The sequence below is a fragment of the Aulonocara stuartgranti genome (assembly GCF_965226115.1).
Source record: "Aulonocara stuartgranti genome assembly, chromosome: 12".
NCBI lineage: Eukaryota > Metazoa > Chordata > Actinopteri > Cichliformes > Cichlidae > Aulonocara > Aulonocara stuartgranti.
Window position 1 is genome coordinate 28,479,796 of NC_138948.1, and position 71,872 is coordinate 28,551,667.

Below are 71,872 nucleotides of genomic sequence, written 5' to 3' on the forward strand. Positions count from 1 at the left end.
CTCGCGGACAACCTCCAACTTGTTGTTGAAACCTATGAACATTTCTTAATATGACATTCCCAGCGTTGGTTTATATTTGGATGTTTATAATAATGATGTGTCATACATGAACTGAAATGAATGTTCAAATGGTTTCTGCTTCAGTTCTCAAATACAACCCTGACCAGTATCCAGTAGTGATGATACAAGAGTCAAACTAGATACAACCTCTCATTTTACTTCAGAACACAAAATTAATGCCAAAAAAAAGAAATGAAGTGATGTTAAATAATTGAGTAAAAGAGGTATTGAAGTGGAGTTAATTTCCATGTTTGATTAAATTAATCTCAGAGAAGGCGCAGTGGCTGTGTCTCCGTAGCTTAAATAATGCTTAAGTCTTCAGTGCAGACACCGTCTCATTGTGATTCTGTCCAAGTGTCTTTGAGGAGACTGTCCCGCTGAGGGGAGCTGAGAAGAAATTGCAGCAATGCTCAGTATCCCGCAGGATAGCCTCCTTTCCTGGGGTCAGACTCTGCACAGAGACGCTCTCCCTGCCGCACCACAGCCTGGACCACCGAGTCTGGAGTCCTTAGCAGCTGCGTTACATGGTTCTTCTGGACCAGACCCTCCAGGACACTCTGGCATAGTTCCACCACACATACAAAAACATAGAGAAATAGTCTTGTGCAGGAGTTTTGGCTTTGTAATGCATAGAACACATGTGGAATTATTTTTTACCTTCCTGACTGCTGGCACATGTGTAAAAGTCAATGTGCATAAATCTAAAACTTGGTTGAGATAAGTAATATATAAAGAAACACTTGATTCCCTTTCCTTATTATCAAATCTCATTGCTATGTGTTTTTAACCCTGCTAAAGGGATGTCTAAAAATGTGTAGACCTTCAATGTGTCCAGAGGATGAATCCTTGTAACTCTGGTGATGTTATGGCTTTTCTTTCAGTACAAGGTCTGGATCAAGGTCTGATGACCAATTGCCAATTTAGGGAAACTGAAGGCCTCACAGAAAGAAGGAAATAAAAAATCGAACACTTTCATGCCTGAGTCATCTTAACGGTCAGAATCCTCGGAGGTGGGAACAGAGGAGTAGCAACAATCTTTCACTCTAGCTTCTTAATCAACCAAAGATGGAGACAGAGTTTTAATTCATTTGAAAACCTGACTCCTAACCTACACTCTAATAAAAAAAAAATTAAAAAAAACATTTTTATTTTTTGTTAAATTTCATCCATCTCCCCATCCATTCTATCCAATTTGCCAGTGTTTTTATCTGTTTTGGTTCAACTGTTTGGTTTTGTCAGTTCAATTGTAGTGGGTGATTTTAACATCCATGTAAACTGTAAAAATGACTGCCTCAACACAGCATTTAATCTATTCTCTCAAAATGTTAATGAGACCACTCACTCTTTAACCATACTTTTGATCTTACTCTGACATGTGGCACAGAAACTGGACATTTGACTGTATCGACATTAACTGCCGTAACTAAGTTTAATATCTTCAACACCGTGTGCCAACACAGTACAGAGCAGCTACCCAAACTTTGCTCCCACAGTGGTTGATTATTTTCTTATAAGTGTAACATCCTCACAGCATACAACCCTAGATAGTGTGGTTCCTCTTTAAAAAAAAAAGAAAGCATCAAATCACAAGCGCTTGACTCCCTGGTGTAACTCACAAATGCACAATTTAAAGTACGTAACTGGCAGAGAAATGGCATCTGATTAACAACGAGTTTGTTGCTCTATTTGTTTTTGTTTTTTAAAAAGGACTCTGATTGATCTTTCTGAGTTAATTTCAATAATTGCTTCCTAAAAATCATCGACCTGTCTATTAGGACCCATTAAGACTGCTCAAAGAAGTCTTACCGTTAATTAATGCTTCAATCTCAGATATGATCAGTCTGTGCTGGCAAGTGTCATCTGCTCGTCACAGTACACAAAGAGTGCTAGCTTCTGACTCTTGTCCTGCTTGACTTCAATGCAGCATTTCATACTGATGACCATAATATTTTATTACAGAGATTATAGTGTGCTGTAGGTAGGGAGGGATTCCTCCTTAGGCACCAATGTTAATTTTGGTGTCCCACAAGGTTCTGTGCTGGGATCAAGTCTGTTTACATCATATAGGCTTCCATTTTGTAACATTATGAGAAGGCATAGCATACATTTTCCTTGCTATGCACATGATACCCAGCTTTATCTATCCATGAAGGCAAATGCGAGACACCACATTGAAGGAATATCATAGAGACCTAAAGGTCTGAATGACCTCTGGTGCTAAATTCAGATAAAATTGTTGTTATTTGGCCCTAAAAATCTTAGAAACGTGGTCTCTAACCAGATACAATGAGTGGTATTATTTATAGAGAACATATATATAGAGAACACTTCTTCACTGCTCTAGAGTCCAGTGTTGGCATGCTTTATATCACTGCATTCAACACTCTGCCTTGCATTTGGTGATGTAAGGCTTGCATGCAGCTGCTCGGCCATGTTAACCCATTTCATGAAGCTCTCTACACACTGTTCTTGAGCTAATCTAAAGGTCACATGAAGTCTATAGGTCTGTAGCAACTGACTCTGCAGAAAGTTCACAACCTCTATGCACTTTCTTCATCCGGTGATCCTGCTCTGTGGTTTTATGTGACATACTCCTTTGTGACTGAGCTGCTGTTGCTCCCAGTCACTTCACTGTGTTATAATACCACTAACAATTAACTGTGGAATATTTAGTAGCAAGGAAATTTTACAACTGGATTTGTTGCACAGGAAACATCTTATAATGGTACCACACTGAAATTCAGTGACTTCCTGAGAGCCACCCATTCTTTCACAAATGCTTGTTGAAGAAGTCTACATGCCTAGGAGCTCAGTTTTATATACCTGTGACCATGAAAATGATTGGAACTGGAATTTAATTATTTGGATGGGTGAGTAAATACTATGGGCAGTATAGCGTATTGCATTTCAGTAACATTTGTGATATCATAACATCTTGTCTCAGGGTGAGCTTCAGTGGAACCAGCTCTGCCCATATGGAAAAGAAATAGTAAAAACATATATGATTTACTCATGAAAGTGGCCACTTTCTCATTACTTTCATATATTTTTTTAGTAAGTATACAAAACATAGTTTCATTATATGATTTTTCAAGGGATCTTATATGTGTTTTCACTCTTGTATGCTTTTCATACAAGTTTCATACAAGACAGATAAAAACTTTAAAATATTTATATATATCTTTTCCATATGGGTGAGTTTGGATTCATGAAACAGAAAACTTCTGTACCTCTAAGATTAGGCTTAAAACTTTCCATTTTGATAAAGCTTATAGTTATGCTGTAATAGGCCTAGGCTGCTGAGGGCTTCCCACAATGAATGGAGGGTTTCTTGTTCACTCACTTCTAATCATTAGTTGTTATTAATCTACTGGCTCTCTTTCATAGTGTGTCTTTTGCCCAGCCTTGCTCCCCTCACCCCAAACCGGTCATAGCAGATGGTTGTCCCTCCCTGAGTCTGGCTCTCCTGCATGTTTCTTCCTGTTAAAAGGCAGATTTTTCATCCAGCTGTCACCAAGTGCTTGGTCATAGAGGGTTGTCAGATTATTGAGAGTTTTTCTGTATCATTGTGGGATCTTTACCTTACAATATAAAGCACCTTGAGGAGGCTGTTTTTGTTTTTTGGTTCTTTATTTAAAAAGGATTCGATAAATGTAATTGAAATGAATTGTTTTCACTCTTTTAAGGCTAAAAAAAACTTTTTAAAGAAGTGTCGTGAAAATCAGTACACACGTTCTAGCATGAGGAGGATTTGTTATAGCTCTAGTGACCCTTTTGTTTTGAACTTTGTTTTTCAAGTCAAAGATTCATTCTTTTATATTATACTTATACTACATACTATATACTTATACTATACTACATTCTTTTATACTTCCCACTACACTCAGCTAAGTAGCAAAATGCTGCACTCTAAAACAATAAACAACTATTGTAAACAATATACAATCTAAGTATGAGCACAGCAAATTCATTCTACAAAATATGCATAAACATTGCGGTGGGGTGTGGTTTGTGGCTCAGCTGCAGGAGTGGAGCAGTGGGTTCAGGGTGTATTGTCAGGGGAGGCTGACTCACACACCTGACCTCATCACCTAATCATGCGTCCCCTGTTAAAGATGTTGTTCAGGAGGCTGTGTGTGCCACAGAAGCAGGACAGCTGGAAAGCTGCACCTTGGAAAAGTGGTCAATAAAAGAGGTTTAAAAACTGCAACTCTGCTGTCGTTGGATCCTCGTTGTCACACATATTTTTGTACTTTTGTACTTGATCCTGTTTTCACAGCAATTTTTATAGTCATAGTACACTAATGGTCACATGCATGGTACATTCATACATGCACATTCTTTGCTTATGATACAACTGTAATACTGCTAAGCTATGTTGCTGTCTGTGTGACCCACCTTTTCAAAGCCCTGCTCCACTACTGTCATATTTGGATTAAGCTGATTGTGAAGTCGTGGCTCTGTCACGGCTTTCTTTAGGTCATAGTTGAAAAACAAGGAGTTGAGGATTACCTGTTTTTAGGTAAGAAAAATGACAACATGTATGGGAGGTTTCACATTCCCAAGTCAACATGAGGGTGATGCATTTGAATGAATTAGACTTACTAATGCTGTGGCTGTGGTTATTTTTGTGCCCCCGGATGCTCCTACAACCATCTTCACTTGGTTTTCTTGGTCAAATATGATAGTAGGACACATGGAAGACAGCGGCCTTTTGCCTAGAAACAGATTGTAAAAAGAAGGTGGATTTGACTGCCTGATAGTTTTAGCAAAGTCATGCTGAATGTCAACAACTCAGCTCAATCACATCATAGTCTATTTGAGACACTACAACAAGCCGGTGACCCACAGAGTGAGAGAGGCGATTAGCTTATTGTATGGCAGCAAAACTGAGGATGAGTAAAAGGCCCTCCTCTGAATCATCCTAACCAGAGGAAGAATCTAGTAACACCATCTATCTTTGAAAAACATGAGGCTTAATTTAGCAAACACTGATATCCATCAACACTGACTAAAGGTCACTGCCCCACAGGGGATTAGAGAAGTACTAGTGTGATAACTCATTTCAGTCACACCTGGTTGAATGAAGTTGTTGGGTGAAGGGGGGATTCCAAACCCATTGGTCATGTATGGAGAGCTGAAGTCATCCATTTCATCATTAAAAATGATCCCAGTAGATCGAGACATGACCTTTGAACCAAAGCTGGGGAAATAAAGCCATTTTTTAAACCTTCACTCAGTGCGCTACATTGTAGTGAAGACAGTTCATTTACATGCATGGCTTTTGAGAGGCACATTTACTGACTTGATGTCAGCCTTGTCAGAGAAACTCACTATAGATTGATGGTGCTGGTTGCTGCCACAGCACTGCCATCCTCAGCAATGACTGACAGATGAGCTGTCCCGTGGTTGTCTGGAACAAAATACTCGGGCTCATAGTAGCTGTCTGGGTGGGTCGTGTCATCTGTAATTTTGCTCCTTATGCCATCAGCAAAGTAGTCTGAGGTCATGTTTTGGATTAGCTGAAAGGAGCAAAACAAATCAATTAAAGAGGAGAAAACAGGCATTTCAGACTGTTTAAGAGTTAAAGAGTTTCCAGGAGACAATTTTATGGCCACAGTGAGAAAAATTATGCCGTAAATGCTCAAAAAACGAATGAAGAGGATTATAGCTGGAGCCCTTACATCAGTAATGTTGAGATACCGAGGGTCCCCCAATCTGCTCCTCTTGGCGTAAGCAAAACGAAAAGCCTCTACAATGCGATGGTACGTCAGAGTTTTCTTCTCTGCTGTAGAGACGCTCGTGTCTGAGAAGTTGTACCCTGCAATATATCCACAGGAAAAATACATCTGGAGCGAATGACAGTTAGATGACAATTTACTGGCCTGATCTGATCTTCTCTGTTATTGTGCTAAAAGTCAATGGCATGTTATTAAAAACTGCAATACAAATAGAATAAATGTGCAGGCACGCACCCCTCCAACTTCTTATATGAACACATTCAGTGCTCAATTTAAATGAATGATGCCACTTTTATTATGAAGCATGGCTTAATGATTCTCTGCCTGAACAGATGGAGTGTTGATGGTAAATTAAATTTGGCAGGCAGAACTAAGCAGCAGCTCAGTTTTCTGCTTCCAAAGAAGGGAAAGAAACATTCTAGAGATGACCTGGGGAAACCTGACATCCTCTCTTCTGCATGGCTGCACAAACACTCAGCCAGGCTGCTCACCATCCACTATGTTGAGTATGAGTGCCAGCACAGGGCCACTGGAGGGGGCATCTGGGACATGTATGGTGTATTCCCCAACGTTCAGCTTCAGAGGGTTCTCATTCAGCACGGGCTGGTACTCCAACAAATCTTCCAGGGTGATGATACCACCTGGAACCAGTACAGAAGTGTCGTTGTGAATTCAATAGGAGGAGTAACAACTGAAGCATCTGAAGACAACAGCGGATGAGGATACAGCAGAGCACCTGCCGCCTGGATGTCCTCAACAATGTTCTGTGCCATCGCCCCGTTATAAAACACATCAGGCCCCTCTTCTGCTATTCTTTGGTATGTTTCAGCCAGCTTTGGGAATCTAACAATATCATTCTCCTTCAGGATGTTTCTCTGAGAATCACAAAAGACCTCGCTGAGAGAGGGAAGAAAAGAAAACATGTATTAAAGAATATTAAAGCCATTGTAAGTAGAAATTGAGACCTTTAAAAAGAACCGCTGTGGTAAACAGCAATGCACCCAATTATCAGAGCAAGATAAGGGTGTAGAAAAGAAACACAGAGCCACTGAGTAATATCTGAATAATTTTCACAATGTGTTTTTAAAAGATATATATATATATATATATATATATATATATATATATATATATAAAGGCACAGTTTGACATGAAGCACAGTTATTATAGATATTTTATTTCCATCTAACATTTTGATTCATTTAGGTTTTGGTACCTCTGTCATTTCTGCTAAAGCACACCTGCTATGCTCATTTCCATCTTCTTATTCTTGTATTCTCTAAAGTAGAGAATAGTATATAGTATATAAATGGTAGACAAATAAATGGCTGACCCTTTTTATTTCAGTGAAATAAACAGGGTCAGCCATTTATTTGGCTCAGATTCTGAGGTAATGATGAGGCATTTATCATTAGATGTGCTGCTGGGTGGGTTGCTTTACCTCCAGCAGCAGCAGATTCAGACAACTGTTTTCCCCTGTTTCTGGTTTGATGCTGAACTAAGCTAAGAATAGTCTAATAAGCCAAGAATATCTACTGCAACATGTATTAGGCTACTGGCTGTAGCTTAATACATGCTGGCATAAGCATAGTATTTTCTCCTCTAACTTGTAGTTAAAGTGAACACATTTCCCCAAATATCTATTTCTTTCGGTTTACAGTGTATTATTAAGTATTCAGATATGAGAATATCACCCTCACCACATGTTGGCGTCTCCTTGAATGGAATCCTTGCTTTTTAAGATTGCATGAGCCAGGGCTTTTCCAATCGGAAATCCGTCACGAGCCAAGGCAATGCTGGGCTCAAACAGCTCCTTCCATGGCAGCCGGCCATGCCTTTTGTGTGCCATCTCATAACCGCGGATCTCTCCCGGAATGGCTATGGACAGTCCACCTGTCACGCAGAAACAGCAGTACCACTGATTTTAATTTCACAAGCTCTCTTTCTACCCCTTCTCTGAGTGAGGGACCACCATGCTAAGAGACATCAAGATAGTGTGAGATATCTATCGCTAAAGTGTTCTCGTCCCAGAGCTTTTAAATGGGGGCAAAGGAAGGTATAATAAGGTTGTTAAGAATGTGAGAACATCTGACGAGAGCTCGATGGACTCTAAATCCCTATTTGATCTTGGGTAGCATCAACAACCTTTGAGAATTAAATGAAATCTGGTCTACATTTGGCCAATCAGCACCCGGGAAATACTCCAGCAGAGCACAGCAAGGTGCTACCTGTGCGAGAAAGCTTAGTGTTGTTGCCAAACATGTCTTCAGTGGCGTTCATGGGTGCAGTCTCCCTCGCATCAATGGTTTCCACCTTTCCTGTTGAGCAGAAAACGAGGACTGATTGATCAGCGTCTCCTCGGTTGTCTGTGCTGGCAATTTCTAACTAATGAGGCACGCTCACCTGTGGAAGCGTTATAGATGACAAAGAAGAGCCCTCCTCCGATGCCCATGCTGTGAGCGTTCAAAAGGCCAACACACAGCAAGGCAGCGATTGAAGCATCCACAGCAGAGCCGTTTTTCCTCAGAATGTCCCTGGAAACAAGAGAATACACTTAACAGCTAAGACGCGCACAGAAGAGCACGGCATCTGCTATATGTCGTCTTACCTCCCCACTTCCGAGCACTTTCCAGCATCAGCAGCCACGGCGGCCTTTGAGTAGAAGTGGTCTGAAGTGGGAGGTGTGTTTTTCTTCCCCAAACCCATGAACACCCCCAGGAACAGGCTCACTGCAGCCACCAGAAGGACCACCAGACCAGCAATCAGGGACTTCCCAACCATTTCTCTGCCGGGAGGGGAGAAATCAGCACACCTCGGAAAGACACCGGATTCTTCAGCTCAGAAGCAACAGTCTTCTCCTCCAGACATCGCCTATCATTATTTTTTAATTGGGAGCCAAACATTTACATATGTTTAACAATCTGAAGCAAAAAGAACACCACATTTTTATTTCACTCACCTTTGGTTTGTTTGTTTCACAGACTCATTGGAAATGCTGGACAGAACAGAAGGAATGACCTGACTCTTACTGAGCCTTAGCAATAATGACAGTGTTTTATATAACTAACTAAAGTCTCCGCTGATGTGTGCTGTGTCATCTTGGTTTGAAGGTGTGACTTCGCTCGGGTGTCACACTGTGATTCTGATGAGCAGTCCTTTCATATGAGCAATGCTGTTTTTTTTTTTTTGTTTGTTTTTTTATTAAGAAGAAGAAAAAGAAATGTGTATATATATGGAGAGAGAGAAAAAAAAGCATAGAGGAAGATGAGAGGTGGAAAGCAATCACCATCAAAGCTTTCTGGAGTGCCTACTGTGTGTGTGTTAGCTCTTGGGGATGTTGGAAGAAAAACAATAAGGTTCAAAATTCTGACAGAAAAAAAAACACATTTCCAGACATCCACATTCAATTCTTTAAAAAAAAATCTGAATTTAGGTGCTGCAATCTATTATTTCCATCATATTTCTCTCTTCAAACAACAACTGCTCTTCGCATCACTGATCACTTTGGAGTGAAGCTCTCAAGTTTGTCTTTCTGGTGCTCTATAACTTTCCATTTCACTCGGATATCAATATGCCAGGTTTGACAAAGTGAAGGTGAGAGTGATCTGTTTACAGATGCAAGCAGCATTCAGCTCTGACTCGGGGCTCTGTGTGATTGGCTCGGCCAGCAGCGTTGCCATGCTCAGTAACCGTGTCACATTCTATTTGGCTTTTTCTGCAGGCGTCCTCAGACCGATTAAGATGCCTTCGCCTTCGCCCGGGAGCACAAGTCCAAGCTGGCAGCGTCGGTGACGGTAGCTGCAGAACAGCAAATACCCTTCTGTGGTACCTCGGCTAATCCAGCGTGCACTCCTGTTGCTGGGCCACACTGATAAAGTGCTGTCAAAGGAGCCTGTGGTCTGCTGCTGCTGCTGCTATGATTGTCTCTAAATCTAATTACTATATCCTGTTCTGGATCTCCCATGTTCAGAGCCACCCCAAGAGAGGGGAGTTTGTTCAGCAGGCAGAGCTGATTTATAGCAGAAGAGAGCAATTATATTTCTGTTTAGTTACAGATCACAGTGCTTCCTTCAGTTTTAATGCGAACAGCACTGTCACTGCACCGGAGTTGTTGTGTGAAATATCAGCTGGAGCTCTTTTCATATTTTTATCCGTCAGCTTAGAGGCTTATAGGTTTCGTTTTGACTTTGATGGGAGCGATGCACTCACACTACCCACCATGTTTCCCTCCAGTTGTTTTTCGTACAATAAAGAGGGAGGCTTGTTTATTCCTGTATACGCAGCAGCAGATCTGATCACACGCTGCTGTTGTTCCTCGGCGACAGGTGAAACGCAGCCTGCAGAAACATGGAGAGCAGAAAGGTGATGTAATGTGTTTTTATGGCCGGCTGCGCTCCTTTTAATGATAGGGACGCCACAGACAGGCTCTGGGATGTGTGCTGCAATTAGGAGTTGGTAGCTAAGCTGCTTCTGTCATAGCAGCACTGTACAAATGAGGGAGAACAGAGGCCACCCAGTCTTTTTTTGTTTGCAACCTCTTACAGTGTACATGAACGGGTCAAATTTAACACAGTGTGCAGTGTTGGGGGGATTTTTGACTGATTTTGTGAGTTATAGGCCAAGGGGTGCAATTTGAAGTGACGGTATCGCTGCTAGGTGGAGTGGGAAAACTGAAGGCCACAGCCACTACTTTAATAGGCCCACACAACAACAGTGAAACCTGATCGGTGGTATGTGCACAAATTAAGAGAACTGGAGTTACATTTTTTCTACAGCAGCTGTTTTTGGATATATGTATGAGGACAGGGATCGTAGGGTGAGGTGTGCAATAAGACTGAAAGGTGGGAGTGAGATTTTATCAAGAATTGACTCTAAGACCCTTCTTGTTTGGAGTGCTGATGGGCAGGCTGACAGATGAGGTCAGGCAGGAGTCTAAATGGACTGTGATGCTTGCAGACAGCTTTGTGATCTGTAGTGAGAGCAGGGAACAGGTGCAAGAGAGCCTGGAGATGTGGAGGTATACTCTGGAGAGAAGAGGAACGAAGCAAGAAACAATACATTTGTGTGAATGTGAGGGAGACAAGTGTAACAGTGAAGCTGCAAGGAGTAAGGGTTATGAAGGTGGATGAGTTTAAATACCTGGGTTCAACCATCCAAAGCACAAGAGAGGGGAAGATGAGAGTAGAGGTAGGGTGGAGATTAGTGACAGGGGTGATATGTGACAGAGGAACAGCAGCAAGCATGAAAGGGAAACTATACAGTAGTGAGACGTGCTATGATGTTTGGTTTGGAGACAGTGGCACTGACAAAAAGAGAGAAGGCAAAGCTGAAGATGCTGAAGATTTCTTGGGGTGTGACGAAAATGGATGGGATTAGAATATCAGAGAGAGCTCAGGCTGAGCAGCTTGGAGATAAAATCAGAGCGGCAAGGCTGAGATGGCTTGGACTTGTGCAAAGGAGGGATAGTGAATATATTGGACAAAGTGTGTCCGAGATGGAGCTGTCGGGCAAGAGGAAAAGAGAGAGACCACTAAGAAATGAAGGACATGCAGAGGGTTGGTGTGACAGAGGACGATGCTGGGGATAGGGCGTGATGGAGGCTAATGTTCACTGTGGTGATCTATAGGAGAAGAGGCCAGAAGAAGAAGAAATTGCTTATTATATATGAGTCATCATAATATAATTAGATGTGACAGTAGTAAACGGCCACAATAGAACATTACTATTGAGTCTACACGGATTCAACAGCAGAACAAAAGCTCAGTTTTGCCAACCCCAGAAAAATGGTTGCTACTCAGAGTCAGCATCCTAACCACTAAGCTGCTTGGGGGCAAGCAAATGACATCACTGTTTCACTGTTATCCTCTTGGGCTGCGTGATTTCTTTGCTATTTTGACCATGACCTGTTTTTTGTTTTTTTGTTTTTTTTTACTATTTCATTTGTCGTGCTACATCATGTTGATATCAATTAACCTGCAGTTCATAAACATCTTCAGGTAGAACAGTTATAGATTAACGTGCTTTGGCTTGTCAAGACAGAAAAGGACAACAAATACTGAATATTACAATAAGAGAATTCCCCATATTGTAGATAATGGGCTGATGCAAAGCTTAGAAGAGCTTTAAAATAGTAATAAAAATGTATGTATGTGTACTCATTAATTTGTCCCATTAGACCCTCTCTGCCTGTTAAATGTGAGTCTCTTTCAAACAGCGATAACCCTGCTGCCACTGTGAAGCTGCAATCACACAGGATATAATAAAGCTGACAGAGTAGTGCTCCCTGCGATATGTAAATCAAACAGAATCTGTGCACCTTAATCATCACCAGACCCCACCAAAAGTTGGCCACTGGGTTGAGAATCTTTTTTTAATGTCCATTAACTGTTTCTAGGTGCAGATTTAATTCTCTTGTCACAAAAACTTTGCAAACCTGAAACAGGAAAGCAGCATTTAGAGCAAGCTGTTCAATTGGGTCGCTTTACCGGCATTGCTCCGAGAGTCAAGGATCTGACAAAACAAGTCAGTGCCGTGAGGATGCTGCATTAAATTAAGGGCACTGGTCAATCATAATTACAACCTCTAAAAAAAATATGCAGCTGGGCCGGTCCAGAGCCAGGGAAAATAATTATTAGACAACAGATCACAGCGCTGTGCTCTCCACTAAACAAGAGTGAGCCTGAATCATGAGAGCAAATAAGGTCAAGTCAGGCTCAAAGTCCTTAAAGCCACAATGATGGGAGCTGGGCTACAAATAGAATAGGTGTGGATGGGGGCTGAAATAACTGAGAGCTGTCTATTATGTCGCTGGCTGCACCTCAGGGGCCCCCCATTCACCGACCTCCGTGGAAATAAATAAAGAGAGATGGCAATGTGACAAAAAGACGAGATGTGGACATTTTTCAGTGAATTCTGTGATTTAGTGAAGCTGTGATTGATGCAAACAGGAGCTGACAGCTCATGCAAAGGCTGAACAACAACAAGACTGCCAAAAGAGAAATTTCAGATTTATACCGGGGCCCATGGCGAAGCACGTACTTGAGAATCTGGAGCTAAAAGACAAACTTTCAGGTCTTCTGGAAGATAAACCGAAGACCCCCCTAAGAGAAAAAAAAAATCAAACTGAAAGTGGCACATTCAAAGCATTTTTAAAAAATCCCTTTCTTTCAACGATTCTTTTGCTTACATTGGTATCACGTGCTGAATATTCTTGTGATTTGATTCCCCTTTTTGCAGCTGCACGGGGAGGAGAGGGAGAGGGCTGAGGGGGGTTTATGGCTGGGAGGAGAGACGCGCAGCAGGCACCAGATGCTGCGATTGGTCGGACTCTCCACGTTGCACAAATCTAAACAGCAGCGTAAAAGCAGACACGACCGGAGGATGAAGCAGCCGGAGCATCATCATCATCATCTGAGCCTGGCGCACGTAGCGCACAGTGGCGGCGACGGAGGAGAAAAACAAAGCGAGATATACTAACGCGTGACGGGTGCACGAGGCAACGATGATCGTTTAGAGCGTTCTAGGATATTATGTGGCTCTGTACCGGATCCCCAGCCATCTGACAGCCAGTCGCAGAGCCAGACAACACGACGCTGTTGTTTTTTGTTTTTTTTTCTCTACCATCCACTTAGGAGCATCTGCTGGAAACGGGCAACTGGAGCTCGTCATGGGATTGTCCTTTTGGTAGTGGTGCTGTCTGACTGTGTCAAAAAAAAGAGAAAGAAACAAGCCAACAAACAACAACAACACCATGGGCTCCAGACTGAGCAGGCAGAGCAGCTTGGACAACGAGAATTTCTCCAAAAGGCGACGCAAGCTCCTGAACAGCGCCGGAGAGAGCGAGAGGGGAGGTCGGGGCGGCGGGGACTTTCTGTTTGCGCTGATGCTCAAATCAGACAAACTGCCTGGAATGCTGCGAAGGACTAACCACAGCCCGTACATGAGGAGAGTGGCGTGGATCAAAGAGATCCAGAAGCTGCTCCGTGACCGCAGGATAGACCAGGCGACCGACGTGCTCAAATTACTGAGGAAGGTAAGGAAGAAACCTGCACAGGGCATGGTGAAGTCGGACGTTGTTTGCCAACAGCAGCGCTGCCCTAAAGCCTGCTGTGGTGTTGATGCGGGCATGCATTGTTTTCCCATCTCACAGAGAGCGGTGAGGGACTGTGTACGTGCGTGAATGAGTCTTTTGCATGCATATCCAAAATGTAGCGGTGGCACAGGTGCACTGTAGTGTTCTCCAGCATTTTCTGTAACGGCCTCTGACCTCTGACCTAAGCCCACATTATTCGTTCATTTCCCTTTGCGGTTACTACACGCGTGTGTGGGCTCACTCCTTTGGCCACTTCCTCCTGAAGCATTTGTTTTTTATGGAAAGTAGGCCACTGGCAGAGCACTGTACCTGTGACACAGTGTTTCATTGGCAGACACAGCACGTGACTCACCACTCTCTCTCACTGTGGCTAAACGTGCTCAGTGTTGACATTAGATTTGATAGGATTACCTACCCACCAAATGAGGAAATGTTCAAACTCCACACTGTGTCATCGCATTACCTCAAATTTGATTTTCTCCTGATGGTTCTGGATATTTCCTGAAATGCAGAGCACAAATAAATCTCCATCCCTGTCTGCATTTGTCCTTGTTTCCCTTCTCTTCTAAAGCCAGAGTTTCACCTTTTCCTTAGGCTGTTCTAATGTGCCCATTAGAGCGACCTAGCACCTCCATCACTCCCCACTCTTAATGTCTCTCTCTCTCACTGTAATGGCCTGTGCTCCAGCAGCAACAATGAGAGCCCTGAAGTCTTGTGTTCACCAATACAAAATATTATTCCACTTCAAAAGGTTTTATTAACTCTTACCTAAAGAAATGAAAATCTAGGCCACTGTCATTGCTTTCCTTATTTATTTATTTTTGTAAATATTCTAGTGTGTGTGTGCCTATAGTCATGTGAAGATTTGGTATTTTTGTCATTTTAAAATGAATTGAGGAAACTAAATCAATTACCTCTAAAATGCATCATCATCAAGCTAAGAACACACTCAGTGCGATGATTTGATGTAGTTTTTGCAAAATTAAGTAGGACGAGTTTTCTACACATGACCTCAAATGTCCTACACTCCACCATACAGGATCTTAATCAAAGGGCTTCTTTAAAGCCTCTTCTCGCCTGCTTTGGCAAATGTGTAAAACACGCATGAAAGGATATGTGGACACATCAAAGATACAGCAATATCCTAAGTGATCTCATTTGTTTGCTTGCCCTTAGGGCTTTCCTCTGTCTTTTAGCTGTCCGGTGTTAATTACTCTGAAGCCTTGACACAGGAGAGAGTGGAACCTCCTTAATCAAGCCAAGGAGATAAACTGGCCTGGCCAGGCTCCATGACAGCCACATCACAGGGGACGGGAGGCTCACTTTCCCCTAAATGAGCTCTACTTTTATTAAATGATCCTCACTTTATCTTTTTTTTTTCTTGCAGAGTTTGCAGCAGATATTGACGAGATTCTGTTCTCAGAATTAGCTGCAGATTTAATTGGTGTGTAACAGCGAGCTCTGCCGCAGATAGGAAAGAGATCTGAGCTTCGTTGCAGATATGAGGACGGATCCAGGCTTGGTTTCACACTCGCACGTGACAGTTGATCAGGCATGAACACTGAAGGGAGATATTTTTACACCTTCTCTTTCTTAGAAGTCTTTCTTAGAAGAGCAAAAGCAGCTTCTCCCATGCTTTGGGTTCAGTCTGTGTTTACTGCCACCCTTGTTAAAAGGACTGCCAGGAATGTGGAGCTGCAAGCCTCCCACTCCAACTGTCTTTTACAATCAATGCAGATTGTGTTTAAGGAAGGAAAAAAAGCGGATGTGTCTGAATGTGTGTGCATGCGCGCAGGTGTGTGCGTACCGTATGTAGTGTCTCAAAGGCTTTCTTTTCTCATTAAACTTGCATGGGCTGCACAAGTGCTCGCCATCATAGATTGGCTCATTAGGACCTTGAGGATGGACATGTGGATGAAGGCGAGTTGGTATGGTTCAGCGCGCACAGCAGCACCGCTGACTGCTGCTTGTCTCATCACTCTCGAAAGGTCATCTGACATCTCCTCTTTTTAGTTGGTTTGATTTCTTTTTTTCACCGCAGATCCTCTCGGATTCATCATAACTGCGTGCAAGCTGCCGTGACAGCTGTCAGTTCTGACCTCTTTGCAGATGTATTTACGTGCAGCACAAATGAAATGTATTCAAACTCTAACATATTGAAGTGCCACGGCAAGAAGAGAATTATAAATGAGGAAAAATAGATGCATGTGCACTGAGATATTAAATGCATTTGAAAGTTATTGGGTTGAGTTGTTTTTTCCCCAAGTTTTAAACAACCAATGAAAGTAGAGCATGTAGAAATCAGAGGTTTGATCTGAGGTATTAAACATGAGGTCAGAGAGAGTCAGGCATGGGTTGCTTTCTGCAAACAGTAAGCACTATGGTATGTCAAGATATGCCCTGTGGATAAGTGCCACCGAGGGGTGATATGTCCAAACACAGCCTCTCCCCAGTGACTCCCCCCCACTTACATTTCACTTTGCTACTGTAGATGAAAACGCAGCCTGTCTTCTTTAATGAATATTTAAAACAAAACGCTTCTTTTATCTTTCCATTAGGAGTCACGATGCCCTTGACACAGTAGGGACCTGTTTGTCGGACTAAATCAACATTCTTAGACCCCTAATTGTGTATTTCTGCAACTGCATCTTGCTGGGTTTGTGATTCTTTTTTGTTATCTTGTCTTCTCTGGTAGGATCTGGGTTTAGAAGGCACATCGCTCAACGACATCTTGTACAAAAACGCTGCCTTCCTCAATCTAGTGGATCCCATCTCACACGAGCTGCTGCTCAGTCTGGCTCGAGAGATGCAGTGTCCTAAGAAGGTCAGGTTTCTTTCCTTTTTTCTGTGTGTTTTTGTGTTTCCCTGACAAGCTTGGTGTTAGCACTCTGCAAAGGAAAGCTTTCTCCTAAGAACATTTCCCTTATGAATTCCGTTTGTGAATCGCTGTCTTCTTAAGAAAATCTCATCCGAGGATGTTATTGACATTCCTACAGACAGATGCTCGAAAGAAATTCCGCCGACACATGTTACTCTCGAGGAGCTAGAAATAGCTGCTCAGTAAGAATCCTGGAAAACCGCTTAATGCAGTTTGTTAAATTTTTCATACCTGAAACTCATAAAGCTGGAGTGACCTGACAGTGCCAGCAAGATTGAATAAATCAAAATAGCACCTTGAAACAGAATAAGGTTGAATTTTATGTACAGATGGGAATGTGTAATTCAGCCTGTCTGAAAAATCAAAGATGAAAACTGAATCATTATTATTATTTTTATTTTTATTATTATTATGATGATGATGATGATGATGATTATTATTATTATTATTATTATTATTATTATTATTATTATTATTATGTAGGCAGTGGTCACCAGGAGCCACAGCATGATTAATACATTGAAATTATCTGGGTTTATCAGTAGCTGCTGTATCTCACCTCTGCTTACTACTTCCTGTGTTTTGCTTCCCAGTGCATGCTGCATGTGATTAGATTTTCTTGCTCCAGCAAGTCAGTTAAATTGTGTTTTGTTCAGGAGTAGCTCAAGGCTTCAAGAATAATAATAAACCATTAATATTTCTGTTCAGGTGAAATATGGTGGAGCTACAGGTTGATGAGTGTAAAAAAAAAAAAAGAATCGAGGAAACTTGGCAGGATTTAAAACCTTGAGAGGTATAAGAGCTGCAAAGAACTGTTTTTCTCTTTTACTTCCACGGGCAGAAAAAGCTGCTGCCTTAGTACTATTACTCTCATGCTCTGTGTTCCTTTATCAGCACTCTTTCTGTCCTCGTCTACAGGATGCAGACACCATAAAGTCTTCTGATAAGATTTGCAGACAGCTGATCTATCACCTGACCCCACACTCAAAGTGGTTGAGGCAGAGCATGTCCAGACGGAAATCCCAGGCCTGGTAAGCCCTTCTGTCCAGACATTCAGTCTGTAATAAGTCAGCCGCCGCACACACAACAGAGAACAGGGCTCGGCTCCATGTCGAGCAGTAGAGATTTTCATCTTTGTACCTGACACTGAAATACGACGGAGCTGGCCATGGGCTGACCTGATAGAAACGTTAAGAATAACCACAGCTGTCAATCATATCTGAGAGGACCGTGCGGTGGATTTGCATCGCTACTGGCGTTTCGCTCTTCAAAAGTGGCAGCAAACGTGTCATCTGTATGCCAAAAAAAGCTGGGAGGGTTGTGCTAAAATGTAATTGTAGCTATTTTCATGAAAAAGTGCATTGCTTTTGATGTGCAAATGATGAATAGAGAATTAGGTTGCACACAAATAACACAAACAAAATTTTTTGTGTCTAGGTGTTACTTGGTAATCCTATTCATGAACAGAAAAAGCCTATCATAATTGTTTCTCGTGTAATTGCTTATTCTACATCTGACTACACACTGCAAATAATGGATTAATTTTAAAGAGATGAAAACAATCTGAGGGCTGAAAACGAGACGATGTGAGCTCAGCGAGATCAGACGGGTTTATTGCGAGTCATTCAGAGGTGACACGCAAAAACTGGAAGAAAAGCTTATGTAGATCAGACATTTCACTGTTTAGCTGCACAGGCAGGGCTTTGTTGTCCTCACGGACATTTATTTCAGCTCGGAAGAGGAAAAAAACACGACTTTACTGAAACTGACAGCTTCTCTGAAAATGTGTGGAATCATACAGTCGCTAAATTCCGATAGCTCTTTTTCACTTAGTCTTGTTGTTGGCTTCATAAACCTGCAGTGAGACGGTGTGACACTGGCTGAGACAGCAGGAACAACATGAATCATTAAAACAAGAAATCCACCCTAAAACAGAATATTAATACAGCAGGTGTTGTGAGCTCTGACAGCTTCGCCTGCTGTTGTGTTCATGAACAAATACCTGTCAAGGCTAGACAGAGATGAGACAGGTCCAGTCTGCTGCTGACTGTGAAAAGGAAGTTCACCTCCCAAACTTAAGTTTTTGGAGATAGCCTACTTTTTCCAGTTAAGAGCTTAACTCGTCATTTTATTTCTGATTCAAATATTTATAAGGTCATTTAGAGTAACTTGCATTGCCTCTTGGGAACTCTGCTAGCAGTTTAGCTTAGCAATTAGCTTAGCCTGGAATAACTACTAAAATTAGGCACAAAGATTGACTTTGTTAGATATATTTAGGACATCTGCTAGCATCTGTGAAGTTCACAAAAATCAAACCATATAATTCATTTTTTCCTCTGAGATGTAAAGTAAATAGGAAAACATGTGTATTCCCCAAGTAAATTGCAACTGGTTGCTGGCTGTCGCTGGATAAGATCGGTTGTAAAGATGGTCATGTACCAAAACCCTTCATGTATCCAATCAATTTCCCATCAACTGTCAGGCACCACTCACCAGCAGGTCAGGGAATAAATATTTTTCCCCTCATTACTAGTGGTTGCTAAATTGTCACAATCCAGTCTCTAGGCCTTTGTGACCGGAAACAGTCACATATCTACAAAACGTTAGTAGCTATTTTGCTTTTGTTGAAAACTAAAAGGTGAAGATTTCTTATATAACTTAAAGCTTGTGAATATTTTTTTTACAGTAACTAAAGTATGTATTATACTGTGTGGCATAATTTTGTGCTTGTGTTGTAATTACTTGCCTTGTAGGTACAGAAAATATATATTATTACATTATTGTTGTGGCCAGAAGAAGAAAGTAGTGCTTTTAGGGAATGGCAGCTTTGAGTGACAACTGGGTGCTGTATCGTCGAGTTTCAGTCACACAAGAGAGTCGAATTTGGTTTGTCCAGTTCATTGAGTACAGATACAGTCAATTATATGTGCCATGCTATCCAAGCCGACTAGTCATCGTTGGCTATAAACTGTAAAAAGAACCAACCCCACCACCCCCTCAAAAACGAATTTAGCCAAGGTTTAGCCAATACAAAAACATTGGCTAAACCTGCATTCTTTCTAAAGGTCAGCAGGAGGCGACTCCTCTTGTTACTAAAAGAAGTCCACACTCAAAAAAAAAGAAATTGGATGGTTGTTACATGTACTAAATAATTTCATGTTTCTATGGTGAACGTAATTAAATCATGTAGCATCTGCATGAAATTCAGCAACTTAATTTGTTCTTTTTTTGTTTTTGTTTTTTTTTATTAATTTCACCTGTTGAGAATGAAAAAAGAAAACAAGCAGAAGAAAACGAGAGCAAAAGAATAAACAACATCACGATGACATATGGGAATATAACAGTAAATACTAAATATTAAACATTATTGTGCAGCACGTAAGATTGACAGCGCACAGTGTGCTTTGAGGTAGGACTTAATTTGTTCTTGTTGAGATGACATGATAATCTAGTAAGAGTGGTTAGTTGTTAGTTGATCACAAGATCACATTAGATCTCAAACTGCAGGAAAATCGCTGGAGTTTTAAGAGCCAGACAACTATACCCACACCATGTATGTGCTATCGCTATTTATTGTGGTTTAACCTGTCAAGGACAAAAACGTACGGAGAATTCTGTATCAAGCCTTGTAATCATAGCTTTCCTAGTTTTGTTAAGCCTGGCTTGACAGTTTTGTGGCGTGATGGTTAGTGCTGTTGCCTCACAGCAAGAAGGGCCTGGGTTCAAATCCACATCTGGCTGGTTTGCAGTGTGTTATTAGAGTTAGGTTAATTGGTGATTCTAAGTTACCCATGAATGTAAGAGCAAATGGTTGTTTGTCTCTATGAAATCATCAACCCCCATATTGGTTCATTAAGCAAGACTAGCAGTAATTGCCTTGATTAACAAAGTAGTTGTTCAAACAACAAGATTTCATTGTGTTTTCCTAAAGTTTTTAACTTGTGTAGAATAAATTAAAACAAATTTCACTCTACATACTTATTTAAATCACTTCAAGTAATTCCAAGTATACTACGTTGATCCAACGTAATCTGATTACATTAAACCACCAAATGCCAAATGTGTTGGTTTGACATGGTCAAAAATGGGTTATTGTACTTGGTTAAGTCACGTGGAAAAAGGTGCCATGATTAAATTGTGTTCATTCAACAACTGATTTTTTTTAGTGCAGCTGTAGAGATGTCTAAGGAAAAATTACCTTTTGACTCCCTGGTTCTTACTAGTTATAAGTCTTCTTGATTATAATTATAATCTAATGTTCATCATGTAAATCATGTTCCACATTAGAGTCAAAAAGAAGGTTAAAGCAGGATATGTGTGATTATTAAGTTGCTAGCCTATACTGTAACTATCCAGTGTCTCTTGGCTTCTCATTCAAATCTGCCGCTTGCTTACATCTGATTTTAAACACACAGATGACGTAGGCGAAAACCCTCGGCTTTTTCACAGTAGCTATGTCCATCTTTCATATACAGTCTGTGGCTTAAGCTGGCAGCTCTAAATGGCCTGCATTTGTATAGCGCTTTTCTAGTCCCTAAGGACCCCAAAGCGCTTCACACTACATTCAGTCATTCACCCATTCACACACACATTCACACTACAATATCACTCTCTTGTCCGAAGTCGAGTGCTAAACCTAAGGCAACAGAAACCAGTAGGAGACAAACTTATTACTATGTCCATCTTTTATAAACAGTCTATCAACTTTGAGTGTAATAAAACATTAGAACCGTGTTTTTTGTCAATAATTAAACAAAAACATCATATTTTGTTTTTAAAAAAGTGAACTTCAGAGGTGCAGCTAGGCCGCTGCTTGTGTTCTTGGCTGTAACTTTATAACTATCACACAACCATAAGAGCATTTTTGTAGAAATTCCAAGTCTATCCTTTGTCAAATAAGGTTTTATTGGTCTACATTTACAGAGCAAATAAACCAAAGAAAGTGTGTCACAAATACAAATTTAGAGTGGATTTATATTCCCTTTCTCTTCCATCTTTGTTCAGCTGCAGACAGCCTGGCTCCTCTGTGCAAGAAATAAAATTTTTAAAAAAAGCAACAAATCCATTTCTGTGGGGTTTCTCTCCACTCAGAGGAAACAGAAACAGCTCAGTCCTTTTTAATGCCACGGGACTGTTCATCCCTTCATTATCTAGCATTAGTGCGGCACACGCAGTCCTCTAAGTACTGTACACACTTGTGTGACTGAAATGCCACACTGAATTAATATCTGAAACTCAGTAATCCCATTAATCTCAATCTAATCTAATTAGTTTATTTAGGATTGGCTAGAAAACTTTCCTTGGTTTTTTTTTCCAAGTGCAATGAAAAAAAAATGGGCTTGATGGATGCAGTGACCCAGATACGCTACTGAAGTGCTCTCACCTTAAGGCTAAATTCATGTCAGTATAAAATTTGCAGACACTTTTTGTGACCTTTTCTCTTTTTTGACTTTTACAGAAGTGTTTTTCTTTCCCATAAGCTTTACGTGACTTAATAATTTGCTTTTGTTTTCTCACCTAACACTCAGAAACAGAATAACCTGAACTATCATATAGTTTTTAGGCTTAATCTGTGTTGTATGGTCATTAAAGGATCCTCAAAAGCACCACAAGTTCCCTCAAGTACTTGCTTGGGGCTTGTATGGACGGGTGTCAGCCAAGTCTATAGGGATGTTAGGTAGGCAGTATATGTCAAAATAATGTCCACATAAACGCCAGGATCCAGCATTTTACAGCAGTCCATTACACTGCAACAAGCTATTCAGAGTTATCCACTTTCCCTGTCAGTGGCTTTAATGTTGCGGCTGATTGGTGCATGGGAGGGAACTGCCTTTAGCGATACGGATTGTGAAGTGTGAGGTTGAATACCCTGCAGCATGAAGGACAATGCAGTGCTGAGAGGGATTATGTGCGTGTGATTTCTATCTGTAGTGCACGCCGACCTCATCTGTACGTCTTTATGATGAGCGTGCAGTGGAAAATATACGTGACATCAGGGAGCAGGTGTGACGAGACTGCTCATCTCGTGCAGATGGGCTTTACCCACCAGAGGACTGAGATGAATAATAGAGAAAAGTTTGAACGTAAATGACTCGACAAAAAAGACAAAATGGCGTGAGTAATGCAATAACAGCCCAGAGGGGAGATGAGGAGGAAACTGAACTGCATGTTTAGAAAAAACTGTTTCTTAATTTAAAAAAAAATATATATACAATCTCACTTCTACTCAGCAAGCTTTAGAATGAATATTTACTTTATTAAATCCCAACAGCGATTTGATTTGTGCTTACTGAATTAGAACGCGGCCTCGTTGGATTAAATCGCTGACACTTGGAGACTGATGAGCCACACGTAGAGACAAGCGGTGCACTCTTGGTGGGAATACTTAATATATGGCACCACAATGTAAAATTAATTGATTTCTTAACTATGTAAAGGGTGTTTATTAGGTTGCTTGTTTGTAAATATGCATTGTTATTAAAGGCTGATGTCATTACTGTAAGTCCTTACTGGATTCAGTGTATAATTATTATTTCTTTGGGCATCTACTTAGCCACAGATATCCAGCATCATACCTCTGCACTGTTTCTTAATTTAAACTGAGCCCTGATATTCATGTTCTTGGATGTAAAATTCACAAGAAAAACCATCTACTCAAAGTTATCAGTAGCGCTCATGTTTTGTGGTATCAGATCTTGACGCAGGATGTAAGAAGCTTCCAGTGTGTATGCCTCAGACATACTTTTTTTGTGCAGACTGGGCTCAAAAGCCTGTCTGAAAAGGAAGGAGCTGCGTGATCAAAACCTATTCACACCTGGAGCGAAGCCTCTGCCACGGCCATTAGGACCTTTGTGCCTCTGGTTAAAATGAGGTTTCTGTCATGTAAAAAAGGATGCGAGAGACAGAAGAGAGAGAAAGAACTCTGGCTCACAAGAGTCTGATAGAAGTGCAGCATGCTTGGCATATTTCTTGTCCTCTGCACCTGATTAAAACTTCTTTTTAAATCCTGGTGATATCTGCAGATTTTGGGGGGGTTTTCACGAGTTATTTGATCATCAGCCCATCACCTGCTTTTAAAAAAAAAAGGAGCTGTGCATGCTGCTGAGGGCACATCCATTTTCAGCACCACAAAAAAACCCCACTTGGGTGCATAACAAGTGACAGGTGCATGTCACAGTAAGTCGCAAGGGCGCTGGGAATGCTTTAATTCACTCTGACACCAAATCAGCTTGGAGGCCACTTCAGTAACAGCTCAAGTTAAACACACTGCCTCCTCTAGGGCTGGGGTGAGGAGGTGAGTGAGGAGTCGGGCGCTTGTAAATGTAAGGGACTGCAAACAAAGGGGCAAAGGAGCGTGCAAGTAATTCAGAAATGTTTTCGGCACGAATGCTAGCTGCAGAAAGGGATCATAATATCGCCTATATTTAGATTCAGCTTCAAATCGTGCTTTCATTATGCAATGTCCTGAAAGGATTTCGAAGATATTCCAGGGGTTATACCGAGTATGCACTGAAACAGATAGAAATCCTGGGCAGAAAAGTAATCATTTAAAGCTTCCCTGATTGAATTTCAACTCAGAAATCCCCTTTAAAGACAGAAAAATCAGGCAGAGGGACTGAACTTTTCAAACATGCTATAATCCTGTTAAAGCATCTGCTGAGCTTAAACAATGTTTGTCTGCCTTGTTTATAGCAGGTGTTGTAAAGTCACTGTAGTCAGATCAGTGTATGTTCATGTGAGCAAATTAAACCAATCTGCCAACAATTAATGTCTGTCAGTATCAGAGTTAATGCACTCATTTCTATGCCACCAAACTCACTGCAGTTTTCCACTGCGCTCAGTCGACCTTTATGAAAGTCCTCATACATAAGGTGCTTTGAGAAACCTGGCTGGCAGGTGTACATCTACATGTTGCTGCATGAACCACTGATCCACAGATACAGTACTGAGTAATGCTGACAAGCCACAGTCAGAAGCCAAAAACAAGATTGATATCAAGTTTTCCTTTATGAGCTCATGATCGTTTATCTGTGACATTATTCATCACCTGCTAAATGTTTTTGGCTACTTCAAACTCACATTGCATGTTCTTCCCTCTCAAAGAGGCTTGTCAAAAGCTGCTGTCTACAACAAACAAACAAAAAAGCACTTTTCTGTAATAGAATCACAGTTATTATGATACAGGTTACTTAATGGGTGAGATCATATTTAGCTTGTAATTTATTAAGTGTTAGCTATTTGCATGAATAGTCATTCTGACGTGATAATTTATTAATGGCGAGCAGTGTGAATTAATGACGCATTATTCATTGCTGCATTCCTGCGGCATATGTTTTGTGGCCTAATCATGATGTGTTACAGACATTCATACACAACATGTCAGCCACGGCTCATGAGAAGATTCTGTTATGTGTAGCAAACTGGGGACGTTTTGTGTGATTCCATACTCCTTTGCTCAATTGCACCAAAATCTGTTATCAGGTGGCACGTCGCTGACCAACAAAAGAAAAGAGGCAAAGTCATGTCTTTCTTTAGCCTCCCCATAACTGAAATGGCCAGATTTATTCAGATTAGTTCCTCCAAAGCACTTCATAATTTATCTCTGCAGGGGGAAACGGTTGTGACCTTGCACTATAAGGAGCCCCGTGCTTCTGGCCCACATAGCTTTAAGCTCAAGCTGCTGGTTCGCTCGGATGTTTTGACTCTTCTGTTTACACTAGCAAATCCCCATGCTGGAGTCTCTGTACCAGCCTTCCGCTCAAGCTGGACCAGTTACCCCCCTCCTTTATACAGCTCAGGAAACACAGCATAAAACTACTGCTTTGTTTTTTTCATCAATCGGGGAATCATTCAAAGATCATTTCATCCTCCAGCCAAAAGCAATTTCTGTCTGTGTATGTGCAAGAGACATCTAAGTAATACCACTCTCTTCTCTTCATATTCCCAACAGTCTCAAGACAACCCTACAGAAAAAAATGTCCAGCGACTCCGTCGACTTGTCTGGTATTCCCCTCTCGACCCGGGACGTCCGTCAAGTCGCCTTCTACCTCCAAAACAACAGAGACAGTGTGGTGGCTGTAGACATCAGCTTCACCGAACTTGTTGACGAAAATTTGAGGTTTCTCTTGCCTTTCCTCGCCTCGCTGCCCAAACTCAGCACCTTAGCCCTCAATGGCAACCGCCTCACTCTGGCTATACTCAAAGACCTCACCGAAATGCTCAAAGACCCCAAGAAATTCGCCAGCCTGGCCTGGATCGACCTAGGGAACAACATGGACATTTTCACCATGCCTCAGCCTCTGCTAGTCGCATTGCGCCGGCGCTGCAGCCTAAAGAGCAGCCTGCCGACGATCTACGAGTACACCGAGGGTCAGCCCTACTCCTACCACCTGGAGACATCCATTGAAGAGCCCAGCCACTATGAGGAGGACGAGGAGGAAGATGAAGATGATGAGGATGATGTGGGGGACAAATTTGAGCTGGAGCCCTGGGGGTTAGGGGAGAAGCAGCTCTCCAAAGACTTTACCCTTCACTACTGTGAGAGGTGATGGGGTCATTTTGTCTCCGAGGTTCTTTCAACTGTGGTTGAAACGTCGTCCCACAGCACTCCGCTACTTCCTTCGCCTTCTTGCCCTCACACCACGAGCCCAGTTACCCCTCAAGACATGAGGGAGACCAGTGCCCACATTGTGAACTTCTTGTCCCAACACAGCTACCAAGCTATTCCTAACCATCTCTGAGTTAACCCACACAAGATAGTGACAATGAAGCGACAGCCGCAGCGGCCATGACTTACCGTGTTGGTGGATGGTGCTCTTGGGAACGAGGTGCGGTTTCATTGGAGGGGGGGCCGGAAGGATTAACAAACCAGTGCTCTCTCTCTTTCTCGCTTGCTGTCTCTCTTTCTCTCTGTCTCTCTTTCTCTCTGTGACAGTGGCAGCTGAGAAGCCAATCTTGAGGAGGTTTGAGATCAGTTGCTCAGATGGAGGAGCAGCATCCCGGCGGTAGCTGAAGAGGAACTCGAGCCAGTTTGGAAACAGTGGGTCCCTCCGGGTTTCTCTACCAGGACTGAGTCTATCTCTGGCAGGCAGGGCCTAGCTCCACATTGTGTGTTCTCTGTTAATCTCTCAACAAAAGCTATGACACAAGTTCAACAGACTATACAGCCGACGACCCATCACGTGACGCCCGGCAAAACTGCTAGGTCGACTTTTTGCGTTTTCCCCCCCTTTCCAAATGTCCACTTGTGAATACCCACGCACACCCTTGTGTAGTTGTAAATGAGGACACAAAACATGGCTCTGTTGTGTTTCCACAGGCTATTTTTGTGCACTTTTCGGTGAACAAAGCAATCTTAGAAGACAACAGGTAGGACCAAACAATGGATAGCGGTCACTGATTGCTTTTGTACTCGCCCGAATGCTCTTATTCCCTTCTCTGTGTGATTATTGAGATGTTGTGCTCATCCCCACTGTGTGTTTCAGTGCATTTGTGACACCACAGCCAGCTGTTCATGCGGGCCACTAAGTCAGAGCAGTGTCCAAGCTGCCCTTTCCTACTGCTGTGTGTCTCTACAGATATGTTGTCGTTCCCATTTATTGATGCTGTACTTTAGTGGTCCTGTGTTTTCTAATCAGACGCAGCCATGACTGTTATCTGTTGGTTCTAGTCTGCTTGTAGTAGCACATGATGTTTAAGTTAGACTGACCGAAACACTGCGATGCACTTTAAGGCAGTTTGATTTTTTTTTTATATATTTCAGTTTCACCATAGCATAGCCTCTGTGTACATCGATTATAAGCAGTGAAGCAGAGAGCTGAAAGTATACCTGCAGACGGGGAAATGACGGCTCCTGATTGTTGAAGCAATCATTAAAAAATCATCACTAGATATATAATAAATGTTTGCTGTGTGTTATATGTGTGTATCCGTAATTTGTCCGATTGTTGCTGTAATGATTTGTGTTATTGTTTCGGTGTTTTGTCACTTGTCCAACTCAGTAGTTACAATAACGACTATGAAACTGAGCCCTGCGACCCGCTGTTAGCTTGAACAATAGAGCAAAAAGGGAAGCGGCCGATGGGACGACGCAATAAAACAGAAAATAGATCAGTGAATGTAGTTCACAGTCAGAGCGGACACCTCTTTCCATGTCGAATGTTTACTGGGAGTGATGGAGAAGGCTGTCCACCTGGTTTGTAGTTTGTTTTCATGTGTCAATGTCAAACTCTTCCTTGTTGTAGCCTTTGTGTATCTGTCTCATGCCCAACACTGACTGCCAATAAATGAACCAATTCAAACTAAGAGCAGATGTCGGGTTTTATTTTAACAGTCAAAGTACACACCGAACAGCTGGAACATCTGGGTCACCAGAAGAGCCTGCACCTGACCCCCAAAAGGAAGATTTATTTATTTATGCAGATTAGTCTGCAAATAGGGCAATCAAAGAAATCAGCTCAGCCCGTGCTGTTTGGGATTTGTTATTGGAATGTCGTGCTTGTTTCCCAGCCAGCAGATCATCTGCGCTGCTGTGAGCTGTCAGTGAAATGCCTGAACTGCCACTGTTTGCCAGGGAAAAGCAGGGTGGTCATCGCATGAGGCCCTACCCATGATCCTCTCCTGGCAACCTTTTGTTCCTGCTGCCAGACATGGTAATGTGACATTTGCAGCAGGTGGCTCCTATAAGGTCAGGGCACAGTGTGACTGTCACACCCCCCGAGGTCCAAATACCATGTGACGGGGCAAAGCAGCCCACCCTAAAAAACACCAGGATCTTATCATCTGACCTTTTCCCTTCAGGATTGATTTATTTTCCTGTATTACGAGTAAAATAACATTTTATCTGTGTTGCTGTGAGAATTGATTGCGTGCTGTAGGTGTTCACTGGAAAGTGCGTCAAACTTTCGCTCAGCAAACGTCTCTGCTGAATGTATGAGTCAACGTTTGATCGGATTATCTTGTTCCAACTGCTACAATGTCCCCCACAAAAAATTTCAAACTGATCTATGAGAAACAACATAGACAGGCTGCACAGACTACATTACGGGGCACACATCAATAACAGTGACCTCAGGTTGGAGGGAGAGACCAACAGCAGAAGGGCACATTGGTACATCCACAAAAAAGCCATTACTGCCCGGCTGTCAAACATCGACTGCGACCAGAATTTATTTTTTCCTTTTGTTTACTTTATTTTCAACTGTATATTCATTTTTTAATCATTTTGGTTTTACAAAAAAAAAAATAGAAACCAGATTTTCAATGCATCTATAACATTTTAAGGTGAAATTTAAAGTACTGACCATTCAACCATTTATTATAAAAATGAGCAACTTTGAAGATGTATCCATTACTATTATACACACAGGGAATATGTTTTGCACAAATGCAAAATTTTCATTTGATATATGTACATAAAATAACAGTGACAAAGCAGCTCATGTGCAAAGGGTAAAAATGCTATGCATGAACAGCTATTTATATGTCAGACATAAGAACCTCTGATCCAAAAGAAAAAAAAAAACTAAAGTTAAGAAGCAAAAAATATTTAGTATTTCATTTTTTTAAAGAATTTTAACCTCCTAAGACCTAAACTCTTTCATGGCATGCATTTTTCATTTCTCTTTGTTATTTGGGCTTTTGGGACCTGATGAATGTAAAAAAATTACCTGATTTTTTTTTTCCTGATTTTTGTTTCTGAGAAAAATGAGATCCACATAAGATGACATTCTATCTAAATTTCGATAGAACAGTGGCAGTATAATGTCCTCGTAAGTGGATATCAGGCCCTTGTAGAGCAAAATTTAGTATGTTGGTCTAGACAAACCAAAATGTGATGTCCACTGATGTGGATGCCATGTCCTAGGAGGTTAAACTGATGCCACACACCCTGCGACCAAATGGACGAATATCTCAATTTAAGACAACATTATGAATTAATCTCTATAGTCTGTTGCCTCTAGATTTTGTGAAGCTGACAATGACAATCGCACCAGTGTTATTTGGTTTAGCCTATTAAGTTTTAATTGTGAGTTTTGCAAAGCTTGAATATACAAGTGGGACACGGGCACTGTGAAGTTACCCACTACTTTGTAGTGTTCTATTTCTAATGTCTTATGCCTGTCACCATTTTTTTTGTTTCATCCATCTGAACAATCATGTGAAGCATAGTTTACAAAACATGTAATCTATAAGACTTAAAAGCAAGAACTGAGCCTATAAATCCACCACAATCGAGCCGTTTTCCCACAGATTTCTATACAACTGTCTCTAGCTGGCACGACGCTTAGAAAAAACGCAGGTTTAAGTAATTTTAAACTATGTGCTTCTTTCACTTCTTTTATCTGCAGTCTATGTGAATGATTGTTTTTTTTTTTATTCAGTCTATTCATGTCCAAATTTTGGCATCAAACAAAGAATATTTTTTGAATATTTGCATGATTGTGAAATCAACATTTAAGAGAAAGATTTGGCTGTTAAATATCAGACCAACTATTATCCTAAATTGGCTGATAAAAATTTAGATAATGAAATTCAATATCAATATATCCCCAATAATTTATAAAATATAATAACATTTTTTTCAGTTTTTATGATGTATTTGTTTTCTTTGTACTCTTTTGGCTTTATGATTTGAACATTGAATTATTTTATCATTAAACTCAGTTTTATTATGCACATGCCTGAAACACGAGTGTAGTATCATGTACCTTACATATGTATCTGTTGCTTTTACTACAGAAAACCTGAAAGAAATGCCAGAGAAGAGAGAAATGGCAGAAGTACCAGATGGTAAAATGTGTACAAATAAGCAGAAGAGTGAAAGGGGGGGGGGTCAGGCACAGTCACAGATAAGGCTGTTGCTTCTTCTTGTGCAGCAAAATCCATCATGTTACTGTTAGAGTCAGTTGTGTCTAGAGGCCACGAGTTCAACTGCTACATGCTTCTGTAGGTACTCAGCTGAAGAAGACAGATAATCAGCATCTTGTTCAATGATTTTCCAGCAGGACAGACACCATCTGCTACAGATTTTGTGGTTTTGTGGCTGCAAGAATTTGTATAACCTTAAAGCTATGCTATTAAACTAACATCCCTGGCTTTTGGCCTCAGTAACCAGCTGCTTTGCCTTTTTTCCTTTCATCAGACCATGCAGAGATACAGCTGTCTTCCTTTTCCACAGCGTTAACTACATTGTAGAAACGTGTTGCTGGTTGATGATTGTGTCCCTTTTTCTTAAGAGCCTCAATTACATCCTGAAGTACAAAGAGGAGAAGAGATTCAGATAGAACAAAAGCAGAATTTCTTATTGTGCTATCATTTAAATACACTGAATATTTACACGTACCTTTTCAAAGTTGGGTTCAAACTTTACTGCATTTTCAGAGTCGACATAAACAACTGGAGTATTAATTGCGTCCTTAAGGCTCTTTCCAAACCAAAGGTGGTTTATGAGCGCCTTGAAGAGAAATAGTAGAATACATTGCAGTCTTTCAGATGGGAAAGTGATGATTAAAGAATGGATTAGGGTGAAAATGCCTCTGACTACAATGTTTACTCTAACACCAAAGAGGGTTTGCATCATTTTATCTCCTGGACACGTACCGAGGCCATTCCAGTAGTGATCATATTCCCACCAGTCGATCCAATCACCAGTGTCTTCGACTGAGACTTTAGCACAACTGGAGCCATAGAGGAGGGAGGCTGCTCTCCTGAGAAATACAACAAAAGCCTTGAGTGACAGCACAAAACTACAATCCACACTCATCACTGTTAGGAGAAAAATGATCACAAAATGATTGCTTCTGAATGATGTGAAGCAGAGGGTGAAGGGCATTTATTCAACCCTGACATGTGCCGTTTACTTTTGTTCAGCATCTGACATCAGACATCAATGTTCACATTGGCATCCTCGTCTTCAAGTAACTTAAAGAAGTCCAGACGCTTTTCTTTGCAAGCTCCTTTCACCAAAATAAAAGCTTTCCGAAAACCTCCGGTGCAAAAGTGTGCCGGTAGTGGTCAGACACGTTCTCACTCCCAAAGCGTAATAATTTTCGCTAGGTGACAAATTGTCAACATTTTATGCTTTCGGGTACCCAACACGTTCCTAAATTACGGCATCGGAAAAAGGAGAGCACATGAGAACCGTTTGGACTCAATCTACACATGTTGTTCATTTTCTAAAAATCGATTTGGAAAACACTATTTTACGTCATTTAACTGCTAGTAAAGGTTAGGAATAAGGTTATAGTTAGGGATAAGGTTAGGTTTAGGGCTGGAACACATGGCTGGAACGTCTATTATGGCGGGACCGTCATTCCACTGGAATTCAGCCATAACCCGACCATGAGAAAGCACGTCCGGCGATTTAGCTGAAAACATCGGAAGATCCGTTTTGTCGGCCATCCAAAGGTTTAGCAGTAGTGCACTCTTAGCAGCTGCAGTCTCCACTTCACAATCGCTGCAGCACATGTCCAGCAAAATCGCTGGACATGCTCGTAGGCAAGAAGTGAAGCGGGGAGAAGTGTGGAGGAGAACAGACAATTTTGCACCGGAGGTTTTCGGGAAGCTTTTATTTTGGTATTTCCATTGATCCGTACAATTAATTTGCATATTAGCCTAAACATTTAGGTTTAACATTTAACATTTAGCATTTAGATTTAACATTTAGATTTAGATTTAACATTTAACATTTAGATTTAAATATAATATTTAGATTCAACATTTAACATTTAGATTTAACATTTAACATTTAGATTTAAATATAATATTTAGATTTAACATTTAACATTTAGATTTAACATTTAACATTTAGATTTAAATATAATATTTAGATTTAATATTTAACATTTGATGAAAAGTTACAAATATTTTACTAAATGTTGTAAAAAATTACTCAAAAAAATACGTTTTTGTAAGGTTTTGAGCTAAATGTGGAAAAATGTTGCCGTTAATTTCAGCATGTTTCACTTTACAAACGGCGCCCCATAGATATCCACAGCTCCTAAAGGTGTAAAAGGTGCTAAAGCTTCATATTAACTAGCTCTAGAATACAGCCGTAGCCATGAATCCCTGCTTTGGTACAGAAGAGCTTTTAGCATTTAGCTAACAATAGCATGCTAATTTTAGCTAAATGCTAAAATGCCAACATGCTCACAACCTAACATGCTAATATTAAATATGCATTTTTATCAGGTATATAAATACCTCAGTTACATCAACATATGATACATCGACAGAAAAGTGCCAGTGTAGCTAAGTACTCACACGTGTTTGTACAGAAATATAGAAAGAAATTTCGAATATGTCTGGACCAATAATAATATCCAAATAGAAAATGATTTATTCAAATGCCCAACCACAAACGCATAAAATGTGCCGCTAAGTAAACAGATTATTTCTAACCTTGGACAGCTTGGTATGTAGACTATTTGAAGTTGGCTAAATCTCTATTACAATTACTAGCAAAAACACCATTCTGTATTTAGTGGTGACTTAAACAATACACAGATGCAAATGTTGGTCACCTTTAAGTTAGGTATAGGTGGGGTACACTGAACGTGACATGTGAAACAAAAAAAATGGAGAACATAACGTCGCATTCGCAGAGGAATGATGGAAAAAAAACATAAAAATTGCTGTATTAATAATATTAATAATCGCTGTATGTGTGACGATGTTTGTGCAAAGTTTTGTTCAGATTAGTCCACCGGTTAAGGAGGTGATAGGGTACATACAGACATACAGTGGGGCAAAAAAGTATTTAGTCAGCCACCGATTGTGCAAGTTCCCCCACTTAAAACGATGACAGAGGTCAGTAATTTGCACCAGAGGTACACTTCAACTGTGAGAGACAGAATGTGAAAAAAAAAATCCATGAATCCACATGGTAGGATTTGTAAAGAATTTATTCGTAAATCAGGGTGGAAAATAAGTATTTGGTCAATAACAAAAATACAACTCAATACTTTGTAACATAACCTTTGTTGGCAATAACAGAGGTCAAACGTTTACTATAGGTCTTTACCAGGTTTGCACACACAGTAGCTGGTATTTTGGCCCATTCCTCCATGCAGATCTTCTCGAGAGCAGTGATGTTTTGGGGCTGTCGCCGAGCAACACGGACTTTCAACTCCCGCCACAGATTTTCTATGGGGTTGAGGTCTGGAGACTGGCTAGGCCACTCCAGGACTTTCAAATGCTTCTTACGGAGCCACTCCTTTGTTGCCCGGGCGGTGTGTTTTGGATCATTGTCATGTTGCAAGACCCAGCCTCGTTTCATCTTCAAAGTTCTCACTGATGGAAGGAGGTTTTGGCTCAAAATCTCACGATACATGGCCCCATTCATTCTGTCCTTAACACGGATCAGTCGTCCTGTCCCCTTGGCAGAAAAACAGCCCCATAGCATGATGTTTCCACCCCCATGCTTCACAGTAGGTATGGTGTTCTTGGGATGCAACTCACTATTCTTCTTCCTCCAAACACGACGAGTTGAGTTTATACCAAAAAGTTCTACTTTGGTTTCATCTGACCACATGACATTCTCCCAATCCTCTGCTGTATCATCCATGTGCTCTCTGGCAAACTTCAGACGGGCCTGGACATGCACTGGCTTCAGCAGCGGAACACGTCTGGCACTGCGGGATTTGATTCCCTGCCGTTGTAGTGTGTTACTGATGGTGACCTTTGTTACTTTGGTCCCAGCTCTCTGCAGGTCATTCACCAGGTCCCCCCGTGTGGTTCTGGGATCTTTGCTCACCGTTCTCATGATCATTTTGACCCCACGGGATGAGATCTTGCGTGGAGCCCCAGATCGAGGGAGATTATCAGTGGTCTTGTATGTCTTCCATTTTCTGATGATTGCTCCCACAGTTGATTTTTTCACACCAAGCTGCTTGCCTATTGTAGATTCACTCTTCCCAGTCTGGTGCAGGTCTACAATACTTTTCCTGGTGTCCTTCGAAAGCTCTTTGGTCTTGGCCATGGCGGAGTTTGGAGTCTGACTGTTTGAGGCTGTGGACAGGTGTCTTTTATACAGATGATCAGTTCAAACAGGTGCCATTCATACAGGTAATGAGTGGGGGACAGAAAAGCTTCTTACAGAAGACGTTACAGGTCTGTGAGAGCCAGAGATTTTCCTTGTTTGAGGTGACCAAATACTTATTTTCCACCCTAATTTACGAATAAATTCTTTACAAATCCTACCATGTGAATTCCTGGATTTTTTTTGTTCACATTCTGTCTCTCACAGTTGAAGTGTACCTCTGGTGCAAATTACTGACCTCTGTCATCATTTTAAGTGGGAGAACTTGCACAATCGGTGGCTGACTAAATACTTTTTTGCCCCACTGTATATACATAAATATGCTATAATCATTATAGTAATGTCATGGTCCTGCGACCATGACTCGGTGACTTTGTGTTTGTGTTCTTTATTGTTATTACTTTCATTATTATTCATGGCTGTTTTGGGATGGTTTGTGTTTGGGATTTTAGATACTGGGTTTTGGGTTTGTGCTCCCTCTATTGGTCCCTGGTGTCAGTGTTCCCCTGTCTCGTCAGGTTAACCAGGTCCAGCTGTGTCTCCCACCTGTGTGTGATTTCCCAGTGTCTCTCTGTGTACTTATAGTGTGTGTTTTCCTCTGCTCCTCGTCGCGTCGTCTGTATTCATACCTTGTGAAATCCCCTGCGTGCTCTCCCTGCTGTTCTCCCTTCATGTTCAGGTTTGCCACTCCTCTGTGTAGTTTATCCCAGTTTAGTTCGTCCTTAGTTCTGTTTGCCATCTCCACTTTATGTCTGGTATTGTTAATAAATCACCCTTCACATCTGAATAAGTGCTGCATCTGAGTCCTCCTTTCCACTCTTCACACGGCCGCTGCCCCGGACCGTGACAGTACGACGTGACCACAAGATGGACCCAGCAGCGCTTAATCCGTCCAGGGAGCTACGGGAGACGCTCATCGATGCCACACAGGAGCTCATCGACCTGTGGCTGGAAAACCCGGGTGGCACGTCCCAGCGCGCTATAGAGAGGCGGCTACAGCGTCTGGTGACCGGTCTCCCATGGCTTCTGGGCTCGCTTCGTTCGTGGGAGCAGGAGTTTCTTCTTTTGGACCTTGGACTTCTCCCCCCATCTGCATTCACTTTCGAGCAGCCCGATGCGGTGAGTGAGCGGGATGCATTGCTTTCCCCAGTTTCCGGGACTTTGTTTTCTGGGGCTATTCAGAGCGGGATGGGAGACTGTATGGATCGCTTACCTACCTTCGTGGTAACGGATCCTTCCCAAGTGGGCGTGTACAAACCCGCTGCAAAACTGACAGACTGTGTCTGTCTGAGCCAGGACTTTATTGCCATTCTCCGGCTCAGTTCTGTGTCCAGCCACAAGCTTCCCAGTCTGTAGCTCAACCATTAGCCTCCCTTAAGCCACAATTTTCACACTGTTTTTCCACCGCTGTTTCTGAGCAGGGAGACAAACTGTTTCACTACGGACCTGTTCCTCAAAAGCTGGCTACATTAGAGACTCACTCCGGGGCTTCCCCAGAGGCTGGGTTACTGCCCTCAGCTTACTCTGGACCCCTGGAGGCCAAGATGCCAGCTGTGAACTGCACCGGGCTGTCACTGCCTGAGCAGGGTCAGTGCTCTGCGCAGCTGCAGCCCTCCTTATGTGTGCCGGAGGCCCACGTGCCTACTGGTTTTGTTTCATATGTGCCAGAGGCCCACGTGCCTACTGGTTTTGTTTCATATGTGCCAGAGGCCCACGTGCCTACTGGTTTTGTCTCATATGTGCCAGAGGCCCACGTGCCTACTGGTTTTGTTTCATGTGTGCCAGAGGCCCACGTGCCTACTGGTTTTGTTTCATGTGTGCCAGAGGCCCACGTGCCTACTGGTTTTGTTTCATGTGTGCCGGGGGCCCCGGTGCCCACTGGTTCTGCGGCTGTTTTCGCTGGGGGGCCCGAGGAGCCCGTCCAGCCTCCTGCTTCGCCTGCTGGGGGGCCCGAGGAGCCCGTCCAGCCTCCTGCTTCGCTAGCTGGGGGGCCCGAGGAGCCCGTCCAGCCTCATGCCACACTGACTGCCACGTCGGCTGGGGGGCCCGAGGATCCCGTCCGGCCACCTGTGGCTGCTTCTCCACCTGTGGCTGCTTCTCCACCTGTGGCTGCAGCGCCGCCTCCTGCAGTACCATCACCTGCAGCGCTACCACCTGCTACTGCCACGCCTCAGCCTGAAGCTTCAGCCTCGCCTGGTTCTGGTCCAGCTTCATCCTCACCTGGCCCAGCTTCAGCTTCAGCGTCAGCTTCGCCTGACCCAGCTTCGGCTACAGCTTCATCATCGCCTGGTCCGGCTTCATCCTCGCCTGGCCCGGTTTCATCCACGCCTGGCCCGGTTTCATCCACGCCTGGTCCGGCTTCATCCTCGGCTTCAGCCTCGCCTGATTCTGGTCCAGCCTCATCCTCACCTGGCCCAGCTTCAGCTACAGCTTCGTCCTCGCCCGGCCCGGCTTCAGCTACAGCTTCTTCATCGCCTGGCCCGGTTTCATCCACGCCTGGCCCGGTTTCATCCACGCCTGGCCCGGTTTCATCTCCAGCTTCATCCACGCCTGGTCCGGCTTCGCCTTCTGCTTCAGCATCGCCTGGTCCAGCTTCGGCTTCTGCTTCAGCATCGCCTGGTCCAGCCTTTGTGTCTGCATCCTCGTCTGGTCCAGCCTTCGTGCCCGCATCCTCGGCCACAGCATCCTCATCTTCACCCACTGCGCCTGGTCCAGCCTCCGCTTCAGCATCCTCATCAGCCTCGCCTGGTCCAGCCTTCGTGTCTGCATCCTCGTCTGGTCCAGCCTTCGTGTCTGCATCCTCGTCTGGTCCAGCCTTCGTGTCTGCATCTTCGCCTGCAGCAGCGTCTTCAGCATCCGCACCATCGCCTGCAGCAGCGTCTTCAGCATCTTCGCCCGCTGCGGCACCGGCTTCCGTGCCTTCAGCCTCGCCTGGCCCAGCCTCGTTTGGGTCTGGAGCTAAACGGCCGTTTTCTAGACCGCTGGCTAGGCTACTGGCCGGGCGCCATCGCCTGAGCGGCCGCCGTTGCCTTCCGCACAGCCGGCCCCCGGACCGCCATCGCCTGAGCGGCCGCCGTTGCCTTCCGCACGGCCGGCCCCTGGACCGCCATCGCCTGAGCGGCCGCCGTTGCCTTCTTCGTGGCCGGCCGCCTGAACTGTGTTTCGGACTCGGCTCCCCTGTGGGTTTTGTGAACGTTTGTTTGGGACTCTGGGGCCTTCGTTTTGGTCATGGCCCGGTCCCTCCGTCCTGGGCCCCCTGCCACCCGCCCGGGTCTGGTGGTGTGTTTCTGTGGCTGTCAGGGGCCAGCCCTTGAGGGGGGGGTACTGTCATGGTCCTGCGACCATGACTCGGTGACTTTGTGTTTGTGTTCTTTATTGTTATTACTTTCATTATTATTCATGGCTGTTTTGGGATGGTTTGTGTTTGGGATTTTAGATACTGGGTTTTGGGTTTGTGCTCCCTCTATTGGTCCCTGGTGTCAGTGTTCCCCTGTCTCGTCAGGTTAACCAGGTCCAGCTGTGTCTCCCACCTGTGTGTGATTTCCCAGTGTCTCTCTGTGTACTTATAGTGTGTGTTTTCCTCTGCTCCTCGTCGCGTCGTCTGTATTCATACCTTGTGAAATCCCCTGCGTGCTCTCCCTGCTGTTCTCCCTTCATGTTCAGGTTTGCCACTCCTCTGTGTAGTTTATCCCAGTTTAGTTCGTCCTTAGTTCTGTTTGCCATCTCCACTTTATGTCTGGTATTGTTAATAAATCACCCTTCACATCTGAATAAGTGCTGCATCTGAGTCCTCCTTTCCACTCTTCACACGGCCGCTGCCCCGGACCGTGACAGTACGACGTGACCACAAGATGGACCCAGCAGCGCTTAATCCGTCCAGGGAGCTACGGGAGACGCTCATCGATGCCACACAGGAGCTCATCGACCTGTGGCTGGAAAACCCGGGTGGCACGTCCCAGCGCGCTATAGAGAGGCGGCTACAGCGTCTGGTGACCGGTCTCCCATGGCTTCTGGGCTCGCTTCGTTCGTGGGAGCAGGAGTTTCTTCTTTTGGACCTTGGACTTCTCCCCCCATCTGCATTCACTTTCGAGCAGCCCGATGCGGTGAGTGAGCGGGATGCATTGCTTTCCCCAGTTTCCGGGACTTTGTTTTCTGGGGCTATTCAGAGCGGGATGGGAGACTGTATGGATCGCTTACCTACCTTCGTGGTAACGGATCCTTCCCAAGTGGGCGTGTACAAACCCGCTGCAAAACTGACAGACTGTGTCTGTCTGAGCCAGGACTTTATTGCCATTCTCCGGCTCAGTTCTGTGTCCAGCCACAAGCTTCCCAGTCTGTAGCTCAACCATTAGCCTCCCTTAAGCCACAATTTTCACACTGTTTTTCCACCGCTGTTTCTGAGCAGGGAGACAAACTGTTTCACTACGGACCTGTTCCTCAAAAGCTGGCTACATTAGAGACTCACTCCGGGGCTTCCCCAGAGGCTGGGTTACTGCCCTCAGCTTACTCTGGACCCCTGGAGGCCAAGATGCCAGCTGTGAACTGCACCGGGCTGTCACTGCCTGAGCAGGGTCAGTGCTCTGCGCAGCTGCAGCCCTCCTTATGTGTGCCGGAGGCCCACGTGCCTACTGGTTTTGTTTCATATGTGCCAGAGGCCCACGTGCCTACTGGTTTTGTTTCATATGTGCCAGAGGCCCACGTGCCTACTGGTTTTGTCTCATATGTGCCAGAGGCCCACGTGCCTACTGGTTTTGTTTCATGTGTGCCAGAGGCCCACGTGCCTACTGGTTTTGTTTCATGTGTGCCAGAGGCCCACGTGCCTACTGGTTTTGTTTCATGTGTGCCGGGGGCCCCGGTGCCCACTGGTTCTGCGGCTGTTTTCGCTGGGGGGCCCGAGGAGCCCGTCCAGCCTCCTGCTTCGCCTGCTGGGGGGCCCGAGGAGCCCGTCCAGCCTCCTGCTTCGCTAGCTGGGGGGCCCGAGGAGCCCGTCCAGCCTCATGCCACACTGACTGCCACGTCGGCTGGGGGGCCCGAGGATCCCGTCCGGCCACCTGTGGCTGCTTCTCCACCTGTGGCTGCTTCTCCACCTGTGGCTGCAGCGCCGCCTCCTGCAGTACCATCACCTGCAGCGCTACCACCTGCTACTGCCACGCCTCAGCCTGAAGCTTCAGCCTCGCCTGGTTCTGGTCCAGCTTCATCCTCACCTGGCCCAGCTTCAGCTTCAGCGTCAGCTTCGCCTGACCCAGCTTCGGCTACAGCTTCATCATCGCCTGGTCCGGCTTCATCCTCGCCTGGCCCGGTTTCATCCACGCCTGGCCCGGTTTCATCCACGCCTGGTCCGGCTTCATCCTCGGCTTCAGCCTCGCCTGATTCTGGTCCAGCCTCATCCTCACCTGGCCCAGCTTCAGCTACAGCTTCGTCCTCGCCCGGCCCGGCTTCAGCTACAGCTTCTTCATCGCCTGGCCCGGTTTCATCCACGCCTGGCCCGGTTTCATCCACGCCTGGCCCGGTTTCATCTCCAGCTTCATCCACGCCTGGTCCGGCTTCGCCTTCTGCTTCAGCATCGCCTGGTCCAGCTTCGGCTTCTGCTTCAGCATCGCCTGGTCCAGCCTTTGTGTCTGCATCCTCGTCTGGTCCAGCCTTCGTGCCCGCATCCTCGGCCACAGCATCCTCATCTTCACCCACTGCGCCTGGTCCAGCCTCCGCTTCAGCATCCTCATCAGCCTCGCCTGGTCCAGCCTTCGTGTCTGCATCCTCGTCTGGTCCAGCCTTCGTGTCTGCATCCTCGTCTGGTCCAGCCTTCGTGTCTGCATCTTCGCCTGCAGCAGCGTCTTCAGCATCCGCACCATCGCCTGCAGCAGCGTCTTCAGCATCTTCGCCCGCTGCGGCACCGGCTTCCGTGCCTTCAGCCTCGCCTGGCCCAGCCTCGTTTGGGTCTGGAGCTAAACGGCCGTTTTCTAGACCGCTGGCTAGGCTACTGGCCGGGCGCCATCGCCTGAGCGGCCGCCGTTGCCTTCCGCACAGCCGGCCCCCGGACCGCCATCGCCTGAGCGGCCGCCGTTGCCTTCCGCACGGCCGGCCCCTGGACCGCCATCGCCTGAGCGGCCGCCGTTGCCTTCTTCGTGGCCGGCCGCCTGAACTGTGTTTCGGACTCGGCTCCCCTGTGGGTTTTGTGAACGTTTGTTTGGGACTCTGGGGCCTTCGTTTTGGTCATGGCCCGGTCCCTCCGTCCTGGGCCCCCTGCCACCCGCCCGGGTCTGGTGGTGTGTTTCTGTGGCTGTCAGGGGCCAGCCCTTGAGGGGGGGGTACTGTCATGGTCCTGCGACCATGACTCGGTGACTTTGTGTTTGTGTTCTTTATTGTTATTACTTTCATTATTATTCATGGCTGTTTTGGGATGGTTTGTGTTTGGGATTTTAGATACTGGGTTTTGGGTTTGTGCTCCCTCTATTGGTCCCTGGTGTCAGTGTTCCCCTGTCTCGTCAGGTTAACCAGGTCCAGCTGTGTCTCCCACCTGTGTGTGATTTCCCAGTGTCTCTCTGTGTACTTATAGTGTGTGTTTTCCTCTGCTCCTCGTCGCGTCGTCTGTATTCATACCTTGTGAAATCCCCTGCGTGCTCTCCCTGCTGTTCTCCCTTCATGTTCAGGTTTGCCACTCCTCTGTGTAGTTTATCCCAGTTTAGTTCGTCCTTAGTTCTGTTTGCCATCTCCACTTTATGTCTGGTATTGTTAATAAATCACCCTTCACATCTGAATAAGTGCTGCATTTGAGTCCTCCTTCCACTCTTCACACGGCCGCTGCCCCGGACCGTGACAAGTAAGTTGCAACCTTACTAATTGTTTTGGAACTGTGGAAATTTCTCTGTATTTATGTAACTACATCATAAGTGTGAAGTCTCTCCTTTGGGTCCCAAACTGTCCCAGTGACCTAGATGAGCAGCTGGCTGGCACTGACATTACCTGATTTTGAGGAATATGTGTCTTAATGTTACGGCAGCCTCTTCTGAATCTTTGACATAATTACATAAAAGAAAAATATGTTGTGTCAGGAAAATGATTTCAGAACTGTGAGATAATAATAGGTCACAACAAGATGTGTTTACTTAGTTTATCTTGTTTATCTTGACGTAAGGTATGATAACGTTTTGGAGGGTTTTTTGTATCAAGCTCCTGAGTCTCCCGTTGCTCCAGTTTAAAACTGGTCTCACAAGATTTGTCTAACAATGAGGCAGTGTTTCATTAATCCCACTGCTGAAAGGGAAAATAACAGTTACCACTAAAAAAATAAACTCTTTGTGCCATTAGTAAAAAGCCATTGAAAGAATCCTCACTGTGCCACCTCTTCTGCCTAATGCTCTCCCGTGATTGCTTGAGTTTCATAAATATTAAATGTAAAATGGATCGTGCTGATCCTTTACCTGTAGAGATACTTTCAGCTCTTCTACAGAAGTCATACAACTGGTTGTTGAGGATGATTCCAGTACTTGGAGAGAAGACTTTGGAGCCAAATCTGTAAAGAAAACAACATTAAATCAACTAGATCTACACCCTGTGACGCAGACAACACAAACTCATTCTGCAGTACAGCCATTGTACAAAGCAGCTTCTAAAAATAATCTCTTAAACCTTTTTAATCTTTCAGTTTCAAAGGAAGACACATTTTTGATAGCTGCTTATGTGCGATTTTTTTCAGTCGCGCGATTAAAAGTTCATAGGTCACGATGCAGGGTCTCACACTATACGGCCCGATGCTCTGATGCGACCTGAGTGCTCACACTGTGCGTACATAAAACGAAGGTTATAACAGAAATTCTATCGCTCGCTCTCCCTCTCTGTCTTTCACTCACACAGACACGCACACCACCACCATCAACTTTGCTAAATTGCTAATGAAAAACATTGATCAGGCAGCTGTGATTGAGCAGCAATGTAAATCCAACTATTTTCACGGTTGTTGTGGTCGTGATAATTTTGTGAGGCCACATCGAAAAGGCTCGGATGAGCTTTCCAAAGTTCTACAAGTTGTGCCTCCATCGCTTGTGTCCAGATCACACGCTGCACTGCCGTGCTGCGCCGTCTTTTTCCCTGACATTTGTGTTTGCGCGTGCGCAGTGTGACAAACTGCAGTGACACCCTCGCGACCAAGCGATTGATGATCTGGAGCTGGTCGTGAGGTGTTAATCGCGTCTCGTTACCCCACGTATACTATACGATGCACGATGAAGGCCAAAATCGGGCCGATCGTCAAAACGGTCGCACGACTCAAAAATCGGCTCAAAATGGGCCAAAAATCGCACAGTGTAAGCCCAGCATAAGTCCAGCATAACAGTGAAACAGATTCATCCAGACACTGACATGTGGTTGATGCTGCTGGTGACAGACACAGCGGATCCATCTTCAGTCAGCACAGACACATGTGTGGTACCCATGCTCTCCAGATACGGAGTGATGCCGTAATACTGGAGATCGTGAGTCTTGTCGCTGCTGATCAAGATCCGTATGTTGTCTGCAAAGCTACCCTCTGTGAAATTCTTTGCCATCTGTTAGAAGTACAGATGGCAAAAAAACAAACGCATTACAGAAAATACAGGAATATCAAGACAAACAACAAATTAGAGCCAAATCTAAAAGGGATTTGAGTTCATCTGCTTTTAAAACTCTTATTTGTTACTTATTTATTTCAAACATTACACTGCCTGTCAGAATTATCATGTTGAAATGAAAGATTTATGGGAGAAAGCACTCTATGCAGTAATGTGAAAAACTAAGTACACCCTTACTGCTTCCATAAGAATTAAGAGGGTAAGTAGCAGCCTGATGCTGTTAATCAAATGCACTTGATCAGATGTAAGAGTGAGCACACATACATGTATAAAAGAAGACGTTTGCTAGTCTAGAGTGTTCCATTGCTTTAACACAATGCTACAATCTTCCCACAACTGGAAATTGCTGTAAATTTACCCTAAAGTCAAAGTGTGCATTGCTCAAAGAAATTGATATAAACTAGAGAAAACCTCTAAACTCACAGTACAGCGAGGAAAGACTAACACTAATGGCTTGTTTAGAAGGGTTGACAGAAGAAGGCCTCTTCTCCAAACCACCTCAACTTGAGGAGTAGTGGCTGTACTCTGAGCCCCTCCTGAGCTCCTCATCCTAACTCAGAGGCTAAGCACAGTCACCCTTCAGAGGAAGCTCATTTTCACTGCCTGTATCTCTTCCTTTCTCACTACCCACACAGCATATCATCACAAACACCTCATAACGAACTGTCAAGCACAGTAGTGGAGGAGGGACGGTTTGGGCTTTGGTACCTTGTGAAGCATGTAAAAGGCAGACATTTATTTGCAAACGTTCAGTTTTGCAAATGTTCAGTCATGATCCAGACCCTAGAGAGGGCCAGATTCCTCCACAGTAATGTGAGAGACTGATAAAGCCGTATAGAAAATGATTGTTTTAAGATAGTGTTGCTAAAAGTGGTTCAACACACCACTGAATCATGGGATGTACTTAGTTTTCTACAAGACTGTACAGCAAAGGTCCTGCAAGTTCTTTTTCACATTACTGTACAGTGAAGGGGAAATAATTACTTGATCCCCTGATTAATTTGTAAGTTTACAAAGAAATGTCTCTAATTTATGGTACTTTTGTTTTAACGGAGACAGAATATCAACCAAACATCCAGAAAAAAAACCAAAAAACAAAACACACATTACATAAAAGTTATAAACTGATTTGCCTGTTACTGAGTGAAATTAGTTTTGGTAAAACATGACTTTGTACTTGTTGGAGAAACCTAATGCCTGAATCTTCTTGTTGGTATTTTCAGATACTTACTTTATTTGAGTGGAACTTTGGATCTCGGATATGTTTCTTTAATCCATTGGAAAATTTGAAAGCTTCAATATAACGATGATAATATAATATTTTTTCATCAGTCGTCTTAAGTTCTGAGTTCATTTTATATCCTGAAAATATAAACAATTGTTATTTCTTTTATTTAAAAATATATTCTCACTGTATCACACTTGTAAAGATTTGATAGGACCTGTTTCTTCCATGCAAAAAACACCATATGCAACAACCAATAAATGCAATAATTTGAACAGCTCAGCTCAAAAAATAAAATGATCCAAAAGCATCACATAGTGATTTCGAAGTATAGATGATCAGAATCTCTGCAGTCAGTGTCTAACAGGAACCTTTCATGATGTTGAGGATGAAGCTGAGGATGATTCCTCCGGCAGGGGGCGGAGGGAAGTACATCTGGTACTCTCCCAAAGGAACAGCCCACGCATCAGTCACTGTAACTTTATATGAGGCCAAGTCCTGCAGTGTGAGTGTTCCTCCTGAGCAAAAACATTGAAATAAATGGTTCTGCTAAGCACAACTGAACACAGTGCATCTCATAATCAAAACTTTTAATGGATCCAGACAGCCCACAGTGTAGCCTATGAGGGATCATGGCAGAGATTCACAGAGCCAATTGATTTGTTCGTTTGTAATTAGATCATTGTGCCTGGCAGACATAGAAAATGGTCAGAAAAGACAGCAGGATAAAACCTGTCTGACAATACCTTCTTTCTGTATGTCACTGATTAAATCCTTCGCTATTGTTCCGCTGTAAAACACATCTGGTCCCTCATTTGCGATCATCTCCAAAGTGTCAGCCAGTTTCTCAAATTTCACAGTATCACCGGCTTTAAGAAGGTTTCCGTTCTCGTCTGAATATAGTTTCCTAAAAGACAAAGACAGGGAGATAAAACATTGATTGCTTGCTCCTCATATTTTTGAACTCACATTGTCGACATATTTCATACCGCAGTGACTGGGTGCTGCTTGTATTGATGGTTGGGAGGTATAGACTTTGGACGTAAGGAAGAGGGAATCCTTCCCTGGCCAGTTTGATGGTCGGCTGAAAGAGGTCGGCCCACGGCAACTTCCCATAAAGCTGATGTGCCTCTGCATAACCTCGAATTTCCCCAGGAACCCCAATCCATCTGCTATCTGATCACAGTAACACATACATTTACTCATGTTTTGAGTTTACTGTAACTCCTTTATCATCCATATGTAGCGCTTCTCTACTCTATCTGAGCACTCAAAGTATTTTATACAACTTGTTCATTCACCCAATCACTTTGCTAGGTTTTTAGTTCTATCTAACTGACATGCATCCGTCGAGCTTCTCGATGGATGCATCAGAGAGCAACCTGGGGTTAGCATCTTGCCCAAGGATATTTGGCATGCAGACTGGAGCAGACTGGGATCGAAACAACCTTCCGGTTAGTAGGTGACCCGCTCTACTACCTGAGCTACAGCCACCCCATGTTTCTATTTGACTATTTGTTTTTACATGTCTACAGTTTTCCTGGTTTAATAATGTTTACACAATATAATTTACATACTTTACTTTCCATTTATGTCCGCCTACATTAACACTAAACTGAATAGAAGATTAATCACTTTGCTGTTCTAGCACGTGTGATCTTGCAGTGCCTTGGGTATGTAACCGCAGCTACTTGAAGTCATCCCTGTCAAAGAAAATATATCTGCAGAATGGTCTGACAGGATCTGCTGCTTATGTCATGACAAACCACCAAACAGAAGTCTTTAAACTTTGAGCCCTGAGCTTGTAAATTCATTACTCAATGTGGAGCTTCTCAAGCCGGTAATTGGGCATGACACATGGAAGATTAAAACAAGAAAGACAGCCTACAAAAGACGCAGGGGAATAAAAAACTGATGCAGAAGTCTTATAAAAGAAAAGCAGCCTACCTTTTTTTACTTGAATAGTGCTGTTACATGACTTAAGCAGGTCAGGGTTCAAGTTTGCAGGGGCGGTCTCTCTGGAATTGATGATTTTCACTTTACCTTTGAAAAGATGAGACATTATAACTTGATCCTTTCCGGCAGGCCTGAAGCGCTGCATTAGAATAAGGGGAGTGAGGGTGTCTTGTTACCAGAGACGTCCATAATTGTGAATATGGACCCCCCTCCGATACCAGCACTCTGTGGATTCATGATTGAGGTGCACAGCAGCGCAGCAATGGCGCCATCTACTGGCGAGCCGCCTTTCTGAAGAATGTCCCTAAATGAACAGAAGAATGTCCTTCATCACTTTGCGTTCCTATTTTCGTTGTCGAGTGCGCCTTAAAAGTAGGGAAATGTTTATGTTTTGCATAGACCGCTGTTTTGCAAATCACCTCCAATTTCCACTCTTATGAAATGTTACATGGTTATGAAGCTGAAGCGTGCTCATTGAACTCATGAACTCATTACTTGGGTGAGGAGCTGCCTCGTAAATAGAGAAACACCATAATCCTCCACTTCCGTGATGATGATTATCCGGGTTAAGATCCCCAAAATGTTTTAGTGTTTGCCAAACTTTGGTTAAGAAACCAGCATATTTTGCCTTAGTTGGAACATAGTAAAGAGAGCAGTTTGGTTGAAAAGTTTCAAATGTCACTCACCGTCCGATCTCTGAACATCTCCCTGAGTCTGCGGCCACTGCAGCTTTCCAGAAAGTGCCAGTTGGGCATTTGCGTCTCGCAAGTACAGCAATACACACAATTATAGCAACCAAGCAGAGTAGTATCAGTGCGCAACAAGTGTACACTCTCGCCTTAGACCTCGCCATGGCTGTTGTTTCTCTGTGTCACCACTTCATCTGACCGACTACTTCTCTAAAATTTTACAACCTGATGAATAAATTGGGACGTGCTTGGCTCCACCCACCGCGATAAGCGCGGAGAGGAGGACAGGAAAGAAACAAGCTGCTGATCCAGTCTCAGAACTTTGCGCAGAGAAATCATAGAGTTGATAGAGTCGAGTAGCTCGATAAAACATGCTTATTAAAAAAATAGTGCAGCATTCTGGGATTTGCTGGAGATGCACAAAAACATTACAGCTTAAATCGTCAAGAATATGAGGTTTCATGGGAGGGGGGGGGGGTCTTCTTTTAGTCTGGAAGCTGCTTTTTGTGTGATATCTTCACAAGTGTTTAAGCAAATGTCTGCCTTTTACATAAACCAGCCAGGGCCTGTCACAATGATATTCAGGAAGAAGTCGCAGGTAACAGTGTCATATCATGTTACTATATGTTGTTGTGCTTGTTCTACAAGTGAGGCTCGTTTAGAAAGGAGAGTGCACAGCTGTAGATTTCCCTGTGGTGGAGCCAAGAATGATTGTACGGTGTCCAGCTTTCGTTTTAACGACAGGAACATATATTATAGACATACTCCAGATCTCCAAAATAACCTTCTTTTGGACCTTATTGCAAGCTTCAAAAATATGATAAAGCTGACAGATGTGCTCTGGAAAGTAAAAATGATTTCATCATCACTAAAATGTGTTTGCAAAAGAATTTGCAAAGTCATGCCGATTCATCACGAAACACTGAATCAAACTCCTTTATAAGTTAAAAGTATCCCTATTAGTATTGGTATTGGCAATAGTGGCCCTGTATTTACTTGGTTTCAGATCAATACCAAAATGTATTGTATTGCACAGCACTACCAAACTCTCAAACCACAGGCGATGGGTGAGCCACGAGAAGGACCTCCCAGCTCAGTGAAGAGATTATGAGACAAAAAATGGATATAAGTCCATTGGGCTATTACTTTACCTTGAAGGTAAAGTAATAGCCCATGGCAAATTTGGAAACTGTTGGCAGTTGACTATCTTCAACACATCTGCATTTGTTTTGCAATTTTCAAGTAGGCTCATGTGTTAAAACTACCTGTGCAAGCTCAAAGTACTTCCCAAAGTCTGCATAGGCCCATCTGCTCAGTGTCCTCCTCAGTCACGCTGGTTACCATGATTTCTGGTACGATTCAGTTTAACTTACACCCACAGTGTATCAGTGGAATTCAGCTGTGTGTGTGTGTGTGTATCAGTGGACATAATTTTATACATAGAGGTTAGAGTGTGGCTATGAAGAAAGCTTTTCTTAAAAAAAAAGAGTTTAGGGACAGTTTAGGACATAATTACAAAACTTGTCCCATCCTGACGACCTCTTCCACTGTGATCTGGACCAATCTGTATTTTGTCTCTTCTACACCCTCCAACTTGAACTTAAGTATGTGAAATATACTTTTATCAAGATTAAAGAGAGTACTGCTTGCTACTGACTTTAATGTAAATTAACTTTACTGTTAACATTCCTCGTCTTTTACTTTGAAAGGTACAAATAGAAATAGTATTGGACATTCCTTTCTTTGCTACAGGCCGGGTGGGCTCCTAGTAAAGTTTGCAGTATTTACATCAGTGTTGTCTGAAGCCTGTCCATCACAGACAGTGAATCCACCCGTTGGATCTTTTAATGAATTTATTCGATGGTTCTTGGTTCCAGTCAGCTCTGTACATTTATTCGCCCCAGTCTTGGTTCCTGTATGACTGTAGCACACACAGAGTGTGTCTAGTAGAAACTGAAGCATAAGTTACATGACTCTTCTATAATTAACACATCAACTGTGAGCATTCCCTATTTCCCTTACCTCTCTCTCATGTTGGCCACACACCTGAGACTATTCAGACAGATCTGTTGATCACAGATAATTATGTTGTTTTCTAAAGCAGACTTGCATTTGACAACTGAAGAGCATTTTAGGCCAGTAAGTTTCTTTCTGGAATCAGTGGGCCATTCAGAGTTCATTGATGCACGCTCATTAAATGAGACCACCTCTTCCTTAAAAATAAAGTCTGCCAACTTTGACAAGAAATGAGTCGAAACACAAGCATTTTAAAAAAAAAGTAATAAGAAAAATGTATGGATTTATTTGAACTGATGAAAGATGAAAAGCATTCAGTTATGTTACACGCAATAACTCCATTTGATGTTACATCTTTATGATATATGTGATCAGTGGGAGCAGATGACTCCTCAATCCCTCATTGAAAGACCTTGTGGTTCATTAAACATGCATCTCCCTCCCACCATCACCACCAAAGAATATTGTAAATACAATGCAGCAAACAAAGTGGTGGCCTTCCTGTACCGTGTCACATTTCTGCAGTTTCAGAACCTCAATAGAAGCCCCACATGGACCAGAAGAGTGGTTTTCTTTGTCATCACTTACCTTCCTTAGGTTTTTGTTTCTCCTATGCCAAACAAGAATCTATTAAAGATCCTTTTTTGTCTACATCTGAGTAGGTGGGGCGATCGTGGCTCAAGAGTTGGAAGTTCGCCTTGTAATCGGAAGGTTGCCGGTTTGAGCCTTGGACAGTTTCGTTCGTTGTGTTCTTGGGCAAGACACTTCACCCGTTGCCTACTGGTGGTGGTCAGAGGGCCCAGTGGCGCCAGTGTTTGGCAACCTCGCCTCTGTCAGTGCGCCCCAGGGTGGCTGTGGCTACAATGTAGCTTGCCATCACCAGTGTGTGAATGTGTACACTCTAAAAACTATTGTTTAAGCTCAACAAAAAAAATTAACGCAACAGTTTCCATTAATCTTTTTGCGTTAAGATAACTTGTGTAGAAATTACGTTGAACCAACAAACTACATTGAGTTAGAGGAATGAACTTTTCCTCTATAAGTAAAGGTAATTTTAATTACCATATACTTAATAATTGGTAACTTAAAAACATGTTTTTAAGTTGTTTACTCAAATAATTTATGTTCCTCCAACTTCTTTTTCCATATTATTCAAAACTGTTTTTTAAGTGTTATGTAATTAATGATAGTAGTTACGAAAACATTTTTTTAAGTTAATCATTTAAAATATTAAGTAGCTGATTTTCTTCATTATCATCATAATTTTAGCTTTTTCTTGTTTTTATTATTGCACTAGCTTTTAAGAATTGAATGAATTCCACATTTTTAAGCAATTAACTTTTTTTATTGTTTGTACAGTTTGTACAATTTATATTTTACTTTAGGCAATTCAACACCTTATAGTTAAACAGTGAAAATAAACCAGAAATCCACTTAGAAAACATTTGTACTAAGTGTTCAGTAAATGTTAACTTTCAGTGTTCAAACTTTCATGCAGTAAACACATTTAAGATTAATTTTACACATACAGGACTCAAAATGGTTAACAATTTTTGAAACAGAGTCAACATGTTTAACATAATGCTGGTTCATTCATCAGCACATCTCTTTGAGGATTAAATGCAGGATAAGTTTTAAGGACAGGGTAGTACAACAACTGTCAAGACACATTTCTTGAATATAATATCAAAAATAACTAGATAGAAAAAAATTAGTGTCTTCTATTTTTTATCAACACTATCATTTTTTTCCCAGTGGACTTCCAAATACAAAGTAACACAATCTGAATAAAATTTCTTAGTGCTCAAAACAAGTGACATCTTTAGAACATACTGTTCTTGAGACTTACTTTTGCACTGGCTCTCAGTCCATCAAGATCAAGCAACAGCTTCTGAAAGACTTCGAAAGTATATTTCAGTTCCTTGCAATAGCTCAGATTGAGAGCATATATTATGCCCATGAGTAACGCACAGCAACTTGGGATATCCGGGCCCTCCAGGATTTTTGTTCCTTCTACCACAATGGTTGCAGTCTTGTGGTCAGATCCAGGGGTATACCGGTCACCGATGATGGCAATTTTCATCACCTGCCTTTCTAGGTTGGCCTCAAATTCTTCTGTGTCCTTGTAAAGCACATTTTAAAAATAGGTTAGTTGATTATAGTGTTGCAGGAATTGCTGTCTTGTGTGTGACTGGGTGCAGTAAGGAGTGTATGTGATGTGTGTGTGAGCATGCGCGTGAAGGAAACGCGGGGCGCGAAAGAGGGAAAAGAGAGAGAGAGAGCGTGTCATGGGTAGAGAGGGCGACCGGGAGCAGCGTTCTAATGGGCTACAGGCTATGCAGTGTGTTTTCAAAGTGTGCAGTACTGTTATTAAAGCCTCATCTCTTCAGTACTCTCCGGTGCCTCGGCTGATTTCTGTCTGCCTCACTACTCCACAAAAGTGAAGGGAGTTAACCCCGGAGGAGGACAAACTTCGGCCCTGGAGGAAGCATCTCCCCTTGCGTCTCCCGACCACGGTCAGAGGACTGACGGCGAGGAATGGTTAACAATAGATTAGACTTTTATCCTTGCTGAATCTTAATAATTCAGAAGATCAGTGCACACACACACACACACACACACACACACACACACTGACCCAAATAGGATGCATCAATAAGCATGAGACAAAATTATGGTATCATAAGACAAATCAATAAAAACACAGCCCGTTTTTTGTTTTGATTTTTTTTAACCACACAACATGAACAACATTTTCTATGACCAGTTTGACCTGCTCTACCTAAATCGATTTCTAACATGGGATTTACTTGCTTAATGTGAGGTTCACTTGTGTAGGCCTAAAGACAACATTCTAGTTTGTTTTTAAGAAAACTAAACAACAGTATGCCAGGTTTGGTCATCAATTTAGAATGTAAAACTAAGGAAAACAATAAACTCAAATCGAACATATACATAATTATTAGCTTTGACATATTGGATTAGCTGAAATGATTAAGTGAAACGCTACAATCATTAGTTGAATTGTTCAAGGAGCCTTTTGCCATGCCCAACACCTAAGCTGAATAGGCCATTGCTATGATATTATTGGTCAGGGTGTGACCTTAAGTGAAAAATATTTACAAATTTACACTGTGATTGTGTGGATTTATTTGTGTTTAAGATGCTGAATTACTTACACCAAACTCCATGAAAAGGTCTTCTTCCTTCTCTCCAAGGTATGTGATAAGGCAGGGGATGGCTACTTCTCTGCGCATTTCAATTGTATTGTGCTATTCAAGAAAAAAAAAGATAAAGTATGAGTATAAACTACATGGGTGACTGCCAACAAAGTGCATTTCAAAGATAACACAAAGTGCAACACAAAGTCTAAATAGTTATCATACCTCAAGAAGCATGTCCTTGATCTGCCTGATTCTCACTCCTTTAGCTCCTCCCCTTGATGAAACTTGATGGTCAAGTTTAGCCATTAACGTGGATTCCAGGCTTACAGTGGTTATTCTCTTGAACTCTTCCTTTATCTGTAGATGACACAAACAGAAGAATTAATCCTTGCAGACAATTAGCTATATTGCATTAATGAATGTTCTAATACATTAGTTAAAGAGGAACAACTAAATCTGTATGAACCACAGCAGTAAAATGGACAACATCAAAATGGCCCACTATTACTGATTGTTTTTTCCCCATACTCTTTAAATGAGTCACTTGTGAAAACCTGGACCAGTTAAATACTCTGTTATAGGAAACTGCAGACTTCACCAAAATTATCTTTAAAAGAAACCTGTTGTTTTTAAAGCATTTAGGATAAACTTGCTTTAAACTGATAATCCACCACATTCATCTTTTTTTTTTCTGTAATGTTGGAGTCATGTTTCTGCTTATTTACTGTTGCATTCAAAAATATTTGTGTATGAGAATGTTTATTTATTTATTTTTTTACTTTGTGCATTAGGATTAAGATTGTAATCAGAAAATCAAATATAGAACATATGGGGAGTGATATGAGTGTATTATGTATGAAATGTAAGAGAAAATTTTTGTTACCTGTGTCGCATCAAATAATGCAGGCCAACGCTCCATGAAGTTCCTGATAGCGGGTGCCTCATATACGATTTCTTGCCTGCGAAGAGAGAATGTCTTACCCATTTTCCCTGCAATCACCTGGCAATTATCCCTCTTCATCACTTCACACAAGAGGTCCACTCTTTCCTTCTCCAAACTTCCACTTGTTTCCCCTTGAGGATGTGGAGGTAGGTAATTTACTTCAGCCTTTTTAGGCTTTTTAACATTTTTAGCAGGAGCCTGCTCATGTGCTGGTTTCCTCTTGAGTGAGTTCACCACAATTTCGGGGCAGCCAGTACCTCGAAGATTGGATCTGAAGTTGTTCATTTTATATTTGAGGCGCTGAATCCATCCATAACATCCATGAAAAGAACCTGGTTCTTTGAGGCAGGGATGTTTTTTAGTCAAGGTCTCTGCTACTTGATTTAGTTGTGCACTTGATGGATAAGCAGTGTACTCAAAAATAGCCTCAGCTAAACTTCCAAGGATGTCTGGAAGTAGTGTGATGAGATCTTTAGTACCAAAAACAGTCCCAGAACAAATGAAGTTTTGATTGCCGGACTGCAGCAGAATCTCCGTACTGGTAGAGAAACGAGGGATTGGAAATTCTATGGGCCATCCATTTGATCGCTGGACTGGTATTTCTGTCTCTAATTCTGAAGAGACAGGCAATGTGTCATGTGACAATGCAGATGAGCAGGCATCATCAGAAAATTGAAGAGGATCATCAGCAAGGCTTGTAAAGGATCTGTCTACATCTGTTAAGGTCAGAGTTAGTGTAGGAGGTTCCTGGATATAGATCACCTTGATAGTGTCCTTATCCTTAATGTCAGTTGTTGAAAGCAAGGAGAAAAACTCATTACCAAAATCAGCATCCTTGTAATGAAAACAGAAATCCCCAGAAATCCTAAATGTATCTTGAACAACTGTTTGAAGTTCCTCAACTGTTCCAGGGATTCCAGATGGTAATGCCAGTTTCTCGACATCATGTTCTGAAAGAATCACTCGTAGATGGGCTGGTTGTGACATCTGTAATAATAAAAAAAAAAGGTTTAAAATGTTTCAGTGAGCACCATAACAATGAAGGTAAGTAAAAAATGCACAATAGCGTTTCCCACAGAGTTGGCTTCACAAAATACCAGGCCAACACCAAACTCTATTCCTTCTAATTTTTCTCAATCTGTTTTAAATGCAAACATGAAGACTACATTATAACAACGTCAACAACAATATCATACTATGTTCTTGCACTTTATTTGCATCTTGTACCCACATCTTAATGTAATGTCAAGGCTGATCATCATATAAAAGTTACAAATGAGAAAACCCTGTTACTGTCTTTTTGTTCTGGACTTTTGTTGACTTCCAAATTTGACAAGTCAAGGCTATGTTGGCATTCTATGGGACATAAATGTAACATTTCAGGGTTACAATGCTTTTTCCACCAAGCATGTAAGGTGTTAAGGGGAAGATATCAGACAGCTCTGATGGCTCTAGCACTTTCACAGTGTGTGTTTTCTCAAGAACATAGCTCCTGAGATGCTCAATTGACCAAGCACTTAAGCATTTAACAATGAATACAAGCATGCCCTTCAAAACAACTATTTGGATCAACTCTCCAAAATCTGTCACACCACCTGTCGAGCCATTAGCCAAAATCATGCCAACTGCATACTTTGTGCCGCTATAACATACATTGTTGGCTATCTGAATGCGTGTTTCACCAGCAAATTTAGCATGCAGTGCTTCCTTGATGTCTTCTCTTAGCACAGTAACATCTACAGTAGACTAGAAAAGCGCTATACAAATGCAGGCCATTTACCATTTTACCTCCTCCTCCAAGCTCACAAGGTCTTTCAGCAGTGGCTCCAGTACAGTACTGTAACCAAATCTTTTCACATCATCAGCCTTGCAGAGAATTGCTAAGAAGATGGAGGTCAGTGAAGATCTGAGCTGTGCAGGAATATCAGCTATCACCCAGTACACAGCAGTGACTTTGTGTTTTTTCCTTGACGTACCCAAGGGATTGCATATTTCAAAGTCATCAATATACAGAATAATAGCAATGGTAGGATCTTCTCCAGAAAACAACTCATTTGTTTTATAATAAATGCCATCACAAAATGCCCTGTACTGTGTTCCATCTTTACCTTGAGGTTTTTCATCATGCAAGATCAAATCCTGGATCTCTTTCCGTGTCATAGCCTGAAGCAATGACTTCAGAATAGGAACATACTGGAAGCTTCTGTCTGCCTCCCTACTAAGTGCATACTCCACTGGTTCCACTACAGCAAACTGCTCCCTAAAATATGCCCTTCTCTTGTAGGCAGAAGAAAGTGAACCACCACTACACAAGGTGGAGGTAAAGGGGTTGGCCTCACAAAGCTCTGTCACCATATCTGACACAACAGATTCATCTATCTCACAATTGTTCTTCCTCAGACAGGACTGTAAAATCTCTTTTATGAGGGGGCCTGATGCTGTTTCGGTGATAAAGTGTAATTCCTCAATAATCTCATCAATACACTTGTTAGATACGTTAAATTTGCTCTCCAGTTTTAGAAACAACAATGCCATGTTTTTTTCAATGATATTTGGTAGATCTCTCACATCATCATCGTTACCTTGACCATCATTGGTAATCGATAATTCCTCATCCTGAACATCCATATTACTACAATCTTCTGTGTTTGAAGAACACACATACCTTTTTAACAGGTTTTCCTTGAAGTCTTGCAGTGAATGAGGAGTATGCCTTCGGCTTCTGTGGGAGGCAAATGTTCCATAAACATTAGTGCTGAAATTGCAGTTTTTAAATACACAAATGACCGTTTCGTGTTTTTTCAAATGTCGACCAAGGTGCTCGAAAAACATTTTTTCTGTGGAGATTGCACTGGTGCTACAACACTGGCAAGTGAAAGACAGAGTTTCTGTAGATGTGACTCGTTCCTGAGTTTCCTGAGAGTGATTTCTTGATAGATGTGATCTAAGGCTACCCCAAGTTTTGAAGGAACAAAAACAATCTTGGTGAGGACATGGGAGACATCCCCCTCCATAACTATGGCGTAATCTATAATGTTTTAGCAGCCCTGTTTTTGTAGTGTTTTTGTAGTTAGAAATGTACACATTTTGCACACCCAGCCCATTTTGTAAAAATGTGTACTAACTTAACAAACTACTAATGACCCTAGATAATCATACTATGTACAAACTGCTTACGTAAAGTCTTAATGTCAAGTAGGTTTACATAGCCTATGCCAGAATGATGCTGTCGGAATCACATTAACAATATTTCACACAACCTGTGTTAGAAAAAGTAATAAAGCTAGATACAACTTTAAAGATCAAGAACAATACATACTTTAAGCTGTATCACAATAGTAACCACAATAAAATGTAATATTATTTATGGCGTCTCGTTATGCAAGTTTTATAAAGACATAAAATAAGTGAGCCAGACAGAAAAAAAAAGGTTTCTATGGTTATCCCACTGACAAAGCTATTCACAGCTTAAAGGCTTCTAATGTTGGTTTTTAAAAAAAGTCAGCCTAAAAAAAGTCACAATTTCTGATCAAAATTAGATTGCATTGTGTAGCAAAACTTCAACCATGCTTTTCCTAGCCACAGCAACACTATCTAGCTAAAGACTTTTGTCAAATGAAACTTTATAAGTCTTAACCACACCTGTGCTAAAGTTTAGAATGGCTAGCATTAGCTACATGTGGTAGTGTAAAATATTTCCTCAAGTGTATCAGCATAACATCATACACAAATCCACCAATGTGACTAGCACAAATCCTTTGCTTTAGTAGAACTGTTATTTGTAAATTAAATGTTACTTACCTTGAAATTTCTTTTACATAAGCTTGCAAGTCCGCCATGCAAGCACAGTCTTAATATGTGAATTTGCCCGGGTACGTTAAGTGGGTAGGGGAGGGAACTTGAAATCAGAAGTTAAAATGGAGAAAAAATAAGTTATCTATTCAATTTCTTTGAGTAATTGCAACTTGAATTTTGTTTTGGACACATTAATATTGGGATTTAATTTCATATTACATACAAAATTAATTTGATGTAATTACCAAAATTATTAATTCATCACAACCCCAAAAATAAAGTTTGCAACTTAGAAGATCTATCTTAATCAGTAAATTGAATTTTTATCTTGCAACCATGGATTTAATCAAGTGGTGGTAAACGGCCTGATGAATTAGCGCTTTGGGGTCCTAGGAACTAGTAAAGCGCTATATAAATACAGACCATTTACATCTGAGTAAAGTGCTCAGGCATTGAAATTAAGTTTTAATTCATATGGAAAATACCTGATTCATTCACTATCTGTGTATAAAAGGCTCTGGGAATTTATGTTCTGCAATATTGTGTGGGGTGGAGCCATAGGAAATGACATAGGCGGAAGTTTAGGGTACCGCGCAGTGTTGCCAACTTAGCGACTTTGTCGCTATATTTAGCGAGTTTTCAGACCCCTTAGTGACTTTTTTTTTTTAAACCAAAAAAAGTCGCTAAAAAAGACGTGAAAGCGCGTATCACTTTTACTCTGAACAAGCAGCGGGTGCTGTAACGCAGTCAGTTCTTTTACTCTTTTACTCTTATGCTGTTACTCTTATGCTGTTTTGTGTGTGTGTTTACTTATAAACACACACACAAAGTAACTCCACCAGAGTGCCTATTTCGGGTCACTTTTGCCGGTCCAAGCCCGGGTAAAGGAGCAGGGTTGGAATTGTGACATTAAAAAAAACAATAATTGCTAAAATAAATTTAATTTGTAGTTCTAAATAAACTCTAAATGCATTTAGGACGTTTTTTTACTCACTTTATGTCTCTTCCACGATGTTATTTCTCTCTCCAACAACATAGGTTACAATTAGATTAGCATGACCAATTTTGCAAATTAGGCGATGACGTCATTTAGCGACTTCTAGCGACTTTTAGGACAACCAATAGCGATTTTCCTTACTGAGGAGTTGGCAACACTGGTAACGCGCTGCTAATCCAGAAGGGGAGATTGTTTTCCGTGTTAGTTCTGTTTACCTTGTAAGCTATGTTCCAGGGGCCCGTTCTTCGTACCTCGCTAAGTAAGTTAGCTGGATTAGATTGTTGACGATTTCGCGTGATCTTGGATCGTTCGGTTCCCCGAAGCTCATCCGGGACTTGCTGTCATAGCAACAGAGCCGTAAGCGTAAACCTGCTCGGGAGCAGGTTTACTTTATGTAAACAGGATTAGATCGCGGCCACGCAGGCATGTCCGCTTCAGTTATACGAAAGCAACAGCGATATTCCACCACTGTTTCCACCATAAATAAATAACATCAATGTAACTAAAGATAATGCAGCACTTGATCCTGTTATTGATGTCACACAGATACATACAGGTCATTTCCTAAAAAAGGGAAATGTACTATTAACATTCTATTACATATATGTGATTATTACAGATGTAATTCATATTTCAGAGTAGTAATAGTAAATTACTTCATGTAAGCAAGATGAGAGACCACGGCTATAAAAGCGAAGGTGGATTTGGGAAGCCTGTCGCAGCCATGTCCTGTCCGTATACGCGAGCCACCCATTGCGGAAGGTGCAAGATTGATAAGGAGAGTCCTCAGAATTCAGCGTATATTGCAGGATAGACAGGATCCTTTAGCTCAGCGCGACAGTGTGCTCGTTGAGAGATATCGATATTCCTGTGAGGGTATTATTTACTTAACCAACTTGTTGACGAGGGGGTGCAGGACCACCACCTGTCTTTTTTTTTGCTCTGCCCTTTTCTTGGTTGCTGTTATGAACAAACTAACAGATTATTCCAGGGTCTCTTTCCAAGAGACTAAAAGCAATATAAGTGATAAATATTACCATTCTGTAGAATATTCTTATATTTCACTTTTACTTGTTCCCATGTTCTAGTGGGTCCTGTTGTGGCTCCAATGTGAAAGGGGATATAATATAACATAATTTAACATAATATAATATAATGTAATATATTATTGGATAATATAGTGTAATATAATAAATCTACCCTACCGCCTACTGGTGTTGGCCAGAGGGGCCGATGGCGCGATATGGCAGCCTGGCTTCTGTCAGTCTGCCCCAGGGCAGCTGTGGCTACACCTGTAGCTGCCTCCACCAGTGTGTGAATGTGAGAGTGACTGAATAGTGGCATTGTCATGCGCTTTGGGTGCCTTGAAAAGCGCTATATCAATCCACTCCATTATTATTGTTATTATTAAATTACTTACGAGTTTAATTTGTCAGCAACTTTCTGCCAGCCCTCTCTCCTTGCTTTTGCAGCCTTTGCAGTGTTCCCTTGCGTTCTGATTAAACTCTGAAACTCCTGAAATCCCTCACTCAAGAGTTCTTGCTCTGCTGCCGAAAAATACCGAGCGCGCTCCTTCGACATTTTCGCCGACCAATCAGAGGGTTGCCGATCAATGTTTCTACTATCGATGCGTAGCCCCTTTTACGACACCCAGTGATCTCACATTACTTCATCCAGCTGTACTAATCGTCAACAGCAGGTGTGTTCGGAGAACCGGGATAGCGAGCTCACGGTTAGCGCGATGATTTGGTCTTGGATGTGTCATTTGATCTTGGATGTAGTAAGCCACGTACGAAGAACGGGCCCCTGGGCCCTGTTTCAGAAAGCCGGTTTAGTGCAAACTCTGAGTAAGTATACCCTGAGTTAACGAAAACTCTGGGTTTTCGGTTTCACAAAGCGAGTTTAGATTAATTCTGAGTGAGTTACTATGACGACACACTCCGTGAAGCTAACCTGCCCCCTAGCAGGTTTACTTCAACTAACCCTGACGTTCTCCGCCTCTTTGTCAGAAACCTGACTGTAGGAAGTGTCAGACATGGCGTGTCCCTTCCTTGAAGAGCCAGTAGATGTTGAAGCCCAAATTCTCCGCAGAGCTCTCCGCCGGGAGAGAGTGATTAGAGCGCGTTTGGACATTTTATCATTTCCTGATGATTTTCTGTGTGAACGTTACCGTTTTTCAGCACAATCTATAATTTATTTGAATAACATCCTCAGGCCTAATATTGCTCATGTGACACATCGCGGACATTCTCTCAGTTCTGTACATATTATTGTGTGGATGCTTTAAGCATCCACACAATAATATGTAAAATGTTCTCAAATTATTGGGCTATTCAGGTATGATTCAGCTTTTTCAAATCTTTTACCGTTTTACTTTTATGCCTCTTAAAGTTTTCAGTTGCAAAATTTAGATTTTTCACAAAATACATGCGTTGTTATGGTTGCTATGCACTTGGCTTCCAGTGTGCCACTGAAGGTTTTGCAGTCTTCTCTTCATGTCCGAACAACTTCTTGCTACTTGCTCAATTTTCACTCAACTTCCACAAATTATACATCAAAACTTAGGTATTTTTGCTGGGTTTCCGAAAATGTCACTATCATTGTTGTGGGATTTATAAAATTTTGGCAAATCTCGTCAGACCAACACAAAGTCGCAAAACTCTCCATAGAAAGTCAATGGAGAGCTTGTTCAAAATCACTGCTTGATTTCTGTAATGAGAGGCATATTCGAATCGTCATATCTCCTTAACGAAGCAAAGTTAAGACATAAGGCTTGTCCCAGTATATCTTCAGACACTCCTGACGCTCACAATTCAAGAATTATTTTCTCACCTATTACCGTTCTGAAATGAGTTAGACTTGTTTGAGGGTAGGAAATTCGTCCTTCGCTCAGATTTCTTCAGATTTCAAACTCTGGAAATGAACCACTTTTTTCTCTCGTCATATCTTTTTAATGGATTTCCACAGAGACCTGAAAATTTCCATGATTGTTCACCAAAGCCTGCTGTCTCTTACGGTGAAAGAATGATATTGATACTCCAAATAGATTTAGAGTTAGAAAGCGTTGTTTGAGGGCAAGTCAAGGCAGTTTTTGCTTTGCTCTACTCAGTTATGGTGCATTAGAAGTAAATTATCTTTAATAATTCATATTTTAATGATAAATTGTCAACACTTTAAGATTCCCCCATCTCTTCTGAACAAAACGGTGTAAGAATGACCGTTCTAGCCCCTACGGTTAGGAAATTATGGTCATTTGTTTGAGGGGAGTCGTCATTATGAGAAATAGACTGCAAAAATCCTGTGTCTCTCTGTGCTGCGTGCACCTGTTTTGGCGGGAAAAAGTGCACAGGCTCTCTGATTGGTGGATTCAAATTCAGCAGCTCCAAGGCTGCTTGACTGAGCTAGAAACTTACCTCTCTCCCTGTGTGTGTGTGTGTGTGTGTGTGTGTGTGTGTGTGTGTGTGTGTGTGTGTGTGTGTGTGTGTGTGTGTGTGTGTGTGACAGAGAGAGAGAGAGAGAGAGAGAGAGAGAGAGAGAGAGGAAGCCTTTTTATGGGATGATCTCATTGTAAGATTCAAATTCAATATATTTAGACTGGTTGACTGAATTGGATCTTGTGTGTGTCTCTCTCTGTGCATGTGTGTTTCCATATGTGTCCATATTTGTGATTGTGTGGCTGTTATTTTTTTTTTGCCAATTTTTTTCATTTAACAAGTATATTTGAGGGACCCTTAGCATGTTCAGCATTTTTTCAGCTGTCCATTTTGCTTTTCCAATTTTTCTGTTTAAGTTATTACTATTGTGCTAAATCATACTATTTCTGCTATTTTATAAGATTTGTGCTAAATATAGTATTTCTGTCAAATTATAGTATTTGTGCTAAAACATAGTATTGATTTAAAATTACAATATTCATAGTTCATCACAGTGTCACTGGTAAATCACAGTATTTCTGCTCTGTTGTACTATTTTTCTAAATCATAGTGTTTCTGTAATGCTTAAGTATTTTTGGCTAAATATATTCTTTCTGTTATCTTATACTATTTCTCCTAAATTCTTGTATTTTTGAGAAGTTATCATGTTTCTGGTAAGTTACAATATTTCTGCTAAGTTCTGCTATGCTATTGTATTTCTGCCAAGTATTATGTTTCCTCTAAGATATTGCAGTTCTGCTAAGTTATTCCATTTTAGCAAAGTTCCTTTGCTTCTGCAAAGTTTTTACAATTTCTGCAACTTTTCAGCTTTTTCAGCTAGTTTTTGCATACAGCTTCAGCTTTAAAGCATCCACACTGCATTTTCGCAGGAAATGCAAATTTTTCTAGTTTGTATTGCACTTCGGTTTTTTGCAAACGGGAGCTTTCTGTATAATATTGGTGACGCTGAGCACGTTTCCAAGGCTACCGTTTGTCGGGCAGTCAGGAATGTTACAGTTGCACTGAAACGTCTCCTGTACTCGTTTGTGGTGTTCCCCGGTCATAGACCCACAAGATTTATCAAAGAGGGATTCCACAAAATTGCAGGTATCAGGATGAACAAAACTTAATTCATGATGTGGTGATACTTGAACTACTACTTAAATTTTACATTTATTCTCACGGTTCCCAGGCGTGATTGGCTGTATAGATGGCACTCACATTCCAGTCATTGCTCCTTCAGTAAATGAAGGAGACTATGTGAACAGGAAGTCTTTCCACAGCATTAATGTACAGGTACATAGCTCCCTGTAGCATTTCAAACTAACAAATTATTTCATTATAGTAATGGATGCTAATTTGTGTTCTCTGCACTGTGAAGATCATATGTGATGCTGCCAACATTATCACAAATGTGGAAGCCAACTGCTCAGCCTCTGTGAGTGGTGGTGGTGGAGGACCCCCACCTGTTTTTCGGGCCTCCGCTTTTTTTCTAGTGGCTATAACGGGTCGCATATGAGCATACAGAGTAAGCAAATATGTACTTGTAATGTGCTCAGATAATTTCAATAAGTGCTTACAGAAACAAAATTAATGTAGCCTCTAACTGCAATTGATTTACATCGGACAAACAGACCAAGCACTATGGCTCATAATACAATTACACCTTACCTGTTTGGACTATATTTTTATATTTCATTTTTACTTGCTGCCAGGAACGTTTGGGGCCTGTTGGGTTGCACCTGCGCTCACATCACATCACAAAATAAAATGTATGAAATAAAAAATATAATATAATATAATAAAATAACGTGTTAAATGGGTGGAAATCCCTAGATCAATGTTTAAATTAACACTCACGCATTGACTCTGTCGGCTATGTTTTGCCATGCATGCTCCCTTTCTTTTGCAGCTGAGGCTGTGTTACTTTTTTTCCGCAAAATTTGCATGTTATCGGCATATGCTGCCATCAGAATTTCGGCCTCAAGCGCTGTAAAATACATTGAATGCGCCTTCTTTCCCTCCGTCTCCATGGTGACTCGCTTAATCTGTGTTCCACTAATCAGGGCTTTATGTATCCTCGTGCGCGCGCTTAATTTGGGGTTAAAGCAACTCCGCGTTGATTGAACTAATTGTTATCAGCCTTTCTGAAACCGAATATTCCGAGTTGGACAGTTCGGGGTTACTCAACCCTGAGTATCGTTTTTCACTCTGAGTTTTCTAAACCGGCTTCCTGAAATAGGGCCCTGGTAATGAACTAATCATGCGGGACGGTCCCTCCTACACTGGCCACGATCATGAATGTTATGAACAACTAGTCATGAATCCAAAACTGTGCAGGAATCATGTAAAATATCGAGTATAAAGAAAGAAACCTGAAAAATTGGACTGCAGAGAATGTTGCTCCTTAAAAGCTCCTTTGAGGATGTTTTCATTATATAAAGCATCTGAACAAAAGGGACATTTTTTGTACGAATATTCATATTTAATTGAATATATGTATATACAATAAACTTTAACAAAAGGTTAATTTATAAAAAAGTATAAGGACATTAAAATCCCCTTTGAACGCACGAGGGCAACATATCAGATGCTGAAACTTGTTTTATTATTTTTTAATATATGCAAAATATAAATTTTAAATTTGCTTACTTCACGGATGATGTCCTACAACTTGATGATCATATGGACAATAGATTCCTCCATTTAACACAGATGTACTTTTTGCTGCTTCTTCATGCTCGAAGTCGAAATCACAATGGATGGATGTTTGATTTGGCACAGATTTTATATAATATGTTCTGTCTGACACAACCCTCCAATTTATCCTGCCTGGGACCCACAATAAGAGTAAACTCGCTTGTGATTCCCTAGAGGTGGGTTTGATATTTAATATAATATTATAAATAAATCTCCATAAGATGTAGCTTTGCTAAAACTGACATGCCCGTGACAATAACTGCACCAGCGTTTTTGGACTCTATTAGCTGTGATTGTGTGTTACAGATATACTGTATATTAGAAGTTGGGTGTGGTTAATGAGGCAATCACTTTTTCACACAGGGCCATGTAGGTTTGGATGTTTTCCCTTGATAATAAACGCCTTCATTTAGAAACTGGATTTTCTGAAAAGTAAACAGGCTATACAGAAATACAGTTTCTATATAGGACGGTAGGACCTGAAAGATGGTGAACTATGCCTGAGCAGAGCGAAACTCTGGTGGAGGCCCTGACGAGCAAGTTGAATTGAACTTGTGTTATATTTGTGTAATATTTACATTTGTTTGATAAACTAAAACATGTAAGTGTGACAAACACAAAAAATAGGAAATCAGGAAGGGACACTTTTTCACACCACTGTGCATGGACAATGATCTGTGCTGAGCTTTACAATAATAACCTTTGCTCATGTTTCAGGGATGCTTTAAGAGATCGATATTCAATGCCCTGAGATGACATTGAATTTTAATGATACAGCACCAACTAACAACAACTAAATTTTAATCAACTACATTTCAGAGGAAAATAGTGGGGGTGGGGGTCTATTTATAACTAGTTATGTTCGAGTTAACAGTTTGCATGTTTTATCTACCTTTGCACTTTATATTATGTTAAATTATGTTTACTCTTTTTCAGGACCAACAGTGTTTTCAGGATATCAGATAATTAACTTCATTTCTATTTAGGCAGGCCAAAAAGGGGTGTACCATGGATTTCTTGGCATTATACATAGACAGTTTCTGAGGGCACTTCCTTCCTTAATCCAAAGCTTTCACGCTGACTGTTCCTTCATTTCCCATGGTGCAGAACAGAACACCAGGCCTTTTGCCCTGTAACCTTGAAATATCTCATCGGTGCATTTGTACAGAAGGTTCCAGTGCTTCCTGGATCTAGGAACACGTACAACTCAACTTTTTTTTGCTCCCTAAACAACAGACCTTCAACTGCATGATTACAAGTAAAGTGGAATGGAAATCTCAGTGTCAATGAAACTGAGGTTGCTTAAAGTGATGAAGACAGTCATGAACCCAGTCTAGAAAGTTCATCATAGGCTATTTGTGAAAAGTGTGTGATACAACAAGCTTTGAGAAGAAACATACACACACTCACATCTTCAAAGGCCGTTTCTTATTGATTATATTGGTTAAACTTACACCTGATTATACCCTGATCTGCATTAAGCAATTAAGTATAATTAACTATCATTAATAATGGATTGGATTTATATAGCGCTTTTCAAGGCACCCAAAGCACTTTACAATACCACTATTCATTCACTCTCACATTCACACACTGGTGGAGGCAGCTACAGTTGTAGCCACAGCTGCCCTGGGGCAGACTGGCAGAAGCGAGGCTGCCATATTAAAATCACATATGAATTATGGTTCTGTGTTCAACAGTTAATACCTCTTTCTTTTAATCAGTATCATGTCTAATGTTGAGTTGGCAACGCCTTTTTCATCTTTCACATTCCTGCAGCCACACACAGACACTAATCTGTCAAAGGTCAAAGCTGGATCATGTCTATGGATACAAAATCTGGACATTAAAATTATTTTCTCAAACTGCATTTCTCATTCAACATACTGATCAAACTTAGATTTTAATTATATTTTTAAGACTAAAGATGATTAACTATAAGAAAATATAGATAAGATCTGTTATAGTGCTCTGCATCATTTTAAATATAGAAGGCTAGATGTCTTTACCCTCTCTCATATGTCCAAGAACTGGGACAAGGGGACTCTCAATCCCACCTTGAACTCTATAACAAAAGGGCATGCTTTATAACTAACATTACTCTTGCACTCAGTAACCAGCTGCTTTGCCCTTTTTCCTTTCATCAGACCATGCAGAGGTGCAGCCACAATCCCCCTTCCCCACAGCATTAACTGTATTGTAGAATTTTGATATTTTATGTCCCAGAGCTTCAAGACCATCCACTACACCCTGCAGGGCAAAGAGGAGAGAGACTCAGACAAAAGCAGCAGTATTTCTTATTTTATCATATAAATACACTGAATGCAAGAATACATATTAATCTTCCAAATGGCAAAGGGATGCTCGCAGGATGAATTAGGGTGCAGACACTTAAGACCATGATTATTGCTATGAGGACAGAGAAGGGCACTAGTCTGCATCAATTTATTTTAATGACACTTTATGTGATGACCATGGAGCATACTGAGGCCATTCCAGTTGTAAACCAACTCCCACCAAACAATCCAATCACCAGCATCCTTGACTGGGTCTTCTGCACAGCTGGGGCCATAATGGAGGGAGACCGCTCCCCTGAGAAATACAATAAAACCCTTGAATGACTGGACCAAGCTAAAATTGAGACTTGTCACTATTAGAAAAAAAAAAAAGAACAAAATGAAACTCTGTGAAACATTCACACAACTCAGTGATTCAGCATTATAACACCTGAATTTGTTTCATAATGTCCTTGTATACCATGTATACCAGTGTTTCTCAGACCTTCCCTACATTTCTTCTTCCACGGTGTTGTTTCTGGAACAAGTGTTCTAATTCACCACCTGTGGGTCTTTTGTAGCCCGTCCCAGGGCATTCATGGTTCCACATCATAATGGATTTTGTCTACCTGCCTACCTCCATTAGCAGGTAATACACCATACTCACTATGGCTGACTATTTTTTCCAAAGCTCTTCCTGAGCTCCCTTCAGCCCCACATGGACCACACGTTCCAACTTCATGGGATACCTGCTGACATTTCACCTCTCACATTTGAAGGGTGTTCTACGTGATCATTGCAGCCAAGATTAGTCTGTCCTGTGGTTTTCACCAGTAGACTAATGGTCACACTGAGAGAACTAGCCAAGAGCAGGAAGCAGTCCTATGGTGCATGGTCCAATTCAACCAATCAACTTGGAGCTCACACTTGGCCTGGGCTGATTAGGCTCACAATTCTATAATCTCCTCTACTACTGGACTATCTCTGTTCAAGGCCTCTCTAGGATATCACCCACCACTGCTTCCAGGTCCAAAGAAATATGCTGTCTGTTTTTGTTTTTTTTTTTTTTGGGGGGGGGGGGGGGGGGGGGTTGTCCAGGATAAACATAAACATGACATACAGGATCACCAAGGCAACCTTCCTCAGAACAGCAGAACAGAACTGATCATCATTTGACCCCTGGCCCCCAACTATGTCAGAAAGTTTGGTTGTCTTCCAAAAATACTCAATTAAGAACATAATCTAAGAAACTGGATCCCCGCTCTACTGGTCTATTTGAAACAGAGTCTCTCATGAACCCTGTCAGATGCGCTGCCAGCTAAAAGACATCCCTTCCACATCTCCCAGCTGAAACTGGTTCAGTCCAATCCTCTGTCTACTAAAGCTGTAAAAGAGATAAAGACAGATACCTTCCCCTACTTCAGGTGACTGTATCTAAATTTGATACATATATGTTAGTCTTAAAAGAATGAGGAGGATACACCATGATACACTAAGACTCACTGAACTCAGAAAGCAGAACGTTCTGACAGACAGACTAAAGCTTTTCAGAAAAATAGATAATAACATTCTTCTTTGAAAAAGGGAGCTTCACTTTTTAAATATTTTATACCATCTATATTTGGTGTTTTGTGGTATTTCTAGTATTGCTACATTCACTCTGATCAAGGATTTATTTCTTTAATCTACTGGCAAATTTAAAAGATTGATCATAACGATGATAAAATAATTCTTTTTCATCAATTGTGTTAGGCTCTTCACTTTCTTTTAAACAACTTTATTTTTAAAAATTCTATTCTCAAGGCCTTTACACATCACACATGCAAAATTCATAACAATATTTTGTGCATTCAAAATATTTTTCGGACTGAGCTATTTTTCAACTTTTGTAATTGTTCACATGTTCACACCGACCGCATAATTTCTCTGACATCATTTATTTTTTGAACCAAGCTTGATTTTCTTCATCTAAATAAACTGATCCGACCAGTCAGAACACTGCATTTGGCAACAGCTGAGCTCTTGACTCAAAACAGACACTGGTACTGAAAATACAACAATATGGAAAGAGTAAAATAAAACAGTTTTATCTCAGGCACACAGCTGGATGCTTCTCTGGCTAAGTCGCTTGTCTAATATTATTTGTCTGCCTCCTCAGATGTGCTGCTCCTTAAATCCTGAAACATGTGCAAAAGTGATTCATCCAGCATCCTGGATCACATCATAAAATTCTCCCTTCTGTTGCCTTCTTGTGAGAACTAGGTAAACTATTTATTCCTTTTCCTGTTTAAAAACATCAGGACGAGTTGATCATCACTTGATGTCATTTAAAATTTTTCCACAATGTTCTTTGAAAATACATTTTCTGCAAAAATGCAATCCCTTTAGTGTGTATATAGATTATATAAGTTTAGATCCAAAGAAATTGTAATTTTGTGACAGTGTGCTCTATGTGTCATGGCTTTCAGTCTTTAAAAAAATTGTAAAATTTTGGGAAGGATCATTTTTTCCAAGTAATAGACCTTTCATTGTATTCAACAATCAATAGCTGCATTAATGTGAACAGCTCAGCTCAAAACAAAATTATCTAACAAGCATCATTTTGTGATTTCAAAGAGTAGACGCACTGCAGTCCATGTCTAACAGGAACCTTTCATGATGTTGAATGGAGGGGTGGAGGGAAGTACATCTTGTACTCACCCAAAGGAACATCCCACACATCAGTCACTGTAACTTTATAGATGCCAAATCCTCAGGTGTGAGTGTTCTCTCTGAAATAGATCGAAACATAGTTCTGCAGAGCAACATATTTCATAATCTAGACTTTAAATTGATTCAGACAGTGGACAATGTAGGATCATGGCAGGGCTTTAAAGAGCCAACTGATGTGTTTATTTGTAATTAGATCATTGGCAGACATAGAAAACTGTCAGAAAAGAGAGCAGGATGAATCCCATCTGACAAGACATGTTATTACACGTAGTCCCAAAACACATGATAATATTATTATTATTATTGTTGTTGTTGTTGTTGTTGTTGTTGTTGTTGTTGTGAGCACACATCAGCAGAATTAACTGAAATTACCTGAAATTTATGACAGCAGAATCGATTTGTGACAGCAGAAGGAATAATAAATCATTAATTAAGTGCAAAATAAACAAATAAAAATCAAGATTAAATATTACAAAATGCTACAAAATAAAGGAAATGTTATATTAAAGGAAATGTGATATTAGTAATAATAACAAAGTAATAATAACAAAATACTTCAGTATATTTGTGTCTCAGTATGTTCACGTTAAAGTCTGACGTGAATTTCTCTATGGCTCAAACACTACATAAGCAGTGAGGGTGTAATTAATTTTTGCACATGCCATCTATAACTACAGGTTAAAGCTCTGTCATGCAAGAAGGGGTCATAATTGGGTGCTGGGTGAGGCTGGGTGCTTTGACAAACTGGAAACATCTGGATCATCATGACATGAAAATGACAAAGAGCCTGTTTAGACTGTTTAGAGACTGCTGCTGTAATATGAAAATGCTTGCTTGAGTGCACACAAGCACTGCTGTGCTAATAACAACACAATAAGGAATCCGGTCGTTAATTGATGACATGACGAATCCTACTTCCGGGTCTAAAGTAGTCTGCGTTTAATATGGCTTTTGTGTTGTTAACATGTTTAATGTTATGTATTTCTTCTATTTAAGCTCAAAAAGCTCCTAAAACAGTCAGTGATCACTGTTGACCTCCCTCGGCTTTTATTACCGCTAATCATTTATTTAAGCTCAGTTTTTAAAACCTTAGGATGTAACTACAGCCCAGCCCATGCAACAGTATATGAATGACTAACCTCATATTGTGGATGGATTATCTCAGTTGTTCTCCTGGCTGAAGTTTGGTCCTTTTACAGCATCCTGCCATGCGATTACATTTGTTCCTGACCACCGAGTACACTCACGTTAACTTTTATCGAGTGGAAAAAAAGTTAGCTTGCTTATATTATGCTACACAGCTGTGTCACTAGCGGTCACGTAGCACATCATTATATAGCAGCTAGCCAAACTTCAGTAACCCTACAAACGTCACTGCTGTTTAGCTTTCTGTCTTCATTTATGTTGGAAGTGATAACAGAGCTGTACGTTTTAATTTGTTTCCAAAACCCAGCAGTCAGGACATGCTATATTGTATTTAGATAGAAGCTAGCGAGCTAACTTCTTGCTTCTAACTTCTAACTCCGTTAAATATCATAAATTCCGTTTTCATGGATGGCTGGATGTTAAACTCAATTGTTACACCTGGTAGAGCATTTTACCATAATCATTTTAGCTAAAATGGATGTGGTATGCTAACAGTGAATGCCGTCGGTGTTTACTGATAGCAAACTGTGGTACGGAGATGACTGTTTATAATATTTCTAGTGATACTCGAAAGGTCTCATCAAGTCCCGATTTAATTCGATTTATGCTGTTATCAGTGTTTGCAACGATAGCATGGCTGTGGTGTTATATCAATGTATGCTCTCGGTGTTTGCTGATATCAAACTGTAGCATTAGGACCACTGTGAGTTAACCTTTGTAGTGATACGCACGCCTTTTTATTTAGACCTGGTTTAATTCTGGGATAGTTGAATATTTGTATATAATCCCTGTAGACCGTTTTAGATTATATGTAATATACATTATGTAATTATCCTTATAATTACAAAATGTTTTATGTAAGATTTATGTTTTGTAATTTAAATCTGACATCACAAAAGTATTTTGGAATTTGAATAATGTATTTTGTAACTGCAGTACACATAATACTAATTTTAAACAATTTTGTCCAGGTTCCTTGCCACTGGGGACCCCTTCAGGACCATCGCGTTCAGTTTTCAAGTTGGTGTGTCCAGGGTGAGCCAGATCATCCCCCAGGTAGCGACGGCCATCTGGGACTGTCTAGTGGACGATTTCATGGCTGTGCCTTCAACTGCAGACTGGCAGTCCATTGCAGAGGGATTCCAGGAGCGCTGGAACTTTCCTCTCTGCTGTGGAGCTCTGGATGGGAAGCACGTCCAGACGAAGGCACCCCCCCCCAACTCAGGATCCATGTTCCACAACTACAAGGGAACTTTTTCCATTGTTCTCCTTGCGGTTGTGGATGCAAGGTATCGCTTCCGCGTTATTGATGTTGGGGGGTACGGGAGGACCAGCGACGGTGGTATTCTGGCCAACTCCACCTTTGGTGGCTCTTCGGGCTGGGACTCTCCATCTGCCTCCTGACCAGCCTCTACCCTGTGGAGAA

At 41.8% G+C, this 71,872-nt stretch overlaps 3 protein-coding genes across 3 annotated transcripts; 1 reads left to right on the top strand and 2 right to left on the bottom strand.

Annotated features, from left to right (window-relative positions):
* Positions 1-382: 382 nt before the first annotated feature.
* ggt1a (gamma-glutamyltransferase 1a) lies at positions 383-13,043 on the bottom strand. Its single transcript, XM_082555230.1, has 14 exons — positions 12,988-13,043; positions 12,840-12,901; positions 8,410-8,586; positions 8,205-8,335; positions 8,030-8,119; positions 7,502-7,694; positions 6,538-6,698; positions 6,293-6,442; positions 5,745-5,881; positions 5,395-5,582; positions 5,136-5,263; positions 4,666-4,778; positions 4,459-4,572; positions 383-617 (listed from the first exon to the last, which is right to left on the bottom strand). Exons 3-14 carry the CDS (start codon positions 8,580-8,582, stop codon positions 471-473), a joined length of 1,725 nt encoding a protein of 574 aa, XP_082411356.1. The 5' UTR covers positions 8,583-8,586; positions 12,840-12,901; positions 12,988-13,043; the 3' UTR covers positions 383-470.
* Positions 13,044-13,075: 32 nt separating this feature from the next.
* On the top strand, positions 13,076-28,075 carry lrrc75ba (leucine rich repeat containing 75Ba). Its single transcript, XM_082555235.1, has 4 exons — positions 13,076-13,833; positions 16,589-16,717; positions 17,690-17,802; positions 25,722-28,075. Exons 1-4 carry the CDS (start codon positions 13,552-13,554, stop codon positions 26,317-26,319), a joined length of 1,122 nt encoding a protein of 373 aa, XP_082411361.1. The 5' UTR covers positions 13,076-13,551; the 3' UTR covers positions 26,320-28,075.
* An 837-nt stretch (positions 28,076-28,912) lies between these two features.
* On the bottom strand, positions 28,913-47,548 carry LOC309719246 (glutathione hydrolase 5 proenzyme-like). Its single transcript, XM_082555231.1, has 12 exons — positions 47,282-47,548; positions 46,772-46,899; positions 46,587-46,682; positions 45,629-45,815; positions 45,386-45,546; positions 45,011-45,157; positions 44,646-44,776; positions 43,167-43,351; positions 42,230-42,321; positions 31,373-31,479; positions 31,116-31,226; positions 28,913-31,023 (listed from the first exon to the last, which is right to left on the bottom strand). Exons 1-12 carry the CDS (start codon positions 47,446-47,448, stop codon positions 30,877-30,879), a joined length of 1,659 nt encoding a protein of 552 aa, XP_082411357.1. The 5' UTR covers positions 47,449-47,548; the 3' UTR covers positions 28,913-30,876.
* Between the last annotated feature and the right edge of the window lie 24,324 nt (positions 47,549-71,872).

Coding starts and splice junctions, on each gene's coding strand:
- lrrc75ba (XM_082555235.1), top strand. CDS start 13,552: ATGGGCTCCAGACTGAGCAGGCAGAGCAGCTTGGACAACGAGAATTTC. Junction 13,834..16,588: donor TGCTCAAATTACTGAGGAAG/GTAAGGAAGAAA, acceptor CTTCTCTGGTAG/GATCTGGGTTTAGAAGGCAC. Junction 16,718..17,689: donor AGATGCAGTGTCCTAAGAAG/GTCAGGTTTCTT, acceptor CCTCGTCTACAG/GATGCAGACACCATAAAGTC.
- ggt1a (XM_082555230.1), bottom strand. CDS start 8,582: ATGGTTGGGAAGTCCCTGATTGCTGGTCTGGTGGTCCTTCTGGTGGCT. Junction 4,779..5,135: donor CAACAACTTCATTCAACCAG/GTGTGACTGAAA, acceptor ATCTGTTTCTAG/GCAAAAGGCCGCTGTCTTCC. Junction 618..4,458: donor TGGAGCAGGGCTTTGAAAAG/GTGGGTCACACA, acceptor GAACTATGCCAG/AGTGTCCTGGAGGGTCTGGT.
- LOC309719246 (XM_082555231.1), bottom strand. CDS start 47,448: ATGGCGAGGTCTAAGGCGAGAGTGTACACTTGTTGCGCACTGATACTA. Junction 45,158..45,385: donor CAGTGACATACAGAAAGAAG/GTATTGTCAGAC, acceptor GTTTTTGCTCAG/GAGGAACACTCACACTGCAG. Junction 42,322..43,166: donor ACCAGCAGCATCAACCACAT/GTCAGTGTCTGG, acceptor TTTTCTTTACAG/ATTTGGCTCCAAAGTCTTCT.